This window comes from Cervus canadensis, chromosome 1 (genome assembly GCF_019320065.1).
Source record: "Cervus canadensis isolate Bull #8, Minnesota chromosome 1, ASM1932006v1, whole genome shotgun sequence".
Taxonomy (NCBI): domain Eukaryota; kingdom Metazoa; phylum Chordata; class Mammalia; order Artiodactyla; family Cervidae; genus Cervus; species Cervus canadensis.
This window is the reverse complement of record NC_057386.1, coordinates 81,084,937-81,157,025: the sequence shown is the minus strand read 5'-3', so window position 1 is coordinate 81,157,025 and position 72,089 is coordinate 81,084,937. Positions and strand designations below refer to the sequence as shown.

Sequence of the window (72,089 nt, the reverse complement as noted above, 5' to 3'; positions counted from 1 at the left end):
CAAGCGGCTGGAGTGACTGTTAGGACCTACGGAGGTCGGTAAGTGCGCGGTTATGGGACAAACGGCTGGAAAGCCCCCATCACTTTTCAACTTTACTTCATCATTTATTTAAGGTACAAGGACTTTCGGTTTCATGTCAATGGATAAGGGCTTGTCTCCAAACAGTGGTTGAATATAATCCCTGGTTCCCTGATGAAGACAGTTTCAATTAAAACATTTGGAACCAGGTTTTATATATATATATAATGAGCCACAAGAAAGGGAAAAAATATATTCCAGTAGATTTCTGGCCCTTGTGGGCCCTCCTTAAAGCCATGATCTTGACATTTCAAGGCAATTCTAGCCCCCCTGATATTCGTCAACAAGCGGAACGCTCATTATAGGAACATAAACTAAATTATAAGACTTTACAAAAAGCCCAATTGGAGCAACATAAAATGTTTCAAAACTTTCCCACCATCCCTGCTCCGGCTATCCCAAGCGCTCCTCCTCTTGTAACGAGCATGAAACCGAAGGTCCCCTTGATTCGAAGACAAGATAAATCTGATGATGATTCTTCTCATGCTTTCTTTGACACTAAAGCCAACAATACTTTTTTTTGATGATAATGATAAGCCCCTAACACATGCTCATATTTATGAATACAGACGATCCACTCATTCTCCTTCCCGACAAAAGCTTTCTGATTTACAGGCTTTGTAATCTCAAGTCTCTGATGCCTATGATCTTTTTGCCTTTCCTATGTTAAAAAATGTTAATGCTCAAAGACAACTAATACCTCAATATGGAGACATTGATTGTTCTCACATACAATAAATGAAAAAGGCTATAACTATGTACCGCCCTCATTTGCCTTTTACTAAAGAACTTCTGAACACTATGACATCTTCTATTGAAAATTTTATTCCTTATGATAGGCAAATTTTGATAAAGGCTCTTCTTAAACCAAGAAAATATCTTTAATAGATAATGTGGTTTCATGATATGGCCCAAAATCATGCCAATTCCAATGCTCGAGCTGGCACTCCCAAAACCAAATTACTTTTTAAATGTTAACTGATACGGGGCAATTTAATTCAATGGAAGCTCAAATACAATGCTCTCCTTTGTTACATGAGCAATTGAAAGAAGTTGCCCTTGAAACATGGGATCAAATTACTTCTCAAAGAAAACCTAAAGATAGCTACACAAAGATACTACAAGGGCCTAATGAAGCCTATGCTGATTTTTTTAGCTGGACTGGGAGTTACTCTCTCCCATAATGTTGTCAGAGAGGAAGCCAAAATACAATTAGAAAAACTGCTTACATATGAAAATGCGAATCAGGAATGTCAGAGAGCCATTGCTCCAGTGCATGAGACCAGAAATGTTATTGATTATTTAATGGCTTATCACAACTTAGAATCAAAAACTCAAAAAATACAAATGTTAGCTGAAACAATGGCTGCTACCTTTAAAAAGAAAAATGAAGGATATTTTGTTTGTAGGGATAAGAGCCATTTAAAAAAGGATTGCCCAATTACTTCTTTTACCTTACATTTCTATTAACTCCTTTAATGATATATGGATAGATAGATTTGGTAATACTAATCAAAACAATCCTTATGGACATCAATAGTATCTAAATATGCACGACCAAATATAAATATCAAAATTAATGACAAAAGATTTTCTGGTCTTCTTGATACTGGATCTGATATTACTATTATTTCAAAACATTTATGGCCCAAATCTTGGCCTATACAGAGAATTTCTTGCCAAATTACAGAAGTTTCTCAAACCAAAGTACAAGAAGTTTATCAAAATGTCCAAATATATCCATGTGAAGGACCAGAAGGCCAGCCTGCAACATTACAACCTTACGTGATAGATGAACCCTTTAATTTAACAGGAAGAGATTTACTTATGCAATGGCAAACTCAAATAAATATTCCACATTTTCCCTAGGGGCCACTGCTCATTTAGCAAACAATACAATTATTAAAATAACTTGGAAAAATGACGAGCCTAATTGGACAAAGCAGTGGCCCTTTACAAAAGAGAAATTAAAGGCTACTAAAGAACTTATAGATACACAATTGAAACTAAAACATATTGAGGAATCTTATTCCCCTGACAGTCAGTTTTCATTCCAGTCCCAAAGAAAGGCAGTGCCAAAGAAAGCTCAAACTATGACACAATTGCACTTATCTCACACACTAGTAATGATCAAAATTCTCCAAGCCAGGCTTCAGCAATACGTGAACTATGAATTTCCAGATGTTCAAGGTGGTTTTAGAAAAGGCAGAGGAACCAGAGATCAAATTGCCAACATTTGCTGGTTCATTGAAAAGGCAAGAGAGTTCCAGAAAAACATCTAGCTCTGCTTTATTGACTATGCCAAAGCCTTTGATTGTGTGGATCACAATAAACTATGGAAAATTCTGAAAGAGATGGGAATACCAGACCACCTGACCTGCCTCTTGAGAAACCTGTATGCAGGTCAGGAGGCAACAGTAGAACTGGACATGGAACAACAGACTGATTCCAAATAGGAAAAGGAATACTTCAAGGCTGTATATTGGCATCCTGCTTATTTAACTTATATACAGAGTACATCATGAGAAACGCTGGGCTGGAAGAAGCACAAGCTGGAATCAAGATTGCTGGGAGAAGTATCAATAACCTCAGATATGCAGCTGACACCACCCTTATGGCAGAAAGTGAGGAAGAACTAAAGAGCCTCTTCATGAGAGTGAAAGAAGAGAGTGAAAAAGTTGGCTTAAGAGCTCAACATTCAGAAAATTAAGAAAATCATGGCATCTGGTCCCATCACTTCATGGCAAATAGATGGGAAGACAGTGGAAACAGTGGCTGACTTTATTTTGGGGGGCTCCAAAATCACTGCAGATGGTCATTGCAGCCATAAAGTTAAAAGACACTTACACCTTGGAAGGAAAGTTATGTCCAACCTAGACAGCATATTAAAAAGCAGAGACATTACTTTGCCAACAAAGGTCCATCTAGTCAAGGCTATGGTTTTTCCAGTAGTCATGTATGGATGTGAGAGCTGGACTGTGAGGAAAGCTGAATGCCGAAGAATTGATGCTTTTGAACTGTGATGTTGGAAAAGACTCTTGTGAGTCCCTTGGACTGCAAGGAGATCCAACCAGTCCATCCTAAAGGAGATCAGTCCTGGGTGTTCACTGGGAGGACTGATGCTGAAGCTGACACTCCAATACTTTGGCCACCTCATGTGAAGAGCTGACTCATTGGAAAAGACCCTGATGCTGGGAAAGATTGAAGGCAGGAGGAGAAGGGGATGACAGAGGATGAGATAGTTGGATGACATTACCAATTCTATGGACATGAGTTTGTGTAAACTCTGGGAGTTGGTAATGGACAGGGTGGCCTGGCCTGCTGTGGTTCATGGGGTCTCAAAGAGTCAGACATGACTGAGTGACTGAACTGAAATGAAGAAATCTTCATTCTGTTCTCATAGTGGCTGTACCAATTTATATTTCCACCAGTGTAGGAAATTCTCTGTATTTATTATTTGTCATTTTTTAAAATAAATTTTATTGGTGTATAGTTGATTTACAATGTTGCATTAGTTTCTACTATATAGCAAAGTGAATCAATTACACATATACATACATCTAATCATTTTTAGATTACTTTCCCATATAGAACATTACAGAATATTGGAAAGAGTCTCTGTGGTATACAGTAGGTCCCTAATAATTATCTATATTTTATATAATACTGTATATATATCAATACCAACCTCCCAATTTAGCATTGTCTGCTACTCCCCACCCCTCTTTCACTCCTGGTAATCATAAGTTTGCTTTCTACATCTGTTCCTCTATTTTGTATGTAAGTTCATATGCACGATTTTTTTTTTTCAGATTCCATGTACAAGCAATATCAGAATTTTTTTCATGGTGGCCATTTAGAACCTGTGAGATGATAACTGAAAGTAGTTTTGATTTGCATTTCTCTAATAATTAGTGATATTGAGTATCTTTTCAAGTGCCCTTCTGCCATTTGTTTGTCTTCTTCATAGAAGTATCTATTTAGATCTTCTGCCCAAATTTTGATTTGGTTGTTTTGTTTTTGTATTGAACTGCATAAGTTACTTGTGTATTTTGGAGACTAATTCTTTGTCTCCAATAGACAGTATAGCATAGGAACCTGGAATATTAGGTCAATGAATGAAGGTAAATTGGAAATGGTCAAACAGGAGACAGCAAGATTGAACATTGACATTTTAGGAATCAGTGAACTAAAATGGATTGGAATGGGTGAATTTAACTCAGATGACCATTGTATCTACTACTGTGGGTAAGAATCCCTTAGAAGAAATGGAGTACCCTCATAGTCAACAAAAGAGTCTGAAATGCATTACTTGGGTGCAATCTCAAAAATGACAAAAAGATCTCTGTTAGTTTCCAAGGCAAACCATTTAATACCACAGTAATCTAAGTCTATGCCCCAACCAGTAATGCTGAAGAATCTGAAGTTGAATGGTTCTGTGAAGACCTACAAGACCTTCTAGAACTAATACCCAAAAAAGATGTCCTTTTCATTATAGGGGACTGGAATGCAAAAGTAGGAAGTCAAGTGATACCTGGAGTAACAGGCAAATTGGCATAGGAGTACAGAATGAAGCAGGGCAAAGGCTAAGAGTTTTGCCAAGATAATGCACTGGTCATAGTGAACACACTTTTTGACGACAAAGGTCCATCTGTTCAAAGCTAGGGTTTTTCCAGTAGTCATGTATGGATGTGAGAATTGGACTAGAAATACAACTGAGCAGCCAAAGATGGAGAAGCTCTATACAGTCAGAAGAAACAAGACTGGGAGCTGACTGTGGCTCATATCATGAATTCCTTATTGCCAAATTCAGACTTAAATTGAAGAAAGCAGGGGAAATCAGTAGACTATTCAGGAATCATCTAAATCAAATACAATTATACAATGGAAATGACAAATATATTCAACAGATTAGAACTTACAGAGAGAGTGCCTGAAGAACAATGGATGGAGGTCTGTGACATTGTATAGGAGGCAGTGATGAAGACCATCCTGAAGAAAAATAAATGCAAAAAGGCAAAATGGTTGTTTGAGGAGGCCTTACAAGTAGCTGAGAAAAGAAGAGAAGTGAAAGGCAAAGGAGAAAAGGAAAGATATACCCATTTGAATGCAGAGTTCCAAAGCAAGGAGAGATAAGAAAGCCTTCCTCAGTGAACAATACAAAGAAATAAAGGGAAAAAATAGAATGGGAAAGACTAGAGATGTCTTCAAGAAAATTAGAGATACCAAGGGAACAATTCATGCAAATATGGGCCCAATGAAGGATAGAAATGGTATGGGCCTAACAGAAGCAGAAGATGTTAAGAAATGGTGGTGAGATTACATAGAATAATTATACAAAAAAGATCTTCATGACCCAGACAAATATGATGGTGTGATCACTCACCTAGAGCCAGACATCCTGGAATGTGAAGTTAGTAGGCCTTAGGAAGTATCACTAAGAACAAAGCTAGTGGAGGTGATGGAATTCCAGTTGAGCTATTTCAAATCCTAAAAGATGATGCTGTGAAAGTGTTGAACTCAGTATGCCAGCAAATTTGGAAAATTCAGCAGTGGCCACAGGACTGGAAAATGTCAGTTTTCATTCCAATCCCAAAGAAAGGCAATGCCAAAGAATTCTCAAGCTACCACACAATTGCACTCATCTAACACGCTAGCAATGGAGAAGGCAATGCCACCCCACTCTAGTACTCTTGCCTGGAAAATTGCATGGATGGAGGAGCCTGGTAGGCTGCAGTCCATGGGGTAGCTAAGAGTCAGACATGACTGAGCGATTTCAGTTCCACTTTTCACTTTCATGCATTGGAGAAGGAAATGGCAACCCACTCCTGTGTTCTTGCCTGGAGAATCCCAGTGAAGGTGGAGCCTGGTGGACTGCTGTCTATGGGGTCACACAGAGTCGGACACGACTGAAGTGACAGCAGCAGCAGCAGCAACACCATGCTAGCAAAGTAATGCTCAAAATCCTCCAAGCCAGGCTTCAACAGTACATGAACCGTGATCTTCCAGATATTCAAGCTTGATTTAGAAAAGGCAGAGGAACCAAAGATCAAATTGCAAACACACGCTGTATCATCAACAAAACAAGAGAATTCCAGAAAAACATCTATTTCTGCTTTATTGACTACACCAAAGCCTCTGACTGTGTGAATCACAACAAACTGTGGAAAATTCTGAAAGAAATGGGAATACCACTCTACCTAATCTGCCCCCTGAGAAATCTGTATGCAAGTCAGGAAGCAACAGTTAGAACTGGACATGGAACCACAGACTGGTTCCAAATTGGGAAAGGAGTACATGAAGTCTGTATATTGTTATGCTGCTTATTAAATTTATATGCAGAGTACATCATGCAAAATGCAGGGCTGGATGGTGCACAAGTTGTAATTAAGATTGCCGGGAGAAATATCAATAACCTCAGATATGTAGATGACACCACCCTTATGACAGAAGCAAAGAAGAACTAAAGAGCCTCTTGATGAAAGTGAAAGAGGAGAGTGAAAAAACTGGCTTAAAGCTCAACATTCAGAAAAGTAAGGTCATGGCATCTGGTCCCATCACTTCATGTCATATAGATGGGGAATCCATGTAAATAATGAGAGACTTTATTTTCTTGCCTCCAATATCTCTGCAGATGGTGACTGCAGCCATGAAATCAAAAACAAACAAACAAAAAAAACAGTTGCTCTTTGGAAGAAAACTGTGACCATCCTAGACAGGATATTAAAAAGCAGAGACATACTTTGATGACAAACGTCCATATAGTCAAAGCTATGGTTTTTAAAGTAGTCATGTGTGGATACGAGATTTGGACTATAAGAAAGCTGAGCACTGAAAAATTGATGCTTTTGAACTGTGGTGTTGGAGAAGAGCCTTGAGAGTCCCTTGAACTGCAAGGAGATCCAACCAGTCCATCCTAAAGGAGATCAGTCCTGGGTGTTCATTGGAAGGACAGATGCTGATGCTGATGCTGAAGCTCCATTACTTTGGCCACCTGATGTGAAGAGCCAACTCATTGGAAAAGACCCTGATGCTGGGAAAGACTGAAGGCAGGACTAGGGAGGGATGACAGAGGATGAGATGGTTGGATGGCATCACTGACTCGATGGACATGGGTTAGAGCAACTCTGGGAGTTGGTGATGCACTGGGAAGCCTGGTGTGTTGCTGTCCATGGGGTCCCAGAGTTGGACACAACTGAGCGACAAACTGAACTGAATTCTTTGTCAGTTGCTTTACTTGCAAATGTTTTCTCACTTGCTATAAGTTTTCATTTTGTTTGTGATTTCCTTTGCTGTGCAAAAGCCTTTTTATGTCCCATTTGTTTATAGTTTCATTATTTTAGGAGTTGGATCTAAAAAGATAATACTGCATTGTATGTCAAAGAGTATTCTGGCTATGTTTTCCTCAGAATTTTATAGTGTTGAGCCTTACATTTAGGCCTTTAATCTAGAGTTTTATTTTTGTTTATGGTGTTAGAGAGTTCTCTAATTTCATTCTTTTACATGTATCTGTCCAGTTTTCTCAGCACCACTTATTGGAACTATTGCATTTCCTTCATTGTATGTTCTTGCCTTCTTTGTCATAGATTAGTTGATTATAGCTGCATGAGTTATCTCTGGATTTTCTGTCTTGTTCCATTCATCTATATTTCTGCTTTTGTGCCAGTATCATACTGTCTTGATTACTGTAGCTTTATAGTATAGTGTGAATTCAAGGAGCCTGATTCCTCCAGCTCCATTTTTCTTAAAATTTCTTTGGCTGTTAGGAGTAATTTGTTTTTCCATACAAATTGTACAAAAGTTTGTTCTTGTTGTGTGAAAAATGCCATTGATAATTCAATAAGTATTGAATTGAATGTGTAGATTGCTTTGGGTAATACAGTAATTTTCACAGTACCGATTCTTCCAATCCAAGAACATGGTATATCTCTTCATCCATTTGTGTCATTTTTGATTTTTTTTCATCAGCGTCTAATAGTTTTCTGAGTACAGGTGTTTTGCTCCTTAGGTAGGTTTATTCCTAGATATTTTATTCTGCTTTGGTGTGATGGTAAAATCATTGCTTTTAAAAATTATATGAATACTCCTTTGATGTTTTTTTTTCTTTTTATGTTTTTAATTGAAGTATAGTTGATATCTTGTGAGACTTAAGCATCAACACTAAAGTAAATAGATTGAGTCATAAAGTTATTTTATTATCACCTGAGTGAGGTTTACATATTTAAAATTCCTTTCAGTTATAAATTAATTTTGAAATTATTTTATTACTATTATGTACATTTTTTTGAACCCAATTTTTCAACTCTGAGTGAACAACAGCCATATTGGCAATGATCTATATGCTACTTATTTTGGATCAATGCTGTTGAAATCATTTTATCATATGTTACCTATAGATTGACCTCTTGTTATTTGGACATTCACAGTTATTGAAAGTATAAATTAATAAATGAATGTGTATTCTTGGTTTTCTCAATGACTGATTCATGAAGTAACTTGGAAATCTTTGTGATATCAAATTGAAGTAATGAATTTTTCATTAGATATCCTATTAGAACCTATTTTTATCTCTTGAGTAAATACCTAAGTTAAAATCTAGCATTCACCAAGCTAACCTTCTTATGTTAATGAGGAGACTAATTGCAAATTTCCCTAGGTAATCTCAGTGTCAATTATTCATGAACCACTGACAACAGACATGACATTTCCAAATGACACCTCTAAATCCTTTTACTTACAAGTTTTTTAATGCACAGGGTGATTTAAAAGAATTTAAACATAAAAGTTGCCAAAATGAACTTGAAAGGGGAAAAAAAAAAATACTTCGAAATGTGAAAACCTGAGATGTTACTTTAGAATTTAGTTAAGGCTAACATTTTAGAATTTGAAAACCTTTAAGAAAAAAAGAAACATTATTTCTAACTTATCTTTAATTATATGTTGGATTGATATTCTTAAATAGAAAATATGCCACTCCAAAAGGATTTCATCTAATTGATGTATATAATTACAGCTTTGTTCTGAATCACTAGTAAGATTAAAAACATATAAAAGGATAACAAGACAAGATAGAAGTCCCCAAGGAAAAATGTAGTTTGGTACCAAGAAGTACAGTACATGTTAGATAATGAAGATTTTTGGGATGAAATGACTTTTTCTTTTTGAAGTTTTTTCTATTGTAATGTTAGTCTTTTTCTTTTTTATATTTTATTTTACAAAATTCACATATCATGATAGCAAGCGTTTTATTATTATAAATGTCAAATATTTTGTGATAAATATTGTTAAATGTATTTCTGACCTCAATTTTGGCTTTTTCACTTATTATGTTAAAGAAAATTTTAAACTTTTTCTCTAAAAATTTTAGGTCAATACTGTGCAGTTCCTGCTACATTTGCATTTTAAAATAAATTCTCCTTCCACTGTCATACAAATATTAATGTATAGTTTATCTTAATTTTTCATGTTCCATTTAACCATACGTATTGTCATTGTAACATATAGATGTATTTAAATATGAGGTTTTGAATAAAATTCTAGTTGTTCTAAATACCCAACAAATTTAGATAGCACAATTTACATAGTCTTTTCATTCCATAATGATTGCATGCATGCTAAGTCGCTTCAGTCCTGTCCAACTCTTCCCTATGGTCTGTAGATGAACAGGCTCCTCTGTGCATGGGGTTCTCCAGGTAAGAATACTGGAGTGGGTTGTCATGCTCTCTTCCAGGGGATCTTCCCTACGCAAGATCAAACTGCATCTCTTACATCTCCTGCATTGGCAGGCAGGTTCTTTACCACTAGTGCCACCTGGGAAGCCCTCCATAATGATTAGAAATATAAAAAAAATTTTCTTCAAAGACATACTATAATGTGTTTTGAGTTTTTAAAATATTCTCCATTTATGTGACTTTAGAGAATTTTGTGAACACAAGTATAGAGAAATAGGATATCATTTTTTCCCCCTGCAATTTGATTTTTATTTTACTGTTTTTGTTTTTGTTGTCCTAGTATTGTAGTTACCTTTCTTTTTCCTAGAAGGAAGTGCCTCTAATAGCATCACAAGTATCAAGTATAATTATATTTAAATTTTCTTGTACTTAATTAGATCATCTTTCTCATCTCATTTTTGAGCTGTTTGTTTTTCCTAAAGGCTAAGGAGTCTAGATTTTTTGTTCAATTTTGTGTTTAGTAGATGCTGTGAGTTTTCAGTTGGACAGGTCTATTTCTCATGAAATAGTCAAAGTTATTGAGAACTTGTGTATATTTATAGGATTGTGTATGTTGTATGTGGTTTGCAAGTATCACTTAACAGAGAAAAGGTTGTGGTAAGGCATTCAGATTGCCTCTACATGCCATCATGTAAAAAATAAGAGGGGATTTACTCCAGGAAAATGATATCCATTGTAGAAAGCCTTGTCCTTTAGAGAAGGAGAAGACTCAGTTTTTCAGTATGCATCCTTCTTCTTACTGTGGAGAAAAGAATAAGCACTGATATTCTTTTTATAGAGCAAGGCAGGAGGAAAAGGAGAGACAAAAAGGGAGGGTACAACCAGAAGAGCTGTCTCAGGGACATTCCATATGTTTATTTCCATGATGCCTTCATCTTCATACCTTTAGAACTGATGTGTTGTTGCTGTTCAGTTGCTCAGTTGTGTCTGACTCTGTGACCCCATGGACTTCAGTATGCCAGGCTTACCTGTCCATCTCCTGGAATTTGCTCAAACTCATGTCCATTGAGTTGGTGATGCCATCCAACCATCTTGTCCTCTGTTGTCCTCTTTTCCTCCTGCCTTCATTCTTTCCCAGCATCATGGTCTTTTCCAATGAGTCGGCTCTTCACATCAGGTAGCCAAAGTATTGCAGCTTTAGCATCAATCCTTCCAATGAATATTCAGGACTTATTTCCTTTAGGATTGACTGGTTTGATCACCTTGCAGTCCAAGGAACTCTTAAGAGTCTTCTCCAGCACCACAGTTTGAGAACATCAATTCTTCAGTGTTCTGCCTTCTTTATGGTCAAATCCTCACATCCATTCATGACTACTGGATAAACCATAAATTTGACTCTATAGACATTTGTCGGCAAAGTGGTGTCTCTGCTTTTTAATATGTCTACATTTGTCATAGCTTTTCTTCCAAGGAGATGTGTGTCTTTTAATTTCATAGCTGTAGTCACCATCTTCAGTGATTTTGGAGCCCCAGAAAATAAAGTATGTCATTGTTTCCACTGTTTCCCCATCTATTTGCCATTAAATGATGGGACTGGATGCCATGATTTTAGTTTTTTAAATGTTGAGCTTTAAGCCAGCTCTTTCACTCTCTTCTTTCATCAAAATGCTCTTTAGTTTTTCTTTGCTTTCTGCCTTAAGGGTGGTGTCATCTGCATATCTGAGGTTATTGATACTTTTCCTGACAATTTTGATTCCAGTTTGTGCTTCATCCAGCCCAGCATTTTGCATGATGTACTCTGCATATAAGTTAACTAAACAGTGTCAAGCAGCCTTGACATTCTCCTTTCACAGTTTTGAACCATTCCATTGTTCCATGTCCAGTTTTAACTGTTGCTTCTTAACCTGAATATAGGTTTCTCGGGAGGCAGGTAAGGTAGTCTGGTATTCCCATCTCTTTAAGAATTCTCCACAGTTTCTTGTGATCCACACAAAGGTTTTAGTGTAGACAATGCAGCAGAGGTAGATGTTTTTCTGGAATTATCTTGCTTTTTCTATGATGCAACCAATGTTGGCAATTTGATTTCTGGTTCCTCTGCCATTTCTAAATCCAGCTTGTATATCTGGAAGTTCTTAGATCATGTTCTTTTGAATCCTAGCTTGAAGGAAATGAGTATTACCTTGCAAGGATGTGAAATGACTGAAATTGTGCAGTAGTTTGAACATTCTGTGTCATTGCCCTTCTTTGAGATTGGAATGAAAATTGACCTTTTCCAGTCCTGTGGCCACTGCTGAGGTTTTTAAATTTGCTGGCATATTAAGTGCAGCACTTTTCAGCATTATCTTTTGAGATTTCAAATAGCTCAGCTGGAATTCCATCACCCCCACTAGCTTTGTTTGTAGTGATGCTTCCTAAGACCCACCTGACTTCACACTCCAAGACCTCTGGCTCTAGATGAGTGATGAGACCATCATGGTCATCCGGGTCATTGAGATCTTTTTTGTATAGTTCTTCTGTGTATTCTTGTCACCTCTCTTAATATCTTCTGCTTCTGTTAGGTCCATACTGTTTCTGTCCTTTATTGTGTCCATCTTTGCATGAAGTTTTTCCTTGATATCTCTAAAAATTGATGTAGGAAATTCAAAATTGAATCCTCAGTAGTCTCAGCCTGAAAGACCCACTTTGTAGTTTTTTAGAATTATTCTTGAATGCATATACAAACACATTCATATGCACATATATATCCATATATATCTTTAGTCCTGATTTGGACTAAGGAGTCCTTCAGAGATCCTGTAGAGATTCATTCACCTTTGAGGCCTTTTGATATCTTGGCTATTAGGAAAACACTCCCTTTGGAAATCTCTATTGCCATTTCAAAGGGATTTGGAGAAGGAAGTGGGGAGTCCTGGGGTAGCAGTTTTATTCTGTAGTGATTCCTATTCACTTCCAAAGGAGGAAGGCCATTTTCATGATTGTTCTCTTTATCCAATTTTTTTTTCCATCTCCAAAAGAATGAATGTGAAAAATATTTACATTTACAAGCCTAAATTTTTCTTTGCTCTTCTTAACTAGATTTGGAGGGGGAGGAGCTGATATAAGATGGTTGAATTAGTCGTAGACAAATGAGATGATTCACACAAGTCCAGGTAATCACTACAGGTACACACAAACACACACCTTTGTATTTTAAATATAGATTTAGGAAACAAATAAGAAATATGTTTGGGTGAGTATACCTATGTAAGTGTTATGGGGATGGGTAGTGATTAGAGAGACATAATATCACTCTGGATAAACTGTATAAAACTTCATTAAACACTGACCCACATCTAAAATGACTGCCAAATCCTCAATTAACTAATAAAATCCATCATTTGAATAGCTAATTTAATTAACCCAATCCACCATTTCAACACAATGCTTTTTTTTACTCCAGTTATACTAAGCTATTTGTAACTTCTCATTCATGTCATAAGGTTTCACATTTGAGTTTTTACATAAGAACCTCATACAGAAAGACCATTTGGCTCTCTAATATCTAATTGAACTCAGCCTTAAATGTCTGGGATGTCTCCAAAAATAAACATACTCTCCACAAAATATACTTTTTTTTTTTAAACCTGCATGAAAGCATATTGGCCAGTGTCCTAGAGTTGCCTGAATGCTTTCCTTCCTGATTCACACATTCTTAGAAAGGCCCACGTCTTAACTGATTTTGCAGCACTAGTCTCCACATGGTATTTCATACATACTAGTCTTCAGTAAATTTGTGTTGAATAAGTGTGTCAACTGTGCTACTTTTCTTTATCATTCACTGCTATTTTTATTCCCTTTTGTAGGTTCTTTCAGTCTTTGTCACTGTCCCTGTTACCCCATGCACCTAAGGCCTGCATTTGCCAACCACCTGATAAATCTCCTGATTAGAGTAATGCTGCAACATTAATCTGGCATTGTTCTGGTTCTCTTTGCCGCTTGTCTCAATGTTATACTCTCACTTTGCCCAACTACTCATTAATAATTCTCAAGGCTTTGGTGAATTTAACCTTTGGCCATAGAACCACAGCTTTAATTACCTCACTCTTCACATTAATGATTTTCCAGGGAGTGCTCTATGATCACAGAGCTCCAAGGTCTTGCACTTTTCAGTTTATATACTCATCTGGATTTATGAAACACCTTGGCTATCCAGACCAGAAATCTAAATGGCTACTGTGGTTACTATAGTCTCTATGATAGAAAAATACTGAGGCAAAAAGTCTTCAAGTGAACACTTAAAGACAGTTTCTCGTCCAATTCCAGCTTCTTTCTCCTTAGACATTGCAGCATATGCATATCCACACATGTAAGTACACTCTCTTTCCTATATTGCGCTTTGAATAAAGAATACAGATAAGTGATGTGTGTTTGTGGATATGCATTTGTTATTGTTTATTGACAAAAGGAAATGTGTCCTGAAGAAGGGTGATTGACTTATTCTGATTGTCACACCCTGCTTATCCCTGAAATTGGGCTCTCATTGTCCCACTCTTGTTACAAGCAAGGTGTGAAGTGTTATTAATTTAACTATTGATTAATAACAGTAGTACTAAATGTCTTTTAACTCTTTAATGAATCTGTGTTAGAGTGGCATTATTAGTATTGGGTGAGAATTAATAAATTTTAGTGGTTAAGTGCATGGTTTGGTGGTCAGATAGACATTAATTCATGTATCGATTTGAATGTTCAAAAGTGTATCTTTGGGAAATTTTTCTAAGCTCTACCTGTTTCCTCATCTGACAAACTGAAATGATAATCACAGCAATCTACATACGAAGTAACCCTAGGGAGACACAAAGTCATTCCAAGGGAAACATAGCCAGGAATTCTTGCAAAGAAAGCAGTTTCTAAATGCTGATCCCCTGAAGTACTCTTTCCTAAAAGTGACCTGGCTGAGAAAATGCCTGTGATTAAAGCCCCCTATGGGTTCTTTCTTATCTCCTGTTTCACAGTTTCCTTTCTAACTCCTTAGAATAGAAATTCAAACTCCTCACCCTCATGGAATAGTATCTCCATGCAATGACCTGGGTGCAGAAAATTCAGGTCATTAAGGCACCATATCTGTTGCCATTTTTTCTCAGTAAGAGATGTATTGAGAATAAAATTTGTAATCTTTATGTTAAAAAATCATTTATACAAATTTGTAATATATGTATACATGTTTGAATGATTACATGCTCACAGTTATTATAAAGTTAAGTTTGGTAGGAAAACTTCATTTTACTGAAAATTAGATATGAATTGTAACTTAGGTATGTTGAGTTTCAGAGAGGCATGGTGGTTGATAAGGCTTTCAATCAAATATAGCAGAGAAGAATAAAATTCTGTGAGGAAAAAATGAAAATATGATTTAAGGAGAAAATTAAAATTTACCAAATTTCCAATTATTTAACAAAAACTTTATTTTTAAATGCATGATGATTGGCATCAAATTGCCATGGTGTTTATATTTCCTTGGATACATTTTAAAAATTGATATCAACATCTGTTTAATGTGCTCAAAATTTGCTATTATAGTTACATGATGTAATGCATATAAAGTGAACAGCACAGATCTTAGCACGTATTTATACCCATATAAAATTAACTATATAATTTTCATTTATGAAAATACAACTATATTAAATTTAGAAGAACACATGACATTTAAAAGGACATACATATTTAAGTACCATCTAATATTATCAACAAATGCATAACAGCTTCTTCCCTTAATTAACTGGACGTGTTTTAGAAATTATGTGAATTGTATGTATTTAAGAATAATGTTCATCTTTAAAGTGACATTAATCATTTCTATTTAATAACTTTTGAAGATAAAAATTATAGATGAATGCTGTAGCAAATAAGTATGTTTTGGTCTTACTCCATTTAACTTACAATTCTTAAATAATTTCCCTTCCCTTGAACAACTGACCTACCCCACCCCTTCCAGAGGTTTGAGGTGTGGCTGCTTATTACAGCACCATGACAGTGGAGGATGAGTGGGGATCTGTCCCTGCTTTACTAATCAGTCTCTATAATATTTTTAGGCCAAGGCTATAAAGATAATCAAAGTCATATTAATACGAATTCCTCCCTAAGATTTTTCAAGTGGGGCTGGTGAGAAAATGGCATTTCCTTATTGATAATACAGTTAAAGAACCAGTTCCAGAAGAACTGCAGCAGAAGAAAGTCAAAAAGCAAAGCTGGATGATGTTGAAAGATTCAAAGGCAAACCAAGAAACTGATTGAGAGGAACAGACAGAAATCAGACTGGCCTTGGTAAACTAAGGAATTTCATGCAGATGGCATAATTATGAACAGAGAAAAAAGGTTAGTGACATTCCATCCCCATTATAATATTTTCTTTGCTGTGTGTGGTGTTGGGCGCTTTGTGTTGGCAGTCAAGAGGGTCAGTATCACTTCTAGTCAAAACTGACCTGACTTCTGACAGAGGGGACCTAGTCCCAAGAGGAGAACTGTAGCAGTAACCCAGTAATGAAATCAGTATTGGATTTGGAATAGTTTACTCACCTTTGAAATGTGAAACAGCATACAAAAATAATATTAAACAAAATGATTTGATAGTTTAGCATTCTGCTCATTGGTATTCAAGTAATTAATTATATAATTTTATTTAAATTAATGTATAAGTATGGTATACTTAACAGCTAGGAACTGTCAACAGATTATAGGTAAACAATGATTTACTGAGTAATCAAGATGACTTTTTCCATATTTCAGTTTATAATACAGATATTTTATAAGTAAAGAGCACAATAAAATATATGTGAAATATTGAAATTATTACAAGAATAACCATAGGTTGTACTCCATGAAATTTGAAAATTCTACTCATGAGTTGACAATAGATGATGCTTCTAAGTCTCAACTTGAAATTATACAATATTTGGAAATTTTTGTCCATGTGGAAATAGGGAGTAAATTAGTTAGGTCAGAATATTCTAACTCTAATAGAACAGTATTGTGAGGTCAAATGTATTCCTCAGTGAAAGTAGTTGATTGAAATATTTAGCCTCTATGCATTCAGAATATATTAGGGAAACTAAACCGGTGGCTAAGGATTCTTAAGTATGTATAGGATACATAATGAAGTAGTGAGTACAAGTATTATTGTTTACTTATCCATCAATGCCACTTAACAAGAAGGAGCCCATGAGGCTTAAATTGTGCTACATTCATATCTGTCAATTTCAGAGGCTACTTAATCAGATTAGCAACTGAGGGAGTCTAAAAGAGATGAAAAATGTACCAAGAGCCCAACCTGACTAGACTGTTTTATAATATCATCCATTTTCACTGCTAACTCACACAATAGATATGGTGAATTCACTTATTCAAGGTTGTTACTAAAAATGTTGCCTTTTATACAATCTCTGTATCACAACTTAATTTTGTCTCATTTTAATCTTTTTTTTAATGTGGCAGAACTGTGTAGCTTTAAAAATTTTGTTAGGTAGTTCTGTATAAGAGTTTTTGGAACCACCTCCAAGTAATTAAATATAGTAAGAGACAGACATGTGTTGGAAATTATTTAAAAGAAAGATCATTTGGTCACTAAATTATATTTGGATCCACATATTATGATCTAATGAAGGCACTAATACTAAGTTTGAATCTGCTAAGTTATCATGTTTAAAGAACAGGACTTTTCAAATTATACATTCAAAGAAAAAAATGTGTTTTTTGGGGGGAGAGTTGGGGGGGAAACTAAAATTGTAGGTGTGTAAATACTATTTTCATAAATAAAAATATTGTCCACACAGTAACATTACTGACATATCATGTAACTAATGTCATTGTTATAATCTTTTGAATTATCATATTTTGTCCTAAATTTTATTTTTTAATTTAAAAACAATATTACTGGTTTAAAGTCAATTATGCTTTTTATAATCTTTTCTTTTTGGCAACTTCTTAGAAACAAGTGTGAGTTTATTACCCCATTTTTACTTACTAAACATTGCTACAAATACTCCTTATATAATTCTTTTAAACATAATATACTTATGTAAGCAACACTACTTTACTCAACAAGGGAACAACACACATGACTTTAATTTTGTTCATAGAGGGAAGCTATGTTCTGATTTTCAGGGGAGTTTGTAATTTCCTCGGTTCTGTATCGTCGCAACAAAAATTTGAAGCAACAGATGCACCATTGTTACAGCTCCTGATCCAAAACACGTTAAGAGAAGAGAAGCCCCCGGCCCAATTTTGGCTCCTCTTTTTATATGTTTTTTCCTCCTCCCCCAGGGCCTGTCCTAGGTAAATTGGGCTAGCTAGGAGGGCTGTTTGTTTTACCCTGGGTCTTCACTCTGATTCTGGACCTACCTTTGTTCTATTTTTGTGGGCTTTTCCCTTCTTTGTCTTTTAGCCATGGCCATTCTGGACACTTTTTTTTCTTATTCTAACTACCAAACATGACTATCCTAACTGCCTAAAACAAAAGTTGTTCTAATTATATTATATTTTAAAAATCTCTGCCTAATCTCACAATCAGATGGAAATCATTATCTAGGTTGTCAGGAGTAAACAACAGCAAATATCTCTCTGTTGGGATGCAATCAAATGTGAAAAAACATTTCACAATTCGGATGTCAAATAACAGTTTTAAATTTGGTGGTAATATAGTCTTCAAACCTCTGTAATTATCTGGATATTGTTTGAGTGAACTTGACAAATAAGAAAAATTTTTGCAAAAACCAAGGAAAGACATGGAAAGAAAAAAAAAAAAGACTTGGCCAAATTATCATTTGAAATGAGAACAGTCATCTGTCAATTAAATATAACCAACTAAAAAGAAATCTTTGTTTAAATAAAAAGGTTAAACCTAAGAATGAACCTTGAAGGATTGTGAATGTCTAGAATGGTTGATTGTTTGGTCTGTTGGAAAAATAAACAGAGGATAGAAATCCATCTACTTCTAATATATAGGGCATCTTAGTCAGAGGACAGATAATTTAATAGCCAAATTCTAAAATGCTTTTTGGGCACTTCTAAAGTGTCCTTTTTGTTCTATGATTCAAGTTACAGTATTTAAAAGTGCATTAATCTACAGGATAATTTTTGTATTTACCACCATTGCAAATCCAGATGAATAAAATTGTTTTTCTGAACAGAATCAATTTCAACAAAGGACAGGCAACTTACTACATAGATGAATACTACTAAAACTGTCAATCAAGTAAAATTTGCAGCCACAATTCCTATGCTGTTAGGAATAGACAGAAACATGAAATAAAATATGTTGGATTTTCCTGATTAAGCAGAAACAATGAATAAAAATGCTGCACTTTCTTTACTCTTCTGAGTTTTTTTCAAAACTCTGTAGAAGTCATGGAAGTTGCTACAAAATATTTTAAAGTCTCTACAAATTTTATTCTGCAATTTTAATACTAAAATAGGACAGTGTTTTTTAAAAGAAATGATTTGACATATATTTTACCTGAAGCAAATGTTAAGATCATGTATTTTTATTTGGTAATAATAGGAAGTATTTACAATCTGAATTACCTTTTTAAATACTGGCTATCTATAACTATTACCATATCTACCATATCTATACCATATTTAACTATTACTATTATCTATAACTATTACCATATTTTTATTTTATATCTTATAATGCAGTCAAGTATTCTTCATATTTTATTGGGTTTGGCAATATTCTTTATCATTTTGATTAAAAATACAATATCCTGGATATAATATCTGGAACAACAATGGTGATGCTCTTGTGAGGTATTGAAAACAATCTTAATAAAAAAGGTATAAGGTATTCAGCATTCCTAAAGAAATATTTATCTTTAGTACTTGATCTGAGTAATAATCCCCCACTATATGGAAGAATTGTTTATGATGAGAATATAAGAAGGAATTCAAAATAATCCTACATGTTAAAATTCTAGCAAGAGCCTCTTAGGGGTGGAGAATCTCAGAATTATAGCTACAAAATTACCATGAATTTCCAGTTGTAGTTGCTATATTTAAAGGTAAAAATATATCTGTCAGGGTTTGTTAGATTGCCATAACAAAGTACCACACACTGAGTGGCTTAAACAATAGAAATTTGTTTTCAGCCAGTTCTGGAGACTAAAATCAAAGGTCTAGGTGCCAGTTATGGTCTCTTCTGAGCCCTCTCTTCTTGACTTGTTGTCCTCTGATGGCATCTCTTATGTGTGAGGGTACCCCTGGAATCTCTATCTCAGTGATCTCATTTCTTCTTATAAAGACACAGGTCAGACTGTAATAGGGCCAGCCTGATGACCTCATTTAGCTTAATCACCTCTTTAAAGCCCCTGTATCTAAATACAATCACTTTCTGAGGTAATGGAGGTTAGGGCTTCAATATATGAATTTTGGGGGACACGATTCAGTGCATAACAGCATCATGTTCTTTCTATTAAGGAAATGCAAATTGCTTTAATTGTTTTCTTAGATATACTTTGCAACTTGAGAGAACAGGAAAAATAGGACAGTCAGGGAATATTTGCAGGTATCCTCAGAGAGTACTTACATTACTGTAAATTTTGTTTTAAAAGAACTGATCACAGCCTAAGGCTTTGAGAAGCTTGGAACTAGTAGATGTCAGTCGTTAAGAAAAAATCTGTAACACCTGAATTCTTCTCCATGAAATAGGAAACCAAAGGAAGAGTGCTAAGATGCCAGTGATCTTACTGGAAGGTAGATGGGCAAATTTGCCAGAGTGCTGTAAGACAGGAAGAGGAAAGAAAGCCAGGTTTGACTCCATGATTCTTCTCCAAGGTATCTTTAAATGGGCTTAGATTTAGATCTAACTGCTTCACTTCCATAAGGTTTCTGCAGAAATTCATGGATCAAGTCTGAGTCTTCAGAGTGGGGGCACTGACTCCAAGACCCTAGACTACCAGAGAACTAACCCTAGGGAGTATCAAACAGTGAGAACTCACACAAAGGAAACCACTTGAATACAAGACCCAGCATCACCCAACCACCAGTAGTACCCTGTGCAGGATGCCTCATCTAAACAACAAAAGTACAAACCCAATCACCAGCAGACAAGATTACCATCTCACTCAGCCTTGCCCATCAGAAGACAAACAAACAAACAAAAACAGCACAAATCTCACCCTATAAGCTTACACAAACCACTGGACCAACCTTAGAAGGGCAGAAAGTAAAAGGAAGAAAGAATTCAACCTTGAAGCCTGGGAAAAGTAGACCTCAAACACAATAAATTAAAAAAAAAAGAAAAAGCAGATAAATACTACACAAATGAAGGAACAAACCAGAAACAGAGAGGTCCAAATAAATGAAGAGGAATTAGGCAAACTACCTGACAAAGAATTCAGAATAATTGTTAGGTAGTTAGAATAGGGAAAAGGAGTCCAGAATGGCGGTGGCTAAAAGACCTGGAAGGGAAAAGCCAGCAAAAATAGAACAAAGGAAGGTCCGAGGACCAGAGTGAGAACCTCAGGTAAAACAAACAGCACCCCTGGCTGGCCCAATTTACATAGGACAGGCCCAGGGAGAGAAAAACATATAAAAAGAGGAGCCAAAACTAGCTCGCTCTCTCTCTCCCATGCACTGGGGTGCACTTCACGTCTTTGGGTCGACATGCCCTCACACCTCGAAGATGGATTTTCCTGCTACCTTCTAAATAAAATAGAGCTGTAACACTGAGCTGTAACACTGATTTATCTAAGAGCTATAACACTGTCCGTTCAAGACCTGAGAGCTATAACACGGTCTGTCCAAGACCCGAGAGCTGAAACACGCGGAGGGGGCTTTAATGTCCGTCACTCCAAATCTTTGCTGTGACGAGACAAAAACCGAGGAGCATACACTCACCTGACCATAATGATAGTAAACATGATCACAATCTTGAAAACAGAGAGAATGCAAGAATCAATTAATAAGGACCTAGAAGAATTAGAGACTAAACATACATAGACAAGCAATACAATTACTGAAATTAAAAATACTCTAGAAGGAATCAATAGCAGAATATCTGTAGCAGAAGAACAAATCAGCAAGCTGGAAGATAAAATGGTAGAAATAACTTCCAAAGAGCTGGATAAAGTAAAAAGAATGAAAAAAACTGAGGACAGTCTCAGAGACCTCTTGGACAATATCAAACACACCAACATTCAAATTATAGGGGTCCCAGAAGAAGAAGAGAAAAAGAAAGGGTATGAGAAAATTTTTGAAGAGATTATAGTTGAAAATTTCCCCAACATGGAAAAGGAAATAGTCAATCAAGTTCAAGAGGCACACAGAGTCCCATACAGGATAAACACAAGGAGGAACATGCCAAGACACATACTAACCAAATGAACAAAGACTAAACACAAAGAATGTTAAAAGCAACAAGGGAGAATCAACAAGTTACATACAAGGGAAACCCCATATGCATAACAGCTGATCTTTCAGCAGAAACTCTGCAGGCCAGAAAAGAATGGCAGGATATATTTAAAGTATTGAATTGGAAAAATCTACAACCAAGATTACTGTCCCTGGCAAGGATCTCATTCAAAATGAATGGAGAAATAAAAAGCTTTTCAGACAAGCAAAAGTTAAGAGAATTCAGTGCCACCAATCCAGCTTTATAACAAATGTTAAAGGGACTTATATAGTCAAGAAATACAAGAGAAGGAAAAAGACCTACAAAATCAACCCCAATCAATTAAGAAAATGCCAATAGAAACACATATATCAATAATTATTTTAAATGTAAATGGATTAAATGCTCCAACCAAAAGACACAGACCAGCTGAATGGATACAAAAACAAGACCCATGTATATGCTGTCTATAAGAAACCCACTTCAGACCTAAAGACACATATAGACTGAAAGTGAGAGGATGGAAAAATATATTCCATGCAAATGTGAAGCAAAAGAAAGCTGGAGTAGCAATCTTAATATCAGACAAAAATGAAGAAAGTGAAGTCGCTCAGTCGTGTCTGACTCTTTTGCAACCCCATGGACTGTAGCCTACCAGACTCCTCTGTCCATGGGATTTTCCAGGCAAGAATACTGGAGTGGGTTGCCATTGCCTTCTCCAGGGGATCTTCCCAACCCAGGGGTTGAACCTGGGTCTCCTGCATTATAGGCAGATGCTTTACCATCTGAGCCACCAGGGAAGTCCATATCAGACAAAATAGACCTTAAAATAAAGAACATTACAAGATATAGGGAAGGACACTATGTGATGATCAAGGGATCAATCCAAAAGGAAGACATAACAATTGTAAATATCTATGTACCAAACAAAGGAGTACCTCAATATGTAAGACAAACACTAACAGACATAAAAGGAAAATTGACAGTAACACAATAATAGTAGGAGACTTTAACATCCTACTCACACCAATGGGCAGATCATCAAAACTGAAAATTAATAAGGAAGCACAAGTCTTAAATGATACTTTAGATGAGATGGATCACACTGATATCTTCAGGACATTCCATCCAAACACAGAAGAATACACATTCTTCTCAAGTGCACATGGAACATTCTCCAGGATAGACCACATCTTGGGTCACAAATCAAACCTCAGTAAATTTAAGAAAGTTAAAATCATATCAAGCATCTTCTCTGACCACAACACTATGAGACTTGATGTCAATTACAAGAAAAAAAAAAAACTGTAAGAAACAAACACATGGAGATTAAACAACATATTTCTAAATAACCAATAGGTTACTGAAGAAATCAAAAGGGAAATAAAAAATTTCTAGAGACAAATGACAATGAAAACACAACAACTCAAAACCTATGAGATGCAGCAAAAGCAGTTCTAAGAGGAAAGTTTATAGCAATACAATCCTACCTTAAGAAACAAGAAAAACATTGAATAGACAACCTAACTTTACACCTAAAATAATTGGAAAAAGAGGAAGGAAAAAAATCCCCAAAGTTACTAGAAGGAAAGAAATCATAAAGATCCAAGCAAAAATAAATGAAAAAGAAATGAAATAAACAATAGTAAAGATTAATAAATCTAAACACTTGTTCTTTGAGAAGACACACAAAATTGACAAGCCTTTAACCAGACTCATCAAGAAAAAAAGAGAGAAGAATCAAATCAACAAAATTAGAAATGAAAAAGGAGAAGTTACCACAGACAATGCAGAAATATGAAGGATTATAAGAGACTATTATGAACAACTATATGGCAATAAAATGGATAACCTGGAAGAAATTGACAAATTCTTTGAAAACTTCAATCTTCCAAGACTGAACTAGGAAGAAATAGAAATTAAGAACAACCCAATTACAAGCACTCAAATTGAAGTGATGATCAAAAATCTCCCAAAAAACAAAAGCCCAGACCAGATAGCTTCACAGGAAAAAATTCTATCAAACATTTAAAGAAGAGCTAATGCCTATCCTTCTAAAATTCTTTCAAAAAATTTCAGAGGAAGGAACACTTCCTAACTCATTCTATGAGGCTACCATCACCCTGATACCAAAACCAAAGACAACACAAAAAAAGAAAACTACAGGCCAATATCACTGATGAACATAGATGCAAAAATGCTCAACAGAGTTTCAGCAAACAGAATTCAGCAACACATCAAGAAGCTCATACACCATGATCAAGTTGGGTTTCTTCCAGGGATGCAAGGATTCTTCAACATATGAAAATCAATGAATGTGATACACCATATTAACAAATTGAAAGATAGAAACTACATGATAATCTCAGTAGATGCAGAAAAAGCTTTTTAAAAAAATTCAGCATCCATTTAGGACTAAAACTCTTCAAAAATGGGCATAGAAAGAACCTACCTCAATATAGTAAAGGCCATATATGATAAGCCTACAGCAAACATTATTCTCAGTGGTGAAAAACTGAAAGCATTCCCCCTAAAATCAGGAACAAGACAAGGGTGTCCACTTTCACCACTATTTTTCAACATATTTCTGGAAGTACTTATTAGCTACAGCAATCAGAGAAGAAAAAGAAATAACAGGAATCCAGATCAGAAAAGAAGTAAAGCTCTCACTTTTTGCAGACGACATGATACTGTACATAGAAAACCCTAAAGATAGTATCAGAAAATTACTACAGCTAATCAGTGAATTTAGAAAAGTTTCAGGATACAAAATCAATACACAGAAATCACTTGCATTTCTATATACTAACAATGAAAAATCAGAAATAGAAATTAAGGAATCAATCCCATTCACCATTGCAACAGAAAGAACTAAATATCTAAGAATAAACTTACATAAGGAGACAAAAGAACTGTACACAGAAAATTATAAGACACTAATGTAAGAAATCAAACATGACATAAACAGATGGAGAAATATTCCATGTTCCTGGACAGCAAGAATCAATATTATGAGAATGGCTATACTACCTAACACAATCTACAGATTCATTGTGATCCCTATCAAATTAACAATGGAATTTTTCACAGAACTAGAACAAAAAATTTCACAATTCATATGGAAATGCAAAAGACTCCGAATAGCCAAAGCAGTCCTGAGAAAGAAGAATGGAGTTGGAGGAATCAACCTTCCTGACTTCAGATTATACTACAAAGCTACAGTCATTAATACAGTATGGTACTGGCCCCCAAACAGAAATATAGACCAATAGAACAAGATAGAAATCCCAGAAATAAACCCATGCAAATATGGGTAACTTATTTTTTACAAAGAAGGCAAGAATATACAATAGGGCAAAGACAGCCTCTTCAATAAATGGTGCTGGGAAAACTGGACAGCTACATGTAAAAGAATGAAATTAGAATACTTTGTAACAGCATACACAAAGATAAACTCAAAATGGATTAAAGACCTAAATGTAAGACCAGAAACTATAAAACTCTTAGAGGAAAACATAGGCAGAACACTCGAGTACATAAATCAAAGCAAGATCCTTTATGACCCACCTTCTAGAGTAATGGAAATAAAAACAAAAGTAAACAAATGAGACCTGATTAAACTTAAAAGCTTTTACACAGCATAGGATAGTATAAGCAAGGTGAAAATACAACCCTAAGAACGGTAGAGAATAATAGCAAATGAAACAACTGACAAAGGATTAATTTCCAAAATATACAAGCAGCTCATACAACTCAATGCCAGAAAAACCAACCACCCAATCAAAAAATGGGAAAAGAACTAAACAGAAATTTCTCCAAAGAAGACATACAGATGGCTAACAAACACATGAAAAGATGCTCAACATCATTAATTATTAGAGAAATGCAAAGCAAAACTACAATGAGATATCACCTCACATCAGTCAGAATGGCCATCATCAAAAAGTCTACTAACAGTAAATGCTGAAAAGGGTGTGGAGAAAAGGATATGTTCTTGCACTCTTCGTGGGCATGTAAATTGATACAGCCACTATGGAAGGCAGTATGGAGATTCCTTTAAAAGCTAGGAATAAGTCTACCATATGTCCCAGTAATCCCACTCCCAGACATATACCCTGAGGAAATCAAAATTGAAAAAGACACATGTACCCCAATGTTCATTGAAGCAGTATTTACAATAGCTAGAACATGGAAGCAAGCTAGATGTCCACTGACAGATGAATGGATAAAGAAGTTGTGGTATATATACACAATGGAATATTACTCAGCCATAAAAAGGAATGCGTTTGAGTCCGTCCTGATGAGATGCATGAACCTAGAACCTATTATACAGAGTGAATTGAGTCAGAAAGAGAAAGATAAGCATCGTATTCTAATACATAAATATGGAATCTAGAAAAATGGTACTGAAGAATTTATTTACAGTGCAGCAATGGAAAAACAGACATAGAGAATAGACTTACGGATGTGGGGAGAGGTGAGGAGAGGGTGAGATGTATGGAGAGTAACATGTGGAAAGAGTAACATGAAATCTTACATAATCATATGTAAAATAGATAGCCAACGAGAATTTGCTGTATGGCTCAGGAAACTCAAACAGGGGCTCTGTATCAACCTAGAGGGGTAGAATGGGGAGGGGATGGGAGGGAGGTTCAAAAGGGAGGGGATATATGTATATCTATGGCTGATTCATGTTGAGTTTTGACAGAAAACAAAATTCTGTAAAGCAATTATCCTTCAATAAAAAATAAATTTTAAAAATCTGATCTCTTACTTAAATATATTATTGTAATAGAAGACAGAGTAAAAAGAACATCAGAAATAAGCTGGTAAAGGTTTGTGAAAAGAGATGATAGCAGAAAAACTCCCTACTTGTTCCAAAAAATTAAGTCTGGAATTTTCCTCTAAACATCAAACTTTAGAGATATTTGTATCTCCATGCAATATATACAGTCTATAAATAGTTATTTTAATTGTGATTAAAAAAAGCAAAATACATAGTTCTAGTTCTGAAAATTAGCAAAATAGTACAAGTATTGGTACAGAAGACCCACTTAAACCATTGTATCTTTCATAGTGTGTTCCATAGTATTTCTAATTTCACTGCAATAGACAAGATCTTTTAAAAATTTTTATTTTATTGAAGTATAGCTGATTTACAATGTTGTGTTAATTTGAGATTGACAGAAAAATGATTTGATTATACATACAGTATATTGTTTCCTATTATTATCCATTATGGTTTATTAAAGATACTGAATGTAGTTCCCTGTGTTATATAGTAGGATCTTATTTGGGGTGTCCTTGTTAGCTCGGAATCTTGTTGTTTATCTTTTCTATATATCATAGTTTGCATCTGTTAATCTCAAACTCCCAATTCATCACTCCCCCAACTTTCCTCCTCCTTTGCAAGACAAGTCTATTTTCAATGTATGTGTGTCTGTTTCTGTTTTGTAGATATATTAATTTATTTCATATTTTAGATTCCTCATGTAAGTGATATGATATTTGTCTTTCTCTTTCTAACTTACTTCAGTTAGTCTGATAATCTTTAGGTCCATCCATGTTGCTGCACATGGCACTATTTCATTCTTTTTTATGGCTGAATAATATTCATTGTGTTTGTGTATATGGGGTGTGTGTGTGTGTGTGTGTATCTTTATCCATTCATCTGTTGTTTCCATGTCTTGCTAATTTTGAATAGTGCTGCTATAAACCTAGGGGTGTATGTATCATTTTGAATTATGACTTTTGTCTAGATATGTGCACAAGAGTGGGATTGTTGGATCATAAGACAAATCTGTTTTTAGTTTAAGAAAACTCCATACTGTTTTCCATAGTTGTTGTACCAATTTACATGCTCACCAACAATGCAGGAGTGTCCCCTTTTCTCTACACTCCTCCAAGCATTTGTTATCTGTAGACTTAAAAAAAACATTATTGGAGTATAGTTGATTTACAATGTTTTGTTAGTTTCAAGTGTGCAGCAAAGCGAATCAATTATACATGTACATATATCCACTTTTTAAAAAATTATTTTCTCTTGTAGGGTGTTACAGAATATTTACAGAATATTTAGCATAGTTCTGTGTTCTATACAGCAGGCTGTTATCTATTTTATATATATATATATGTTATATATATATACACACATATAGTAGTGTGTATATCTCAGTACCAATCTCCAAATTTATCCCCAGTAACCATAAGTTTTCTTTCTACATCTGTGACACTACTTTTGTAAAGAAATTCACTTGTACCCTTTTTTCCCCTTAGATTCCATATATAAATATATTTGTCTTTCTGTGTGTGACTTATGTCACCCATTATGACAATCTTTAGATACATCCAATTTGTAGACCTTTTAATGATGGCCATTCTAACCAGTGTAAGGTGGTGAAGTGAAGTGAAGTCGCTCAGTCGTGTCCGACTCTTTGCGACCCCATGGACTGTAGCCTACTAGGCTCCTGGGTCCATGGGATTTTCCGGGCAAGAGGACTGGAGAGGGTTGCCATTTCCTTCTCCAAGGTGGTACCTCACTGTAATTTTGATTTGCCTTTCTCTAATAATTAGTGATGTTGAACATCTTTTCATGTGCCTATTGACCATTTGTATGTCTTCTTTGGAGAAATGTCTATTTGGATCTTCTGCCCATTTTTTGATTAGGTTTTTTGCTATTGTATGAACTGTTTATATATTTTGGAAATTAAGCCCTTATTGGTTGCATCATTTGCAAATATTTTCTCTCAGTCTGTAGGTTGTCCTTTCATTTTGTTAATGGTTTTCTTTACTGTGTAAAAGTTTAATAAGTTTAAGTATGTCTCATTTGTTTATTTTTGCTTTTATTTCTATTGCCTTGGAAGACTGACCTAAGAAAACTTTCATACAATTTATGTCAGATAATGTTTTGCCTATGCTCAATGAGAATAACCTTTTGAGAGCCAAAATATCTTAGGAGAGGGCAGCTGGGCAGATCAGAGTGAATTCAGAAGTCATGAAGACACTACGAACAGAAAAGTCTGGGCAAGAGAATCCAAAGTCAAATTATTGTACTCTACAAGTGCATATATTTCAGGGTGTACATTACCATCTACTTAGAGTGCTAATTTTAATTCCTCTGTTTGTTTAAAAGAAATATAAGTGGCTACATAGAAATCTAAGATGCAAAGTTGACATTTTTTGCAAAATCAGTTGCTTTTCTGCATAAAAAGGAAATAGAAGTTACAGAAATTCTTCATACCCTTGTAGTTGAAAATATAGGAGTCAGGGCTCTGAAGTAAGATAAAGACTACAATTTTTGTTTGTTTTAAATTTTATTAAAATAATACATTTATATATTTACATATATTTAAATTAGATTCATCTCAAAAGTTATATAGAAATGGGTGTTACAGAGAGTCTTAGTGGTTGATTCAAAATAATATGAAATGCAATAAAACTGTTATGTATTAAGCTCAGCTCTTGAAAACAGTGGTACATAATGGTTACAAGTGAATGCTATTACAATCACTGTCATATGGATGAAAAAGTGATTTTTTTTCCTTCAATACAGAAAGTAAAGCATGAGAAGGTATTTGTTTCTAGAACAAAGCAAAAAGATAAAAAGTAAAAGCAATTTTAGAAATAGGATTATGTAGGTTATGTATGTAGGTATGTACAAAATAATATTTATCTGGTGTTACATGTATAATATATGTTTTAAACTTTTTATTTTGTATTGTAATACAGCTGATTAACAATGCTGTGATAATTTCAGGTGAATATCATGTTTAATAAATGCTACTACATACATTTAGTTTATTTATCATAGCAGTTTTTTAACCTAATTTTCACAAATTAGAATTGTATGATCATACTTTTGAGAGGATGTATTATTAAAATTAATATATTATAAAAATATTTTCAGATAGAATGCTATGATTACTGCTTAGGGTAAATGTATGTATTATATTCACAATAATCAAACTGTAGCTGTTATAGCTAATATGTAGAATATTAAGAAAACCTCCAGAAGCAATAGAATGCCTTCTGCCATACTAAATCTTGTACATTTCAGAACTGGGTAGAACCTTGTTTCTTCTTTATTTATAGCATTATAAAATGAAAAGAACATAAAGCTTTCACTAAATGTATATATATTCTTTTACTTTCTTAGAGAAACTGAAGAATATCACTTCTATTTCTTTTTCAAGCATCTAAGTCTCCACATAAATTTCTTAAAGAGAAAGTGCAAGAAGAGTCAAGTTGCAGAGAAAGCTGATTGAAATTTTGCACTAGTTTCTCACATATGAAAGAGAGGAAAAAAGGGTAGAAAATTCTGCAGACACATAAATAGATCTCGGATTGAAGAAAAATATGCATAACAATGAAAAATGGTCCTTTTAAAGCAGTGAGTTAATGTCAACTTATTACATCCATGATGTCAGAGAAGATTTACAAGATAATATGATTTTAAAACTTAAATGCATTTAGCACTTGTAATACACTTTATTTATCAGATATCCACTACTGCAATAAAGCTGCATTCTAAAGGACTACAAAATCTCAGTGGTACATGGTACTAAACATTTATTAACTCCTGAGCCTCACTAGTCTGAGCTTAATTAATCAGGCTGGGCTCACTCATGTATGTGTGTGTGGTTCTTAGCTGTGTTTGACTCTTTGGGACTCCATGGACTGTAACCTGCCAGACTCCTCTGTCTATGGGAATTTTCAGACAAGAATCCTGGAGTGGGTTGTCATTTCCTTTTCCGGGGGACTCTTCCCGACCCAGGGATCAAACCTGTGTCGACCTGCATGTCTCCTTTTGCAAATCCCATGGACGGAGGAGCCTGGTAGGCTGCAGTCCATGGGGTTGCGAAGAGTTGGACATGACTGAGGGACTTCACTTTCACTTTTCACTTTCATGCATTGGAGGAAATGGCAACCCAATCCAATATTCTTGCCTTGAGAATCCCAGGGACGGGGGAGCCTGGTGGGCTGCCGTCTATGGGGTCGCACAAAGTCAGACACAACTGAAGCGACTTAGCAGCAGCAGCAGCAGGATGGATGAATAAATAAAAGTAAGGTCTAAATTTGGAATCACACCATAGCTAACGCATCTTTTAAAATCATTTCAGTGATGTTTACATTTAATAAAAAGAAAAATGAATTTATATCATGTACTAAATTATACTAAACTTTAGTATAAAGTTTTCTTTACTATAATTTGCCTTTAAAGATTACTTTAGGTTAAATAAGAATAGATATATACATGAGGAAATAGAGATAGACACAGAGAAACATAGATGATAATTTGATGTAAGACATAATTTTTTAGAACAGTTTTAGGTTTACAACAAAATCGAGCACAGAGATTTCCCATATACTCTGCTCCCACATATGCATAGTCTCCCCTATTATCAACATGACTCACCAGAGCAATACAATTTTTTACAAGAATCAAACTAAATAGTACATAGTTTACCTTGGGGCCTATTCTTGGTGTTGTACATTTTTAGGTTTGGACAAATATAAATTCATCATCATAATATGCAGAATATTTTCATTGTCCTACAGATCCTCTGCATTCTACCTATTCATCTTTCCCTCTGACCCTAGGTACCCACTTATCTTTTCATTAACTTTATAGTTTTGCCTTTTCTAGAATGCCATGTAGTTGAAATCATACACTCTGCAGTCTTTTCATATTGGTTTCTTTTATCTCCTAGTAACATGCATTGAAGGTTTCTCCATGTTCTTCATGACTAAATAGCTTGTCTTCCTTAGTGTTGAATACTATCCCATTGTCTGATTTCTGGTTTTGTAAATCCATTCATCTACTAAAGGAACTCTTAGCTGCTTCTAACTTTTGGCAGTTGTGAATAAAGCTGGTATAAACATTCATGTGTAGGTTTCTGTGTGGAGATAAAACTTTACCTCCTTTGGGAAAATACCAAGGAGCACAATTGCTGGTTTTCATGGTAAGACTATGCAGAGTTTTGTAAGAAACTGCCAAACTGTCTTCCAAAGTGGCTGTGCCATTTTGCATTTGACCATCAACAAAGCAATAAATGAGAATCCCTTTTGTCTACATCCTGTCAGCATTTGGTGTTATCAGTGTGCTAAAATTTGACCATTTAAATAGGTGTATAATGGTATTTCACTGTTGTTTTAATTTGCATTTCCCTGACGACATATGATTGACGCATCTTTTCATATGCTTATTTGACATCAGTATCTCTTTCCTGAAATAACTTTTTAAAGTCTTTGGTCCATTTTTCAATTGGATAATTTGTTTTCTAAAGTTGAGTTTTAACAGTTCTTTGTATATTTTGGAAAATAGTCCTCTATCTGATGTCTTTGGCAAATATTTTCTCCCAGTCTGTGGCTTTCCTTATTCTCTCAACACTATCTTTTGTAGAATAGCATATATTAATTTTATGAAGTCTACTCATCAATTATTTCATTTTTGGTTGTGTCTTTGGTGTATTAAAAAAAAGGTATCACCAATAAATAAATAAATAAAAATACAAAAAGGTATCACACTATCTAAGTCACCTAGATTTTCTCTTACATTATCCTCTGGGAGCTTCATAGATTTTGTTTCATAGCATCCATGTTTCATAGGATCCATTTTGAATCAATTGCTGAAAAGGGTGTAGGTAAATATCTGTAATAAGTATTTTTTGCATGTTGATGTCAAGATGTTTCAGTATATGTGTTGAAGAGACTGCTTTTACTCTATTATACTACTTTGTCACAGATCAGTTGACTGTTTATGGGGGTCAATTTCTGGGTTCTCTCTTCAGTTCCACTGATCTATTTGTCTGTTTTAGTTTTTTTTCCAGTACCAAATTGTCTTCATTACTGGTTTTCTAGGAAATCTTAAAGTGTGGCACAGTCAGTCCTTCAATTTCATTCTTCTCCTTTAAATATTGTTTTGGTTATCTGTATCTTTTACCTCTTTATGTAAATCTTAGAATATATGAATATATCCAGTAAAATAACTTCTTGGGATTTTTATTAGGATTGCATTGAATGATCAGATGGTGAGAATTGACATCTTGACAGTGTTGAGTCTTCCCATCCATGGATGTAGCATATGTCTTTATTTATTTAGTTCTCTTCTGATTTCATTCATCAGTGTTTTATATTTTTTCTCTGTAGATACTGTAATATTTTGTTAGATTTATATTAATTTCATTTTTGTGGGTCCTAATATAAATGCCATTGTGTTTTATTCCACTTGTTTGTTGTCACTATATTGAAAAGCATTTGACTTGTGTATACTTTGTATCCTGTAACCTTGCTATAATTGCTTATTAGTTCCATAAGGATTTTTTTTTTATTCTTTTGGATTTCTCCATAGATGAGCTGTCATCTGTAAACAAAGACATTTTAAAAAATGCATTATATTAAATTATAGTTGATTTACAATGTTGTTAATTCCTGCTGTATAGCAAAGTGGTTCAGATATATATATATATATATATATATATATAATATATAATTTTTCATATTCTTTTCCATTATAGTTTTTTACAGGATAACGAATATAGTTCCCTGTGCTATACAGTTGGACATTGTTGTTCATCCATTCTATATACAAGAGTTTGCATCTGCTAATCCCAAACTCCCAATCCATCCCTCACCTGCCTCCCCTTCTTGGCAACAGCAAGTGTATTTTCTCTGTGAAGTGACTCTGTTTCATAGATAAGTTCACTTGTGTCATATTTTAGATTCCACACATAAGTTATATGGTATTAGTCTTGCTTCACTTAGTGTGATAATCTCTATTTCTATCCATGTTGCTGCATTATTTCAGTTTTTTTATGGCCAAATAGTATTTCATTGCATATACAGACTACATCTGAACAAAAAAAATTATTTCTTCCTTCCCAGTCTATATACCTTTCATTTCATTTTCTGGCATAATTGCTTAAGCAAAGACTTTCAATGTGAAGTTGGAAAAGATGAGGGAAGACATCACTGCCTTGTGCCAGATCTTTGTAGGAAAGCTTCAAGTTTCTCACTATAAACTTGGCTATAATTTGTTTTGTGGATAGTGTTTATCAAATGAGAAACCTCCCTCTATTCCAAGTTTACTGAGTGCTTTCATCATGAATAGGAGTTGAATTTTGTCAAATGCTTTTTCTGCATCTACTGATATGATCATGTGATTTTTCTTTCTCTTGTTGATGTGATGTTTGCAATGCTGAAACAGCCTGAAACAGCCTGGCACATCTGGGGTAAATTCTACTTAATCATAGTTTATAATTCTTTTTATAATTTTTTGATTTGATTTTCTAATATTGTCAATGATTCTGGTGTCTCTGTTCAAAAGAGACATTTGTCTGTAGTTTCTTTTTTATAATGCCTTTGTTTCTGATTGTAGGGTAATGCTGACCTCACCAAATAAGAAAATTTTTCTCTCTGCTTCTATTCTCTGAAAGGGATTGTAGAAAACTGATATAATATATCCTTTAAAGGTTTGGTAGTATTCAATAGAGAATCCATATGAACCTCATGCTTTCTGTTTTGGAAGGTTATTAATTACTGATTCAACTTTTAAATAGTTACAGTGTCCTCTAAGCACTGCTTCATTGCATCCCACAAATTCTGATAAATTGTTTTTGGTAAATTATTTTCATGTAGTTCAAAATATTTTTTAAATTTCTCTTGAGATTTCTTGTACCTATGTGTCATTTTAAAGGTGTGTCATTTAATACCAACATATTTTAGAATCTCTCAATATCTTTCTATTAATTGCTTTTGAGTTTAATCATTGTGGCCTGAGGACAAATGTCCTATGTTTCTGTTCTTCTCAATGTGTTACATTATATTCAAGGCCATATAGCACACTATCTTGTTGAATGTTTCATGTGAGCTTGAAAATATGTATTCTGCTATGGTTGGATGTGAGAGTTGGACTATAAAGAAAGCTGAGTGCAAAAGAATTCATGCTTTTGAATTGTGGTGTTGGAGAAGACTCTTGGGAGTCCCTTGGACTGCAAGGAGATCCAACCAATCCATCCTAAAGGAGATCAGTCCTGGGTGTTCATTGGAAGGACTGATGTTGAAACTGAAACTCCAATACTTTGGCCACCTGATGCGAAGAGCTGACTCATTTGAAAATACCCTGATGCTGGGAAAGATTAAGGGCAGGAGGAGAAGGGGATGACAGAGGATTAGATGGTTGGATGGCATCACCAACTCAATGGACATGGGTTTGGGTGGACTCTGGGAGTCGGTGATGGACAGGGAGGCCTGGCATGCTGTGGTTCATGGGGTCGCAAAGAGTCGGACATGACTGAGTGACTGAACTGAACTGATGGTTGGATGAAGTAGTCTATAGATGTCAATTACATCCAGTTGATGGATGGCATTGTTGAATTAAACTGTATCCTGATTTTCTGCCTATTGGATCTGTCCATTTCTGTTAGAGGGGTACTGACATTCTTACTGTGGTAGTGGATTCATCAGTTTTAGGTCTAGTCTATTTTTGCCTCATGTAGTATTGCTTTGTTTTAGGCATACACACATTAATAATTGTTAGGTCTTGTGAAGAAAAAAACATAATGTTGGTTACCTCTGTGTGATTGGCATTACACAAGAATACACATTTGTTGAAAGTCATTAAATGGAAAATTTAAAATTTGTGTATGTTACTGTATGTAAATTCTTACCTAAAGACCATAAACTAGTTGGGAAAAAATTCCCTGGTGGCTTGGTCAGTAAAGTATCTGCCTGCAAGGTAGGAGACATCAGAGAAGTGGGTTCAATCCCTGGGTCAGGGAGACCCCTTGAAGGAGGGTATGGCAACCCACTCCAGTATTCTTGCCTGGAGAATCCCATGGACAGAGAAGCCTGTCAGGCTACAGTCCACAGGGTTGCAAAGAGTCGGACACGACTGAAGTGACTGAGTACACATGCATGTCTTTTTGGATGACTGACCGGTTTATTATTATAAAATGCTCTTCTTTATCCCTGTAACCTTCTTTACTTTGAAATCTTCTATGTTTGAAATTAATATAGCCATTCCTTCTTTACTTTTATTAATGGTGGTATGGTATATTTTTCTGTACCATTTACTTTTAACCTTTAAACTGTATATGTTTATTTTTACTTAAAGTAGGTTTTCTATAGAAAACATAGTTGGGTAGCAGTTTTTCTTTTTTCTCTCAATTTTTCAAGTTGTAAAATATACATAAAATTTACCATTTTGATTATGTTTAACTGTACATTGCCATTAAGTATATTCAAATGTTGTGTAACTATCACCATTTCCTGAAATCTTTCCTTTTCTGAAATAGAAACTTTGTATCCATTAGACAATAACTCCCCATTCCTCTCTCCTCTCAGTCCCTGATACTCCAAACGTTTTATTCCAAAAATATTTAAACATACAGAGTGATAGAAAGGCTTTTACAAGGAACACCATATACTTACCATTAAGATTCTACAATTAATATTTTGCCATATTTGTTTTAGCACACTAACTACCTATCTCCCATTCATCAATTCATCTTTTGTGAATACATTTCAAAGTTGCAGACAATAGTACATTTCACATCAAAACATTTCAACACGCAGAATTAACTAGTTTATGCTTACTGTGCTAATGTAAACTTTATATATAAGAAAATGCACAAGTCTTACGCTTATTGTGCAAGTTTTGACAAATGCAGCCCAAACCCTTATCAGGATATAGAACATATATAGGACATTTCCTTCACTGCACAAAGTTCTATGAATATTACCATCACCAAGAAATTTCCCTCATGCTTCTTCCCAATCACACGCAAACCTCAGGCAAGCCCTGATAAGCTCTTTTAATTGGTACATATAGATCATTGATATTCAATGTGGTTATTGATTTAATTGGATTAATATCTACCATATCATTACTGGTTTTTTTTTTTTTTTTGCTCTTGTTCTGATTATTGATTCAGGAATCTATTGATTTTATGCTCATGTTTTCAAGCTCTCTCCCACTGAATCATATTTCCTAATTATTATATCAATCCCTGATAGCTCAGTTGGTAAAGAATCTGCCTGCAATGCGGGAGACTTGGGTTTGATCTCTGGGTTGGGAAGATCCCCTGGAGAAGGGAAAGGCTACCCACTCCAGTATTCTGACCTGGAGAATTCCATGGACTATACAGTCCATGGGGTTGCAAAGAGTCAGATATGACTGAGTGACTTTCAAAAAAATAGTTACATTATCACAATTGCATAATTACACTATCTTGGAGAAAACTTCCTTTTCTGAAGATAATCTAAAAATTTACTAATTCTTGATATTTATTTAAAAAAAATAAATGATCGATACAAATCTCTCTTAATTTTCAAATTTCTTATACAGTTTTTCTAATGTGTGCTTCAGGATGGTATATTTAAAGTGCTTTAATGTTCCAACAACATATCTTTCACTCATCCTGGATTTTGTTGATATTCTTAAAGTTTACTACTACATTTTATTTTATAGTATGACAATTCTTTAAAAAACTTACTAAAAACACACTTCAGTCAGATTATAATTATTTGCTTCCCAGAGAAGAAAACAATTTCACTGCACTCCTACTATGCATCATGTTGGTGCCAGCTTCCCACATATTACTGACACAGCCTGCTGATAAGACAGTCTGTTATTTACCATAATAATGGACAACACCACTTTTCAGAGCTTTGGCAGTGTTTTGGAGTGAGGAGGAAAGGTTAATATTTGTTTAAAATGTATTTAAAAATTGAATATTTGAATAAATATAAAGCTTTATATTATAGAAAAATTCAGACATATAAAAAATAACTTGGCTGTGCTGTGCTTAGTCGCTCAGTTGTATCTGACTCTTTGTGACCTGATGACTGTAGCCCACCAGGCTCCTCTGTCCATTCTCCAGGCAAGAACTCTGGAGTGGGTTACCACTTCCTTCTCCAGGGGATCTCCCCAACCCAGGGATCAAACCCAGGTTTCCCTTATTGCAGAGGAATTCTTTACTATCTGAGCCACCAGGGAAGCCCCCAAAATAATTAAATAAATACAATCGACCCACATACACCCATCTATTATCAACCCGTCACTTATCATTTGCCTTTCTTGTATCTCCTATAACTTCACCTTATTTCTTCTTGTTGCTGTTTAGTCACTAAATTGTGTCCAACTCTTTTGTGGCCCACAGACTGTAGGCCACCAGGCTCCTCTGTTAATAGGATTTATCAGGCAAGAATACTGGAGTGGGGTGCCATTTTCCTTCTCCAGGGGATCTTCCAGACCCAGGGATCGAATCTCATCTCTTTACAGGCAGGTGGATTCTTTACCACTGTGCCACCATGGAAGCCCCATCTTATGCCTAAGCCTTCATAAATTATTTTTATGTTTTTCACTTATATATCTATATATATAATGAAATGTGCATATCATAACTGTTTAATTATACAAATGGACAAACCAGTCTGAATCCCACCCCTATTAAGGCATATATCTCATGCTGAAACAGAATAGTCCCTATAACAAGTGAATTCAGTCACCGCAGCTTGCCATTCCCTTACTGACATCTTGCCTGTGAAACAGCTAAAAATTTTCTGTTCATTATTGATCAGCTTCACTTACATAAGTTCATGTAATAGAGTTATGCAATCTGTACTTCCTTGTGTCCCACTACTTTCCATCAGCATGTTTGTGAAATCTGTCCAAGTTGTCACGTGTGCCAATGATTTTTGTTTCCAATTTATTCCAGTCAAAATACAATTTAATGAGCCAAATGGTAAAATTAATGTTAATTACTTCCAATTTTGCATGTGATTTGTTTTATTTTCTATTTAGTCATTGCATAGATTCATCATTTTCTAGTTAAGACACTAGAATATCTGTAGGTATAATGAGAATAGTTTGATTATTCTGAACACTCAAAAATTTGAACACTTTTATTTTGTGCAGTCTAACTACCACATTATCTGTATCATATGATTTAGACTGTCATAGTTGTATAAAGAACATAATTCCTTTGCTGTCAGAGTGAGTGGAGATAAGTTAATGTGCTTTACTATGTGATGAATAATTGCTACTTCCTACCACAAAAGTTATACTTTGGCATATACAATAATTTTGTTTTAAATATGGACTACTGGTTTATAGTATACATTTCAAAATACATTTTAAAAAGTAAATATACCTTTAGTTCACTACTCGAAAACAAAAAATATGTCTTGATTACCCAGAAATAGTTAGAGTAAAGCAGTTGATCCTCTAGGATCTTCACATTAGTTAAACTCCTTTTGTTTTCTCAAATATTCCATTACTGGAATTGGGGAATGCTAAAATATCTACTCAAAAAAATCTATTTAGTAATACATACTGATTAAACTTTCAAGAGGCTTTTCAGTTCCTCTTCACTCTCTGCCATAAGGGTGGTGTCATCTGCCTATCTGAGGTCATTGATACTTCTCCCAGCAATCTTGATTCCAGCTTGTGCTTCTTCCAGCCCAGCGTTTCTCATGATGTACTCTGCATATAAGTTAAATAAGCAGGGTGACAATATACAGCCTTGACGTACTCCTTTTCCTATTGGGAACCAGTCTGTTGTTCCATGTCCAGTTCTAACTGTTGCTTCCTGACCTGCATACAGGTTTCTCAAGAGGCAGGTCAGGTAGTCTGGTATTCCCATCTCGTTCAGAATTTTCCACAGTTTATTGTGATCCATATAGTTGAAGGCTTTGGCATAGTCAATAAAGCAGAAATAGATGTTTTTCTGGAACTCTCTTGCTTTTTTGATGATCCAGGGGATATTGGCAATTTGATCTCTGGTTCCTCTGCCTTTTCTAAAACCAGCTTGAACATCTGGAAGTTCTCGGTTCATGTATTGCTGAAGCCTGACCTGGAGAATTTTGAGCATTACTTTACTAGCATATGAGATGAGTGCAATTGTGTGGTAGTTTGAGCATTCTTTGGGATTGCCTTTCTTAGGGATTGGAATGAAAATGGACCTTTTCCAGCCCTGTGGCCACTGCTGAAGTTTCCAAATTTGATGAAAGTGAAAGAGGCAAGTGAAAAAGTTGGCTTAAAGCTCTACATTCAGAAAACTAAGATCATGGCATCTGGTCCCATCACCTCATGGGAAATAGATGGGGAGACAGTAAAAACAGTGTCAGACTTTATTTTTGGGGGCTCAAAAATCACTCCGGATGGTGACTGCAGCCATGAAATTAAAAGACGCTTACTCCTTGGAAGGAAAGTTATGACCAACCTAGACAGCATATTAAAAAGCAGAGACATTACTTTGTTAACAAAGGTCCGTCTGGTCAAGACTATGGTTTTTCCAGTGGTCATGTATGGATGTGAGAGTTGGACTGTGAAGAAAACTGAGCACCGAAGAATTGATGCTTTTGAACTGTGGTGTTGGAGAAGACTCTTGAGAGTCCCTTGGACTGCAAGGAGATCCAACCAGTCCATCCTAAAGGAGATCAGTCCTGGGTGTTCATTGGAAGGACTTTTGCTGAAGCTGAAACTCTAATACTTTGGCCACCTCATGCGAAGAGTTGACTCATTGGAAAAGACCCTGATGCTGGGAGGGATTGGGGGCGGGAGGAGAAGGGGACGACAGAGGATGAGATGGTTGGATGGCATCACCGACTCAATGGACACGGGTTTGGGTGGACTTTGGCAGTCAGTGATGGACAGGGAGGCCTGGCGTGCTGCGATTCATGGGGTCGCAAAGAGTCAGACATGACTGAGCGACTGAACTGACTGACTGACTGACTGATTAAACCAGTTTTACATAACAACATTTAAAATGATAAATGAAATACTAATAGAACCACTCTTTCTTTAATCATTTGGTGAGCTTCTTGTTTGTAAAGAAGTTATAGACCAAGAAATGTTGATTTAAGGTGTCTAAAACTAGATTCCCATACACTAAGGTATAAGTAGTGAGGAAAGTAGATGTATATGTAAAATGGTGTTATACAGTCTAAAAATGCAGTGGAAAAACACTAGAGAATGAGTAACATAATCTAGTTTCTTGTATGGTATTTGTTGAAAGTAGTGGGAATGGAAAAGTCAAGAAATTTGTAAGAGGGAATCCAAACATTTAACTTTTAAGGTAAATTTTACAGTAAAAATAGGGTTTGCCAGACAAGGACTCTATCTGTATATAGGTATATCTTTATGTACATATTGTAGGGATGTCGGTTTTGTGATCATTTTTAGTAAAGTCAAAATTATATTTAGATGAGAGAATATACTCGTACATAATTACTGATAGTCTGAATAATCTAGAGGCTTAATCTTTGGGACTTTTGTCCATAATAGCATGATAGACTTAAACCAAAGTGATGATTAATCATTAATTAGTAGAACTAGAGAGGCAATGGTTCAAGGCTCACTATAAACTCAATACCAGGACATCCTTGATCCTGAGGTTTGGTATAAAAATATGGCAAAAGGTAGGGTTGAGCATACAAGTGATGTTGAGTCCTTTACCATGAAGATTGCAATGATGCAGAGGGAAAGATTCAAGCAGGTTCACATTTAAAACTTGAAACTAAACAGCATGTTTGCACTGAGTAAATATGAGATATTTGTTTTTATCCAGAAAATTTGGAAAGTGTTATTAGAAAGAGTAAAAATTTAAATATTAATTTACAAACATGATATCTAAAAAGTTTTTTCTTTATAATAGCAGGCCTTATACATGCCAAGTAAGAATAAAATTATAGTCCATAATGTTTATAAGTACAATTTCTTGAAAACTGAAATAAAAGCTATTGGAAATATCTAAGGACCATTGTCTAGAACTGATATGTCAGATACTGAAATAGGCATTCTGTGCATTTATATTAATTCATTTACAGAATAACTTAAAGGAGATATAGTTAATATCTATAGTGTTGCACATATGAGAACTGAATTGGAAAAGGTTGTTAATTCACCAATATCACACAGTTATTTTCCCAGCAATGGGAATCTATCCTTGAGATTTCAACCTTCAAATATAAAGTAAAAATGAAGATGTAATAGTGCCACAATAAAAGCTAATTTACTGGAGTACATTAAACATGGCCACAATTTCTTTGCAGATCTACCCACAAATAAGTGAAATCTATTTCCAGGCTTCTTCAGTCTGGCTTATCATTGTAACTTACTTTGACCAATAATGACAGACAAGTGACACTGCATGAGTTTTAGAGACTAGGCCTCAGAAAGTTTCACCTTATACCTATTTGCAGCACTGCCCTACATCCATCTTGTCATGAAGAACCAAGGATAAAGAGAACCAATTGCACAAGCTCATCTAACAAGCTCCCAGTCTAACTGAAAACAATACAGTACTCAAAAGTCCTCCCTCAGAATCATGAGAAATAGTATATTATTATAGAACTCAAAATTTGAGGATGGTTCCCTGGCAGTTATTGATAACTGAAACAACCAAGTTTTAGAGGAGTTGGGTATTTAAGCAAAGTAGTGAAGAAATTTAAGTATGATCTCAATAGAGATAGTTACATTTTGTAATTTTTTTTACTTAAAAAATTTTTGTTTCCATTTATTTTTATTAGTTGGAGGCTAATTACTTTACAATATTGTAGTGGTTTTTGCCATACATTGACATGAATCAGCCATGGATTTACATGTATTCCCCATCCCGATCCTCCCTCCCACCTCCCTCTCCACCCAATCCCTCTGGGTCTTCCCAGTGCACCAGCCCCGAGCACTTGTCTCATGCATCCCACCTGGGCTGGTGATCTGTTTCACCCGAGATAATATACATGTTTCGATGCTGTTCTCTCAGACATCCCACCCTCGCCTTCTCCCACAGAGTCCAAAAGTCTGTTCTGTACATCTGTGTCTCTTTTTCTGTTTTGCATATAACTATTTCAGGGTGATTGGGGGAATTAACAGTGAAGTTTAAAGTTTAAGTTAAGATTAACAGTGAAGTTTAAGTTAAAAGTGAAGTTTACCCACCTTCACTTTTTTTTAAATGGAGTGTAATGGCTTTATAATGTTATGCTAGTCTTTGCTGTACACTGAAATGAGTCAGCTAGATGTATACATACGTCTCCCCTCTCTCTGACCACCTGCCATTCAATCCCGCCCATCTAGGTCATCATGGAGCACCAAGCTGAGCTTCCTGTGTTTTGTTGCAGGTTCCCACTAGCTACATGGTCATGTACACATGTCAATTCTAACCTCCAAATTCGGCCCACCCTCCCCTTCCTCCATGTCATGTCTGTCCTCTACATTTGCGTCTCTATTCCTGCCCTTCAAGTAGGTTCATCAGTACCACTTTTCTAGATTCCACATATATGTATTAATGTACAAAGAATATTGAGGAATCAAAAGTAATATCACATCATTGTAGACTGCTGTTTTATTCATTCTTCACTCATCTGACATTTGTTAGAAAAATATTAAATACTTAAAATCACAAATGGGTTAAAATCATTTTATAACCAAAAGTAATTATTTACAGTACATATAAAAATATATTACTTACTAAGAACTTCAAATATCACCTGTGTGTTCTTTTTGGATATCAAATATGATATCCAAAATCCTGGCAAATTTTTTTTTAAAGAACTCCTTACCAGAACTATTAAAATGAAGCTGTGTCAGAGTGTTAAAATTTGTATTTTTTTTCAATGAGTTGGCTAAAATATAGGATCTTTTAATTACTCAGATTATGAAAATGATGTCTATCATTGTGTTTGAAAATTAGTACACAAGATGAACATCTTAGTAATGACAAACATTTAAATATATTTAGTTAATTAAGTCATACTAATGAGCTAACATCTAATGTGCTTGCTGTGTAATCTTACTAAGCAGTGCATCTGTTTACTCTCCCTTTAAGAGATATTATTGGTTTCCCTCTAGAAAAAAAAAGAAAATCATATTTTAACATGGTATATAAATTTGTTATATATATATATATATATATACACACACACACATAATATATATGCACATATATATAATTATATATACAAACACACGGGCTTCCCTGGTGGCTAAGCTGGTAAAGAATCTGCCTCCTATGCGGGAGACCTGGGTTGGGAAGATCCCCTGGAGAAGGGAACGGCTGCCCACTCCAATATTCTGGGCTGGAGGATTCCATGGACTGTATAGTCCATGGGGTCACAAAGAGTAAGACACGACTGAGTGACTTTCACTCTCACACACACACACACACACACACATATATATTCTTACATATATATCTATTATAAATTTACAGTTGTATATTATATGTATTATCCAATGTACATAAAAAATATATAATTATATATAATCATGTATAATTGATGTACAATTGGTTAATCTCATGCATCTTACTCAAACAATCCTATATGACATTTAATTTTAATTTGTGCATTTCTGATACATCATCCTCTCTCAAGTATATATGTCATATATATATATAGGTATGTATGTATATGTATATATTATACAGTTACTGATACAAATGAATCGATATATACATTTGCTAGATAAATAATTCCAGAACAATAAATAGAACTAGTAGGAATAGAAATGTTTAAGGAAGCTATCCTGAAATTTAAGCAATAAAATGTAAGTATATAGACTTTTGTTTGATCCAATTATGAGGTAAAACAGAATATATTTAATCAGATAATATCCCTTACTATATAATATCCCTTACTATAAGAAAATACCTTAATGCTCAATTAGAATGATTTAGAATTCCAAGTAAAGGTTGGTTTAGGTAAAAAGTAAATTTTGAATTATTAAAAAAATTGGACAATAGGTAAAACATTGAATTATTTTAATAATAAATTATTGTAATTTTTATGTTATTATAGTAAACCACTAAAATTAAGTCAACGTTAGATATAATTGATTTGCCGACTATTGCTATCAATAGCTATATATCGCAAAGACAGGGCTTATGTGTGCTCAGTCTCAGTCAGGTCTGACTCTTTGCAACCCCATGGACTGTAGCCCACCAGGCTCTTCTGTCCTTGGAATTCTCCAAGGCAATAGTGGAGTGAGTTGCCGTTTCCTACTCCAGGGGGTCTTCCCAACTCAGGGATCGAACCCATGTATCATGCATTGGCAGGTGGATTCTTTACCACTAGCACCACCTGGGAAGCCCAAAGACAGGGACAACCTGCTAATTGAAGGTAAAGAAATTATAGGGCACAAGCTGGAAAAATTCAAGTGAACTATTATAATTTTGCTATTACTTGAAAACCTTAAGATTTAAAGTCACTTATTAGGAAGCACAGATGAAAGTAATGATAACATGTAAAAAATTTCCACTTGGATATGATTAATCTCAGCAATCTTGTTGGACTTCTAATGAGAACAAACATGCTTTCTAACCAACAGAGGCAGCCTGCCTGTCTCTTAGTGATAAATGCTATGATTTTGTGTGTCATTGCACCTCATTTTAAAAGTTGGCAGGATGTAATAATCTGATCACTGACTGGTCATGTAATCTATGATAAAAGAGGCAAGAATATACAATGGAGAAGACAGCCTCTCCAATAAGTGGTGCTGGGAAAGCCAGACAGCTACATGTAAAAAAAAATAAAATTAGGACATGCCCTAACACTAAACACAAAAATAAACACCAAGTGGATTAAAAAACTAAATGTAAAGCCAGACACTATAAAACGCTTAGAGTAAAACAATGGCAGAACACTCTTTGACATAAATAACAGCATGATATTTTTTGATCCACCTCATAGACAAATGAAAATAAAAACAAAAATTAAAAAATGGGACGAAATGAAAAGCTTTGGCACAGCAAAGGACACCATAAACAAAATGAAAAGATGACCCTCAGGACTGAGAAAATATTTGCAAATGAAGCACCACGGGATTAATGTCTACAATATACAATTAGCTCATGCAGTTCAATATCAAAACAAAAAAGAACTCAATCAAAAAATGGGTGGAAGATCTAAATAGACATTTATCCAAAAAAGATATGGCTAAAAAGCACTTGGAAAGATGCTCAACATCAATAACTATTACAGAAATGCACATCAACACTACAAAGAGGTATCATTCCACACTGTTCAGAATGATCCTCATCAAAAAATCTACAAACAATAAATACTGGAAACAGAGTGTGGAGAAAAGGGAACCCTCCCACAGTATTGGTGGAAATATAATTTGGTTCAGTACCATGGAGAACAGTATGGAGGTTCCTTGAAAAACTAAAAACAGAGCTACCATGTGATCTGCAATCCCACTCCTGGTCATATATCTAGAGAAAGCCATAATTCAAAAAGATGCGGTCACTCCACTTTCACAACAGCACTATTTACAGCAGCCAGTATGTGGCGTGTGTGTTTGTGTGTGTGTATGCTCAGTCGTGTCTAACTCTTTGCAACCCCATGGACTATAGCTCACCAGGCTTAGCTATCCATGGAATCATCCAGGCAAGAATACTAGGGTGGGTTGCCATTTCCTAGTCCAGGGGATCTTCCTGACCCAGGAATCAAATCCATATCTCTTGCATCTCTTGCATTGGCAGGCAGGCTATTTACCACTGGTGCCACCTGGTAAACACACACATGGAAGCAACCTAAATGCCCATCAAAAGAGGAATGGTTCAAGAAGACATGGTAATTAGGGAAGCAGCAATATAGCTACATTAATATAAATGAGAAGAATATTTGCTGCAAATGCGTCTATTTTAGAGTTCCCTCAGCTTGCTAGGGGGAAGTGCTATATTTCACAAAGGCATTTCATAGTATATTGTTTACTCTTAAATAGGAGAAATGTTACTATTTTTATTTTGGTATCCTTATATGTAAAGATTCACAATATATGTTTTGCTATGTGTAATGTTTACTTATCTGAAGTATTTGTAGCTCATGATTCCAGAAGGAGTTTTAAGTTTCTTTTTCCAATATACCAAATTTGGTTTACTTGTATGAAAAGAAATTTAACTGGAAAAATACTCAGTGAGTAGCAAACTCTATAAATAATTTGTTACATATTACCTCGTTATTTTGTTAGCAATAAGACAAAACTGATTATTGCATATAAAGTATCCAACACCTAAAAAGCCCACAGGTATATATTCAATGGATGAATAACTATATCTACTTTACAACTGAAGAAACTGAGGTCAAAAGAAAGATTTTAACCATAATTATGTATAACTCAATAAATTCTCTGAAAAGCTGATTCAAATATTCTTTTTCTATATTTTCTTAAAAGATAAATGAAAGTCCTAATAATGGACATTTCCTCTTTGAAAAGGAAATCTGAGAGTAATGTTTTACAGATAAAAAGCCTCAGATTATAATAGCCAGGACACGGAAGCAACCTAGATGTCCATCGGCAGATGAATGGATCAGAAAGCTATGGTACATATACACAATGAAATATTACTCAGCCATTAAAAAAAATTCATTTGAATCAGTTCTAATGAGGTGGATGAAACTGGAGCCTATTATACAGCATGAAGTAAGTCAGAAAGAAAAACACCAATACAGTATACTAATGCATATATATGGAATTTAGAAAGATGGTAACAATGACCCTATATGAGAGACAGCAAAAGGGACACAGATATATAGAACAGTCTTTTAGACTCTGTGGGAGACGGCGAAAGTGGGGTGATTTGAGAGAATAACACTGAAACATATATATTATCATATGTGAAACAGATCACCAGTCCAGGTTCGATGCATGAGTCAGGGTGCTCAGGGCTGGTGCACTGGGATGACCCTGAGGGATGAGATGGGGAGGGACGTGTGAGGGTTTCAGGATGGGGAACAGATGTACACCCATGACTGATTCATGTTAATGTATGGCAAAAACCACTACATTATTGTAAAGTAATTAGCCTCCAATTAAAATAAATAATTTTTTTAAAAGCCTCAGATTAAAATTTCAGAATAAATATAAGGAAGAAAATTATTTGATCTAAACACCACTTCTGTGTTTCTTTCGCTCTTAATTATAAAAGTCTGAAGGAAAAAAAAAACAGTTTAAATACTGTGAATTTACAGAGTCTCATCAATTATAACTTGAAATTATGGATAAGAAAAAACTGGAAATCTTAGTAAACTTCTAACTTATTAAAAATTGCATATACAACCTTGTATTTTCCAAATGACTACTGCAAGTAGGAAAGAAAATGAGAAATATAGCCCTATCTTTACCTGCTACCAACACCACAGTTCTAATCTGAAAAACTGTATTTTACAGCTGTTTTACTGTTTAGTTGCTTAGTCGTGTCTGAGTGTCTGACTCTTTTGTGACCCCATGAATGGTAGCCTGCCAAGCTCCTCTGTCCATTAGGTTTCCCAGATGAGAATACTGGAGTGGGTTGCCATTCTCCAGGGGATCTCCCTGATGCAGGGACTGAACCTGCATCTCTTGCTTGTCAGGAGGGTTCTTTACCACTGTGCCACCTGGGAAGCCCACATTTCATGGCACTTAAGTCCAAAATTTATTCTTCCCCCTTCTTCATTATAGAACCATGATAAATGTGCCCAATTTAAAAACAAAACAGAAAAGCAAAACCACAGCCATTTTGCAGCTAGAGGTGTAGCCCATCATATGCCACCAGAAGGTGTTAGGTGGGGCCTAACAACTTAGGTGATGAAGCCCTCTGCCCTCTCCTTCCTGCTGATCTAACTAAAACACAGTTCAGCAGCCTGGCATTCCAACGCCCACCTTGGACTCCTGAGGAAAACCTGAGGATACAAGTCAGACACTAGGATGACTAAAGCAGGAAAAGAGATGAGCCCAAGTCTCTAGGATTCGTGGGGCTGCCGTTCAAGCCTTAGACGATCTACCTCCCATCTTCTTTATCTCAAGGGAAAATTAAACTCTAACTGGTTTAAATAAAAAAATATAATAAACACAGAAGATGTGGTATGTATGTATGTGGAATGGAATATTACTCAACTGTAAAAGAATAAAATAATCCTATTTGCAGTAACATGGATGGACCTAAAGATTGTCATATTGAATGAAGTTAAGTCAGAAATTCAAATATCCTATGATATTGCTTATATGTGGAATCCAGAAAAAAGGTAAAAATGAAATTATTTACAAAACAGAGAGTCACAGATATAGAAAACAAAACTTACAGTTACCAAGGGGGACAGGGAGGGAGGGATAAATTGGAAGATTGGGGTTGACATACACATACTACTATAAATAAAATAGATAATTAACAAGGACCTACTGTATTGAACAGGAAACTCTATTCAACACTCTGTAATGACCTATATGGGAATAGAATCTATAAAAGAATACATATATGTTTATGTATAACTGATTCACTTTGCTGTCCAGCAGAAACTAATACAACATAATAAATCAACTATATTCCAATAAAAATTAATTTAAAAATATTAGAAGCCACTAATCAACTGAGAATTTTGTTTAAATGTGTTTCTAAAAAATACATTATATTTAATACACTTTCAGTCAGTAAAATTGAGCAAAATCTACTGGAAATGTTAAGTAAAAAGTGAATTTACCAAAATGTAAATCTGAGGCAAATAGTATCATGAATTACTTTTATTCAAAATACTCTTTGAAATATGCTTCTAGCTACATAAAATGAATGCACTAATATTGAAGATAGCAAACTATTCAACATTTCTCTAAGATACAAAACATTATGGAAATAGAATGTCATAAAACAAGGTACTTAATCAGTGTGAATTATGAATACTAAACATTAACCCTAATTACAGTTCTTATGTCCTGTTAGAGGCTATGGTCTGTCTTCCTGAAATGTATTGCTACTACTGCTCTTTTAGTTGGAACCAATTTGAATAAAACACATTGTGCTTAATTGAGCAGCTAATAATATGAAAATGGCTGTCAGTCAAGCAATAACAAATGGCTATTTTCAAAATAAACAATGGGTTAGTGAATTTGACTACCTTCTTTTTCCACTACAGTTTGTATGTAGACAATTTCATAATTGCTGTTATTTATACACGTATAAAATGCAATTCTATAAGTCAAGAATTTGAAATAAAAGCTAAATTTTTCTATTTACTAAAGTATAGGCAATGAAGAGTAAATACTTTATAAATAACATATTTAGCACAGGAGAGATTTTTGTAACAGATATCTATTTGTACTAAATACTTGACATTGTCAATATTTATAATCGCCAATGATTTTATTTCCTTGGAGAGCTACAAATATATTAAAATTCTAAGAAATATTCATTTTACCCCAACAAACAGAAACCACAAATATATATATATATTTACTATTTATTATATATATATTTACCCCAACAAACAGAAACCACAAATATAAAATATATTTATATATATTCTTAATATATTTTATATTTATATATTTTTATATTTTATATATTATATTTATATATATAATAAATATATATTTATATTATATATATTTTTATATATTACATTATATTACATATATATTATATATTTTTACATATTTTATATAGTATATATATTTATATATAATAAATATATTTTATATATTAATATATTTTATATTTAAATATTAAATATATGTTTAATATATTCAAAAATATATTCTTACAAATCTAGGATTTAGATAAATTGCTATTGTTGAGAGAAATTTTCACAAAGTGTATTTCCTCTCTTCCAATCAATATACATTCCATGGGATTTCTCTTACTCTGTGTTGAAAAATAAGATAATTTTTCTTTAGTATATCTGGCATCAAAATATGATTCTAAAATTTAAGAACGTTGAACTGTTTTAAGTCTAGCACATGAGGCTCTTCAAGATATACTCATGTCTGCTTTCAGCATCATGTCCCATCACTCTTTATATGTACTTTTAACAGAATGATTTAATGTAAGTAGAAAACTACTTTTACTTCCTTATATCATATTATCTCTTGCCTTAATATTTTATATACACATGCCCTTTGTCTAAAATTTCTCTCTGTGACATAGTCATTGAAATAGACTTTCCTAAGCAGATGACACTACCCTTATGGCAGAAAGTGAAGAGGAACTAAAAAGCCTCTAGATGAAAGTAAAAGAGGAGAGTGAAAAAGTTGGCTTAAAGCTCTACGTTCAGAAAACTAAGATCATGGCATCTGGTCCCATCACTTCATGGCAGAGAGATGGGGAAACAGTGGAAACAGTGGTTGACTTTATTTTGGGGGGCTCAAAAATCACTGCAGATGGTGATTGCAGCCATGAAATTAAAAGACGCTTACTCCTTGGAAGGAAAGTGATGAGCAACCTAGATAGCATATTAAAAAGCAGAGACATTACTTTGCCAACAAAGGTCCATCTAGGCAAGGTTATGGTTTTTCCAGTGGTCATGTATGGATGTGAGAGTTGGACTGTGAGGAAAGCTGAGTGCTGAAAAATTGATGCTTTTGAACTATGGTGTTGGAGAAGACTCTTGAGAGTCCCTTGGACTGCAAGGAGATCCAACCAGTCCATCCTAAAGGAGATCAGTCCTGGGTGTTCATTGGACGGACTGATGCTGAAGCTGAAACTCCAGTACTTTGGCCATCTCATGCGAAGAGTTGACTCATTTGAAAAGACCCTGATGCTGGGAGGGATTGGGGGCAGGAGGAGAAGGGGACAACAGAGGATGAGATGGCTGGATGGCATCACCGACTCGATGGACATGAGTTTGTGTAAGCTCTGGGAGTTGGTGATGGACAGGGAGGCCTGGTGTGCTGTGATTCATGGGGTCGCAAAGAGTCGGACACGACTGAGCGACTGAACTGAACTGAATAACATGTTAATGGTGAGATTCTGGAGCAATGGAAGCCATAACATAGCAAATAACCACTAGACACATGAGCGGTTACCACGATAAAAAGCAGCCCAAAGAAGTAATCAAACTGGTGTGAAACAGTCTCTGATAGTTAACAATTGTTCCTGAAAGTGAAATAAACTGGCAAACTTCTCATACACAGCTCAATACAAACTTGAGTTGTGTATGAGGAAATATTTTTCCTCTATATTGGAAACAGAAGTTTCATGAATCAAACCATAATTTTTATATATGAGAGTGAACACAAAAAATTATCAAATAAAAATAGTACATAACAGATCAGTACTGAGAAATTTCTGAAGGCGCTCGTTACTTCTAGGAGGAATTTCCCATAATCTCGTAACATCCCCACCCACAATTGATGTTCTTTGTAACTCACACCTATAACCTTAATTTGAATTTCATAGGACTCATCGATTAAAGAAGAAAAAGTGAAGGCCTAGTTTGTATATGAATGAAAACACTATGTTGTCATGACCTGAATGTGAATAGTGTGACATTACAGCTTTGTTCAAGGATGGTTCAGAATGCCTTTAGCAAAAAAAAAGAAAAAGAAAAAAAATTCCTACCAGTAGGCAAGTCTTCTTGAAGTTCACTTAGTAGTTCCCTTTGCCTAAATAGAAAAGTGACCAGAAGTATGGATTTACATCTGACTCATGGATGTAGCCAAAAGTTTCTCTAGAGATTTAAGGAAGAAATAAATTCATAAATTGATGAAAAAAACAGATCTGGGGATGACATGGACATAGAACTCTGAAAATAAGATGAGAGAGTGAGCATATTTGTGATTATGTGAATATTTACATGGTTTTATCAAGGGCCACCACTCCAGAAGAGTCTGTCCTTAATGCACCAAACAAAACAATCCATTCTGATTATTTCAGTACAGCCTCATTTACTATTTACCCTAGCCCTCAGTCAATAAGCCTAAGAAGTAAAGAATGAAGTTAGTGAAAGACAAGGGCTTTAACTTACCAATTAGAAAGACTAACACTAATTTCCTAATATTGCTTTCCTTGGGAATAAGCTACTCAGATGACAAATTAATTACATTGCATCCCATCCATCATGGAAGGAATAGTAGTTGGCCTTGATTGGAATAAATAACTTTTATCTGGACTTCCATTCTTTACCTAAAATTCTCTGCCAGAAATAGTATCTGCAGTTCAAGGGACACTTTATTTACCCCCCTAGTATATTACCTTCTCTGTACATATGTGTTAATCACTCAGTCATGCTTGACTCTTTGAGACCCCATGGACTGTAGACCTCCAGGCTATTCTGTCCGTAGGATTCTCCAGGAAAGAATACTGGAGTGGGTGTCCTTCTCCAGGGGCTCTTCCTGATCCAGGGATTGAACTTAGGTCTCCTATATTTCAGGCAGATTCTTTACCATCTGAGCTACCAGAGATGTATATATATATATATATATATATATATATATATATATATATATATATACTTCCTAGGGTAGAGTCATTTATGACCATTTTACAAAGAAAAAATTCTGTAAATATTCTCATGCCCAAGAAATTCAACTGTCTTACCACATTCCAATCATTCTGAAGCAACTGTCTTCATACAACAATTGGAACAGCCAATAGAAGACTCAATTACAAAGCCAGCAATGCCTCTGACATTATCATATGAAGTTTATGTCCTCTGAGATATGTTTTATGCTCTGATACACACACACACACACACACACACACACACACACACACACGTACACACACACACACACACAGAATACACAATTTACACCATTTAGTTACAGATCTAGAAATTAAGGGGTAAAAGATAAAATGGTTCTTCCCATTATTACTCCTAATTTCCTGCTAGAAAATTGGTTTAGATGTCCTAATTCTCAAAGGAAGAATCACTCACCAGAGGACAAAACAGAGTGTTCATTGAGATGGAAATAGAAACTACCTCGGGGCCACTTAAAGTTACACATGCCAATGAACCCCAAAGAATGGTTCTGCTTTATTGATCTGATGATTGATCTTAATTATCACTGGAAATTGGGTACTCCTCCATAATGAAGGTAAGTAAATAAGAAATCCAGGGGAATCCTGAGTTGCTTCTTAGCACCCCCAATTGTCAGCAGTTAAAGTTGTTGGAAAACTACAATTCAAAACAACCAAAAATGCATAAGATACTTCAGGAATAAACATTTTATTTAATCTGATAAATTAAACAGCTATAAATGGATTAGGGACTGACTGAGTACAAAGGGAGTCTAGAAGTATGATGAGGGAATAGAGAAATAATGCCAACTTCTGATAAGTGCATGAAAAATAGAGAAATGAGAACTGCTTATTATCTTCCTTCCCTTCCTTCGCTTATTCTGGATCTTCCCTTGTGACTCAGCTGGTAAAGAATCCGCCTGCAATGTAGGAGACCTGGGTTTGATCCCTGGATTAGGAAGATACCCTGGAGAAGGGAAAGGCTACCCACTCCAGTATTCCAGCCTGGAGAATTCCATGGACTATACAGTCCATGGAGTCGCAAAGAGTCGGACACAATTGAGAGACTTTGACTTACACTATTATCTTCTTAGCTTTGATATGTATTGGGTTGGCCTAAAAGTTTGCTCAGGTTTTGTGTTACATTAATAATTATATACAAAATTAATATATGAATGTGCATGCTATTCCTGAATTGTTATATCAATAGTATACTTAACTTGTATATAAATACTAAATGTAGATACTTATAACTTTATATGTAATGCCATTGTGTATATAATACTTCATTAGTATTCATGTCATTGGTAACATATACAAATGCACTAATGATAAGTTACTTATAGATTTGTGTGTTTATATTTCCCAAGGATATTATAAAAGATCACAGTAGCTGATTAGTGGGAGGGAGAAATAAAAATGGCAGGCATATAACTTTTAGGTACATAAATCCAATTTACTAAAATAACCTCACTGGGAAAATTAATTTTGTTAAGAAAATTATAATTTATTTGTGAAATAGTATCAGTTTTCTATTTTTCCCTTTTTTTGTTTTAAATCAAAATAACATTTATTGTTCTACTTTGAATTATTTTACTGGACACACTATTTGTTAAATTTTGGCCACAAGATTCTACTTAAACTTCAATATCAATAATCTCTGAATGACAGATTTCATTATTTCCTGTGGATTTACATGTAACTGTTTATTGAAGCACTAATATAAAATTAGACATTTTTGAGGATAAAATCACTGACTAGAAAATAGGAATTAGCCTGGGAATAATCATTTGAATTGTATAGATGCTATTTCTTAGGTTCTTAAATGGACTTGATTTCCTTTAATCAACACAGGTATTCTGTCTTAAAATTTTTTCTTTACTATTATTTATCCTATGATTAATACACTAATTTTCTTTGCTTAAGTAATTAGACAAGTGACCTGCCTCAATACTCTTAATGCATTTCATATTTTGGAAGCTCAATTCAGCATACAGTTATTTAATACTTTGTGTGTAATTGGTCCTGGGCCAGATATTGAACTGAAGAGCAGGTGACTAAAATGGGAAACAATCCTCTCTTTATAGCATATGTTGGAAATAACAATAAGAATAACAAAGGAAAAGGATGTAGAATAAAAAAAGAACTGGTCTATAACAGCATTCTGTGGGAAACTAATGGATATAGAAGCATATAAAATAATGCTATATTATTACATTGGGCTTCCCAGGTGCCTCAGTAGTAAAGAGTCTGCCTGCCAATACAGGAGATGCAGGATCCACAGTTTCAATCCCTGGGTTGGGAAGATATCTTGAAGAAGGAAATGGCAACTCACTCAGGTATTCTTGTCTGGTGGGCTATAATCTCTGGAGTCACAGAGTTGGACACAACTTAGCAACTGAGTATGCATGCAGACAGGCATGTTTTTATTGACTTACTAGTCAGTAATAGTGACCAAATAAGTATTCCTTCTGTCACAATGAGCTAAGAGAAAAGAATCACCAGAATACCTGAACTGGAATTCATTTAAAAATATATATTTCTTGAAGAATTTCTTTCCTTAATACACTAAGGGGTCAGACTGAGTACCAATCAGTAGTAATGGGGAAGAAAAAAATAAAGAACACTTGATATTAGAACTAGTGAAAACTTTTCTGAACCTTAAATCTATAAGCAAGTAAAACATAGAGATAAGTAAATTTATAAAGAAAGTAAAACACAGAGTTCAAGTAAAACACTTGGACTGCAAGGATATCCAACCCGTCCATCCTAAAGGAAATCAGTTCTGAATATTCATTGGAAGGACTGATGCTGAAGTTGAAATTCCAATTACTTTGGCCACCTGATGCATAGAACTGACTCATTGGGAAAGACCATGATGCTGGGAAAGATTGAAGGCAGGAGGATAAGGGGACACAGAGGATGAGATGACTGAATGGCATCACCGACTCTTTGGACATGAGTTTGAGTAAATTCCAAGAGTTGGTGATGGACAGGGAAGCCTGGCATGCTGCAGCTCATGGGCTTGCAAAGAGTCAGACACAACTGAGCGAATGAACTGAACTGAACTGAAAACACAGATATATCCACAGTGGGAAGAGAGATGAAATAAATAAAGTTTTGCCTGCAATGAAAAAAAATTTTTTCTAAATAGTTCTTTTCTAACACTGATTGCTAATACATAGGAACAGAAGTTCAGATATCCTAGGGAAAAGGGCTCAAGATATACACTGCCAGGTGAAGATATATTACTGATTTAATATGTATTGATTATATTAATAAATAAATCCATAGTATTTTTAAAACTCTCATAAAGATAAATGTAACATAAATATGTTGCAATATGTTTCAGTAATACATCAAGAATTTCATTCCAATTATGATTTTTTTGGATTTGTTTTTAATTGAGATATAGTTGATTTATAGTATTATATTAGTTTTGAGGTTACACAATATTTTATAGACTATATACCATTTAGGGTTATTTTTTAAAGGCTCCATTTCCCTATGTTGTACAATATACTGTTATTGCATATCTATTTTATAAAATTTAATTTTGTCTCTTCCAGTTGAGCTATTTCAAAGCCTAAAAGATGATGCTGTGAAAGTACTGAATTCAATATGCCAGCAAATTTGGAAAACTCAGCAGTGGCCACAGGAGTAGAAAAGATCAGTTTTCATTCCAATCCCAAAGAAAGGCAATGCCAAAGATTGCTCGAACTACTGCACAATTGCACTCATCTCAAACGCTAGCAGTGTTCAAACTTCTCCAAGCCAGGCGTCAGCAATACATGAACTGTGAACTTTCACATGTTCAAGCTGGTTTTTGAAAAGGCAGAGGAACCGGAGATCAAATTGCCAACATCTGCTGGATCATCAAAAAAGCAAGAGAGTTCCAGAAAAACATCTATTTCTTTTAGATGTCTATGCCAAAGCCTTTGAATGTGTGGATCACAATAAACTGTGGAAAATTCTTAGAGAGATGGGAATACCAGACCACCTTACCTACCTCTTGAGAAATGTGTATGCAGGTCAGGAAGCAACAGTTAGAACTGGACAGAGAATAACAGACTGGTTCCAAATAGGAAAAGGAGTACGTCAAGGCTGTATATTGTCACCCTGCTTATTTAACTTATATACAGAGTATATCATGAGAAACGCTGGGCTGGAGGAAGCACAAGCTGGAATCAAGATTGCTGGGAGAAGTATCAATAACCTCAGATATGCAAATGACACCACCCTTATGGCAGAAAGTGAAGAAAAACTAAAGATCCTTTTGATTAAAATGAAAGAGGAGAGTGAAAAAGTTGGCTTAAAGCTCAACATTCAGAAAACTACATCATGGCATCTGGTCCCATCACTTCATGGCAAATAGATGGGGAAACAGTGAAAACAGTGACAGGCTTTATTTTCTTAGGCTCTAAAATCACTGCAGATGATGCCTATAGCCATGAAACTAAAAGACACTTGCTCCTTGGAAGAAAAGCTATGACAAACCTAGACAGCTTATTAAAAAACAGAGACATTACTTTGCCAACAAAGGTTCATCTAGTCAAGGCTATGGTTTTTCCAGTAGTCATGTATGGATGTGAGAGTTGGGCTATAAACAAAGCTGAGCACTGAAGAATTGATGCTTTTGAACTGTGGTGCTGAAGACTCTTGAGACTCCCTTGGACTGCAAGGAGATCCAACCAGTCCATCCTAAAGTAAATCAGTCCTGGGTGTTCATTGGAAGGACTGATGTTAAAGCTGAAGCACCAATACTTTCGCCACCTGATGTGAAGAGCTGACTCATTTGAAAAGACCCTGATGCTGGGAAAGATTGAGGGCAGGAGGAGAAGGGGATGACAGAGGATGAGATGGTTGCATGGCATCACCGACTCGATGGACATGGGTTTGGGTGGACTCTGGGAATTGGTGATGGACAGGGAAGCCTGGCCTGCTGCAGTCCATGGGGTCACAAAATTTTGGATGCGACTGAAGTGAACTGAACTTAATCTCATATTCTGACTTGTTCCTCTCCTCCTTCTGCCCACTGGTAACAATTAGTCTGTTCTCTGTGTCTCTGAGTTTGTTTCTCACTTCTTATGTATATTCATTTCTATTATATTTTGGATTCCTTATGTAAGTGATAATAGTATTTATCTTTCTCTGTTTGACTTACTTCAATAAACATGATACTCTCTAGGTCCATTCACATTGTTGCAAATGGTAATATTTCACTTGTTTTATGACTAATATTCCATTGTATATATATTTCTATATATCACAATCTTATCTATTCGTCTGTTGACGGACACTTAGGTTGCTTCCATATATTGGCTTTTGTAAATAATGTTATGAATATTGCTATGCATGAATATTTTCAAATTACTGGTTTCATATTTTCTGGATATATACCCAGGAGGGGAATTAGTGGGTCACACAGTAGGTCTATTTTTAGTTTTTTGAGGAACTTCCATACTCTTTTCCTTAGCGGTTGTATTAATTACATTCATACCAATGGTCCAAAGATTCCATTTTCTTCACAATCTCATGAAATTTGCTATTTGTAGACTTCTGATGATAGCCATTCTGACTGTTGTGAAATGATAGCAATGATGTTTTAATGTGCATCTCTCTGATGAACAGCTACATGCAAAAGAATGAGCTCAAAATATTTTCTTTCATCATATACAAAATTAAATGGAATAAGGACCTAAATGTAAGACCTAAAATCATAAAACACCTGCAGAGAGCACAGGTATAACATTCTTTGACATAAATTATAGGAATATTTTTTAGATATGTCTCTTAAGGAAAGATAAATAAAAGCAAAAAATGAAATGGGCCCAATTAAAATTAAAAGCTTAGGAGGTGATGGAATTCTAGCTGAGCTATTTAAAATCCTAGAGATGATGCTGTTAAAGTGCTTAACAAATTATGCTGGCAAGTTTGGAAAACTCAGCAACTTCTGTAAGACTGGAAAAGGTCAGTTTTCATTCCAGTCCCAAAGAAGGGCAATGACAAAAAACATTTGAACACTGTATAATTTTGCTCATTTCACATGCTAGCAAGTTAATACTCAAAATCCTTCAAACTAGATTTCAACAGTTATGAACTGATAACTTCCAGATGTAAAAGCTGAATCTACATCCAGAGACCAGAGATCAAAGCAGAGGAACCAGAGACCAAATTGTGAGCATTCATTGCATCATAGATAAAGCAAGGAAATTCCAGGAAAAATATCTACTTCTACTTCATTGACTACACTAAAGCCTTTGACAGTGTGGATCACAACAAATTGTGGAAAATACTTAAAGAGATAGGAATAGCAGATCACCTTACCTGCCTTCTGCAAAACCTGTATGCAGGTCAAGAAGCAGCAGTTAGAACTGGACATGGAACAACAGACTAGTTCAAAATTGGGAAAGGAGTCATCAAGGTTGAATATTGTCACCTCATTTATTTAACTTGCAGAGTACATCATGTGAAATGCTGGGCTGGATGAAGCTTAAGCTGGAACCAAGATTGCCAGGAGAAATATCAATAACCTCAGATATGCAGATGACACCACCCTAGTGGCAGAAAACAAAGAGGAACTGAAGAGCCTCTTGCTGAAGATGAAAGAGGAGAGTGAAAAAGCTGGCTTAATAGTCAACATTCAAAAGCTAATAAGATCATGGTATCCAGTTCCATCACTTCGTGGCAAATAGATGGGGAAAGAATGGAAACAGTGACAGACTTTATTTTCCTGGTCTCTAAAATCACTGAAGATGGTGACTGCAGCCATGAAATTAAAAGATGTCTGCCCCTTGGAAGAAAAGCTATGACCAACCTAGACAGCATATTAAAAAGCAGAGACATTACTTTGCTAACAAAGGTCCATCTAGTCAAAGCCATGGTTTTGCCATTAGGCATGTATGGATGTAAGAGTTGGACCATAAAGAAGTTAGAGGTCTGAAGAACAGATGCTTTTGAATTGTGGTGCTGGAGAAGACTCTTGAGAGTCCCTTGGACTGCAAGAAGATCAAGCCAGTTGATTTCCTAAGGGAAATCAACACTGAATACTCATTGGAAGTACTGATGCTGAAGCTCCAATTCTTTGACCGCCTGATATAAGGAGCTGACTCACTGGAAAATACCCTGATGCTGGGAAAGACTGAAACCAGGAGGAGAAGGAGATGACAGAGGATAAGATAGCTGGAGGGCATCACCAACTCAATGGAAATGAGTTTGAGCAAAACAAACTCTGAGAGATGGCGAAGGACAGGGAAGCCTGGATTACTGCAGTCTATGAAGTCACAAAGCATCAGACATGATTTACCAATTGAACAACAACCACCACAGAAATATAAACCACTGCAAAAAATGAAGAGACAATTTTTTAAAATGGTATGACTAGTAAGTGTTAATATCCAAAATATATAAACACCTCATACAACTCAATACCAAACAACAACAACAACAACAACAACAAACCTCAGTTAAAAAATAGGCAGAAGACCTGAACAGACATTTTCCCAAAGAAGACATACAGATAGCCTACAAGCACATGAAAAGATGTTCAATAGGGACTTCCCTGGTGGTCCAGAGGCTGACTCTGAGTTCTCACTGCAGGGGGCCTGGGGTGGATCTCTGGTCAGGGAACAAGTTTCCACATGACCTGGCACAGTGAAATAAATCAATACTAATAAACATTAAGAAAAAGATTTTCAGCACTGTTAGACATCATCCAGTTTTCACTGAGAAATTTGCAGGATTTTTTTTTTTTTTTACATTAGCCACACTACTAGTGCCTGAACTCTCACAAAGTAGCTCTGATTTAATGTAACTAAGGTAAATAAATGTACTTTGCAATCTTCAGTGGTTTTCCTTCATAAAGTAACAACAAAAATAGAAGAATGTATTAAACAGCTTAAGTTAACTCAAAAGATATTTACTTACATATATGCTACATATACTTACTTACATATATGCTACAGAAACATCTCCTTGAAGAAATATCAAGAGAAGGGGGGTTGATATTTTTCCAGGATTTAACATTCTTCCTTATAGTCTCTGAGACGCAGCATTATCAATAGTTGACTAAAATGTCTGAAAACTCTAATTGTCCCACAATTCCTACCACTGCCTGTATTTATTTTAAATAATCTGCTTTACACAGATTAACCTGCATAAACTTTTCATACATAAAAACACCTAAAATTGCACATATCAAAAAAAGAAAACTAGAGTCCTGAGAATATTTCTAAAGTAATATTTATCTTTCTTTCTTCCACAGGAATAGGCACAAGATCTGCAGAATATACAATCATCAAATACTGTTCATAGAATATATTTGTGAGTGAGGAAAATGAAGAATACATTAGCAGTATTTCAAAGGAATTAACTGAGAAGACAAAACAAACAAAGCATGCCATTATGTAATCTAGCCATTCAGAGCTGATCTGTATTGAGAAATGACATCAGATTCCTCCCTGGTAAGGAAATGAAGCAAGAGAAAGAGGTGTGGATTAATAAAGTATCATCATATTGCAGTGTAATTTTGTTTAATAATGGGCTCTCTCACTAACCCACATTTAAATTAAAATCACTGAGTAAATGTTGAACAGTACTGCATGCATGAAAGATGGGGCTACTGTAAAAAAATTATCAGTTAGTTCATGTTATAATTGAGGAAGGAAGACTCTACAATGCCATTTGGAATATTGTGTACAGTGAAAGTGGGAGATAATGTCCCCTGAATAGGGAAAAGTACAATTAAATGATGCCAAACCTTCAGTAAATCAGGTTTGTGGTAAACATGGTCACTAAAAAAACAAACACACCTCAACAAAGTCAAGAATCCATCATTTTGTACATTGGCTACATATGCCTCTTCATCACAATCTGATTTTCACTATTTAAATTTTTTTTCTTAAAATTATACACTAAAAAATAATTGGCAAAAGGAAATAATTGAAAATGCCATTCAAATTTAGTCTAAACTCATTTCATTGTAGAATTTTATGTAAAGTTTTCATTAATATTTATCAATCCACCTAGTATTGAAATCAATATTGTACCACTTTACTTCTGAAGTGACTTACCAACATTCTTCACCTCACAGAAAATTTTTGTACTTCTTTCTTATCAGCTTAATTGAACAACACTGAAACCTAACCACTGCCTTACTATTAGAGCAGTTTTACTGAAACTTTTGACTCTATTATCAATTATGCTTAAGAATATAGTTGAAATTCTCATTGTATATTTTCTGCAGTTAACAAGCTATGACCTTCAGAACTTAAAGTTCATAGCTGAAAAGATTACATAGACTCTTCTAAGGTATACAAAAAAATATAAACGTGTAATGAATTTCACAGAAACTGAAATATAAAAAGTTCAGAAAGACCTAATGTTTCCTTCTTAAACATTCATTGCCATTAACTATTCCTCTTTGCATTAAAAATAATTCAATAGAATGCCAATATGATTTACTCAATATTTTATTACTCTTTCCTTTTCTCTGATTTCTTCTCCCTTTGAAGATAAAAGAGGTATTTTAATTAGGATGCAATGGGAATAAATTCAGAATTAGCATATGTTGGTGTTCAATAAATGCAGTTCTAATTATAACCTTTTCCTGTTTGTTTCAAAGATTCAGGGAAAGAAAAAACACATCAGAGAAGAAATAAATATTTCTTAACATTTTATATTAATGATATACTGCCTGGAACTTAATTCTGATGTGTGTAGTGTATTTTTTAATTTAAAAAGCTTGCTTATCCTTCTAGGTAGGAAATTCAAAGAATATATGGAAGTCTCCTCATTGCTTTAAATGGAGCATATTTCTCTACCTGAGTATTGGCAGAACTGGCCTGGAAAATATTCTGTTTCATGAAGAAAGACCCAGAAATAGTCACAGTGCCAGGCATAGTCCATAGCAGAAAACCGAAAAAAAAAAAAAAAGAATTAACAAGGCTATCTATGAAACTCAAAAGACTATAATTAATTATATTTACCTAGTAATTTAGGGTTGTCTCTATAAGTTACCTGAAATCTACAGGATATAAAAAAGCCTTTGCTCAAACACTGCACAGAGGGAAACAGAGTGAGTTCATGCATTTCTAGAAACTTTACAATAAAGGAAGAATTTTCTTCACTATTTTGAAAGGTAGAATTGAGGTTAACATGTAGGAAAAAAATGGTCAAATATTAGGGCAAACAATTCTATTAGGTAAAACTAAAATTTCAGATAAATTACCCAAGGATACTTTTATGTAGAAATCTATGCAATGTTGGATATATCTCCTCAGCTTCAAAATGCATGCCAACATCTAATGTGGGAGACAAGGTGGCAGAGTAGAAAGACTTTTATCTTACCTCCTCCCACAAAAACAGCAACATCACAACTAACTGCTGAACAACCATGGACAAAAAGACTCAAAACTACTAAAAACAATATTCTACATATGAAGACAAAGAAGAAACCACAGCAAGACAGTAGGAGGGGCACCTTCACAAAATAATCAAATCCTATACCCACTGGGTGGATGACAGACAAACTGGAAAATAATTATGTTGCAGAGATTCTTCCACAGGAGTGAGAGTACTAAGCTTCATATCAGGTTCCCAAGACAGGGGGTAAGCCATTGGGAGGGGGAGCCACCAGAGCATTTGGCTTTGAAGACCAGAGAGGTTGAGTGCAGGAGCTCTACAAGAGTGGGGGAAACAGAAATCCACTCTTGGAAGTTCCACACAAGGTTTCAAGTGCACTGAAACCAGAGAAAAGCAATGATTCTGTAGAAGTTAGGGCTAGACCTATCTATGAGTCTTAGAGGGTCTCCAGAGGAAGCAGAGGTTCGTTGTTACTCACAGTGGGAGCAAACACTAATGATGACTGCCCCAGGGAATACTCATCAGTGTGAGCTCTCCTGGAGGTTGCCATTTTAGCACCCACCCAACAGCCTGCAGACTCCAGTACTGGGATGCCTCAGGACAAAACCACGAGGGTGGAAACAGTCTCACCCATCAGCATTCAAATTGTCTAAAGTCCTCCTGACCCAACAGTCACCTATAAACACACCACTTGACATCCTCCTGCTTATCAGAGGGACAAAATCCCACTCCACCTACCAGTGGGAAGTAACCAGTCCCACCCACCACGAAGCCTAGAGGAGCCCCTGGACCCACTTTAACCACCAGGAGAGAAATACCAGAACCAAGAAGAATTATGATACTGCAGCCTGAGGACTCAGGGCCACAAATATAGAAAGTCAGACAAAATCAGATGACAGAGAAACATGTTCCAGATAAAAGAACTAGGGAAAAAAAAAAAAAAGCACACAGAAGACTAAGTGGAGATAGGCAATATACCAGAAAAATAACTCAGAGTAATGACAGTACAAATCATGCAAGATCACAGTAAAAGAATGGAGGCACAGACTGAAAGGATACAAGAGACATTTAATAAACAGCTAGAAGCTTTAAAATAAAAATAAAGAACTGAAATGAAAAACACACTAGATGGAATCATAACAGAGGCAGATGAATAACTGAGCTGGAAGACAAATTGATGCAAGTCACTGCTACAGAAGAAAATAAAGAAAAAAAGAATGAAAATTAGCATAATCTGGGAGAACACTGGGACAACAATAATGCGCTAACATTTTCATTATAGGGTTTCTAGAAGAAAAAGAGAGAAAGGGGGCCTGAGAAAATTATTGAATAGATAACAGTCAAAAACTTTACTAACATGGGAAAGGAAACAGGCACTCAAGTCCAAGAAGCACATAAAGTCCCTTATAGGATAAACACAAGAAGAACACACTAGGACACAAACCAATCAAATTGACAAAAACTAAAGAAAAAAATATTGAAATCAACAAGAGAAAAGCAAAAAAATAGCATATGAGGGATTTTTTCAGCAGAGACTATGAAGGCCAGAAGGGAGTGACACCATATATTTAAAGAGATGAAAGGAAAAACTTACAACCAAGAATATACTATCCAGCAAGGCTCTCTTCAGATTTGATGAAGAAATCAAATGCTTTACAGACAAGAAACAACTCAGAGAATTCAACACCAAGCCAGTTTTACAAGAAATGCTGAAGGGACTTCTCTAGATGAAAAATAAAGGCCACAACTAGGAACAAGAGAATTATAAAATGAAGAAGCTCACTGGTAAAGGCAAAGAGACAGTAAAGGTAGGAAATCATCAACACACAAATATAATATCAAAAGCAGAAATTGTGAGAAGAGCAGAGTACAAATGCAAAATATTTGAAGTGCATATTATATATCAAAACCTAATGGCAACTGCAAACCAAAAATCTATAATGAAGCTTGTTACAAGATACAAAGGACACTACATCATGATCAAGGGATCAATCCAAAAAGAAGATAAAAAGATTGTAAATATACATGCACCCAACATAGGCGCACCTCAATATATAAAGCAAAAGCTAACAGCCATAAAGGAGAAATTCACAGTAACACAATAATAGCGGGAGGGGACCTTAACACCCCATTTGCATTGTGAAAAATCATCCAGATAGAAAATCATTAGGGAAAAAATGGGGCATTAAAATGATACATTAGAGCAGATGGACTTAATTGGCATTTATAGGGCTTGCCATCTGAAAGCAACAGAATACAAATTTTTCCCAAGCGCACAGGGAACATTCTCCAAGATAGATCACATGCTGAACCACAAAGAAAACTTTTGTAAATTTCAGGAAATTGAAATCATATCAAGCATCTTCTCAAACCACAACACTATGAGATTAGAAATCAATTAGAAGGGGGAAAAAAACTGTAAAAAACACAAACAATGGAAGCTAAATGGTATGCTATTAAACAACCAATGGATCAATGAAGAAATCAAATATGAAATAAAAAATACCTAGAAACAAACGAAAATGAAAGCACAATGACCCAAAACTTACAGGATACAGCAAAAACAGTCCTAAAGCAGAAGTATATAGCAATATCATCTTAGGAAACAAGAAAAAACTCAAGTAAATAACATAACCTTTCACTTAAGGCAAATAGAGAAAGAAAAACAAAATAAACCCAAAGTTAGGAGAAGGAAAAAATCACAAATATCAGAGCAGAAATAAATGAAATACAGACAAAAACAGTAGAAAATATCAGTGAAAATAAAATCTGGTTCTTTGAAATGATAATTTAATAAACCTTTAGCTAGAATCATCAAGTAAAAAAAGGAGACTCATCAATAAAATTAGATATGAAAAAGAAGTTACCACTGACACCATAAAAATACAAAGAACCATAAGAGACTATGACAAGCAACTATTTTTCAATAAAATGGATCATCTAGAAGAAATGGGCAAATTCTAAGAAAGGTTCAAGCTTCTAATACGGAACCAGAAAGAAATAGAAAATATAAACAAACCACTTACAAGTACTGAAATTGAATCTGTGATTAAAAAACCTCCAGCAAAAGTCCAAGACCAGATGGCTTCACAACTGAATTCTATCATTTAGAAAAGAGATAGCATTCACCCTTCTGAAACTATTCCAAAAAACTGCAGACTAAGAGACATTCTGAAACTAATTTTATGGGGCCACCATCATCCTGATACCAAAACTAGACAATGAAAAAAAGGGAAAATTATAGGCCAATATCAATGATGAACATAGACACAAAAATCCTCAATAAAATACTAGGTATCCAACAATACATTAAAAGGATCATACCCCATGATCGAGTGGAATTTATCCCAGGGATGCACAGATATTCAATATCTGCACATCATCATTATACATCATATTAACATATTGAAAAATAACAACTGTATGATCACCTCAGTAGATGTAGAAAAAACTTTTGACAAAATTCAACACCCATTTATCATAAAAACTCTCCAGAAAGTGGGCACAGAGGGAATCAACCTCAACATAATAAAGGCCCTATGTGACAAACTTATTAGAAAAGACCCTGATGCTGGGAAAGATTGAAGGCAGGTGGAGAAGGAAATAACAGAGGACGAGATGGTTGGCTTGCGTCACCTACTCAATGGATATGAGTTTGAGCAATCTCCAGGAGATGGTGAAGGACAGGGAAGCCTGGCATGCTGTAGTCCATGGGGTCACAAAGAGTTGGACATGGCTTAGCAATTGAACAGCAACAGATGACAAATTTACATCTAAAATCATATTCAATGGTGAAAATCTGAGCATCATCTCTAAGATTAGGAAAAAGACAAGGATATCAATTCTCACCACTTTTATTCAAAATAGTTTTAGAAGTTCTAGTCATGGCAATTAGAGGAGAAATAAGAGGAATCCAACTTGAAAAAGAAGTAAAACTCTGATTGTTTAGAGATGACACAATAACATAGGATTATATGATGACACAAGAAATCCTAAAGATACTACCAGAAAACCATTAGAGCTCATCAATGAATTTGGTAAAGTTGCAAGACAGAAAACACACAGTTACATTTCTATACACTAACACTGAAAGATCAGAAAGAGAAATGAAGCAAACAATTTCATTTACCATTCCATCAAAAAGAGTAAAATGCCTAGAATTAAACCTACCTACGAAGATGAAAAACTTGTACTCAGTAAATCATAAGACACTGATGAAAGAAATTGAAGATGATACAAAAAGATGGAAAGATACAACATGTTCCTAGATTGGAACAATCAATATGGTGAAAATGTCTGTACTGCCCAAAGCAAACAACAGATTCAGTGCAATCCCTATCAAATTACCAATGGCATTTTTCACAGACCTAGAGTAAAAAGATTTTACAGTTTGCATGGAAACACAGAAGACCCTGAATAGCCAAAGCAATCTTGACAAAGAAATATGGAGTTGGAGAAATCAGACTCCCTGACTTCAGACTGTCCTACAGAGCTACAGTAATCAAGACAGTATGGAACTGGCACAAAAACAGAAACATAGATCAATGAAACAGGATAGAAAGCCCAGAAATAAACCCACACAGGTGTAGTCAACTAACCTATGACAAGGAGACAAGAATATACAATGAAGAAAAGACAGTGTCTTCAACAAGTGGTGCTGGGAAAACTGGAAAATTACATGTACAAGAATGAGATAGAACAGTCACTAAAACCTTACACAAAAATAAACTCCAAATGGATTAGAAAACTAAATGTAGGACTCAATACTATGAAACTCTTAGAGGAAAACATAGGCAGAACACTGACACAAATTGCAGCAATATCTTTTTGGATCCACCTCCTAGAGTAATGAAAATAGGAAGAAAAAAAAAGAGACATATTTAAAAGATTTGTACAGCAAAGAAAACTATAAACAAAACAAAAAGAAATAGCTAAGAATGGGAGAAAATATCTGCAAATAAAACAATCAACAAAGGGTTAATCTCCACAATATATAAACAGCTCATGCAGCTCAGCATCAAAAAACCCAATCAAAAAATGGGTGGAAGATCTAAACAGAGATTTCTTCATAAGAAGATATATAGATGGCTAAAAGCATATGAAAAGATGCTCAACATCAGTAATCAGAAATGCAAATGAGGTAGCACTCCATACTTGTCACATTGGTTGTTAGCAAAAATTCTACAAATAATAGAGGGTATAGCGAAAAGGAAACTATCCTACATTGTTGGTGGGAATGTAAATAGGTACAATCATTATGGAGAACATTATGGATATTCCATCAGTTCCGTTCAGTCGCTCAGTTGTCAATTTCACCGAATGGTTCATAAAAAGGAAGAGGGTCATAAATAGTTACTTATCACTGTATGGAAAAACTAATGAAGGAAATGCATGCATTCCTCAGCCCCTGGAGTGGCTTGCCAACTCCTTTTAACTTCTGAATATTCAGGAATTAATAAAGGACAGAGGATTCATGACAGATCCAAAACAGCACACAGGAAGCCTCCTGTTAAATGCTTCCTGACACACCCCAATGTTCATTTCAGCACTACTTAAAATAATTAAGAGATGGAAGCAGCCTAAATGTCCAATGACATATAAATCAATAAAGAAGAAGTGTATATACACACACAGATGCAACACACACACACAGTGGAATATTACTCAGCCATAGAAAAGAATCAAATACTGCCATTTGCAGCAACATGGATAGACCTGGAGATTATCGTACTAAATGAAGTAAGTCACAGAAAGAAAATATTATATGATATCATTTATATGTGGAATCTAAAAGGATACAAATGAACTTATTTACAATACAGAAATGACTTACAGATTTCAAAAACAAAGGTATGGTTACCAAAGGGGAAACATGGTGGGGGGGATAAATTAGGGGACTGGGATTAATATATACACTACTATATATAAAACAATCAACAAGGACCTACTGATTAGCATAGAAAACTCTCGATATTCTGTAATAACCTCTATGGGAAACAATCTGAAAAGAAATGGATAATTGGAAATGTCTAACTGAATAATTGAATATGTAAGTGTATGATTTATTGCCAGGAGAAATATCAATAACTTCAGATATGCAGATGACACCATCCTTATGGCAGAAGGTGAAGAACTGAAGAATCATTTGATGAAAGTGAAAGAGGAGAGTGAAAAGCTGGCTTAAAACTCAACATTCAGAAAACAAAGATCATGGAATCTGGTTCAATAACTTCATGGCAGATAGATGGGGAAACAACGGAAACAGTGCAAGATTTTATTTTGGGGGGCTCCAAAATCACTGCAGATTGTGACTGTAAGCCATGAAATTAAAAGATGCCTGCTCTTTGAAAGGAAAGATATGACCAATCTAGACAGCATATTAAAAAGCAAAGACATTATTTTGCCAACAAAGGTCCACCTAGTCAAGGCTATGGTTTTTCCGGTAGTCATTGTATGGATGTGAGAGTTGGACTATAAAGAAAGCTGAGTGCCAAAGAATTGATAGTTTTGAACTGCGGTGTTGGAGAAGCCTCTTGAGAGTCATTGGATTGCAAGGAGATCCAACCAGTCCATTCTTTTTTATTTATTATTTTTATTTTAATTGGAGGCTAATTACTTTACAATACTGTAGTGGTTTTTGCCATACATTGACATGAATCAGCCATCCAACCAGTCCATTCTAAAGGAAATCAGTCCTTAATATTCATTGGAAGGACTAATGCTGAAGCTGAAACTCCAATACTTTGGCCACCTGATGCAAAGAACTGATTCTTCTGAAACGACCCTGATGCTGGGAAAGATTGAAAGCAGGAGGAGAAGGAGATGACAGAGAATGAAATGGTTGGATGGCATCACCGACTTAATGGACATGAGCTTGAGTAAACTCCGGGAGTTGGCGATGGGCAGGGAGGCCTGGAGTGCTGCAGCCGATGGGGTCACAAAGAGTCAGACATGACTGAGTGACCGAACTGACTGACTGATAATTGAATCACTTTTTATGTATATCTGAAACTATCAACATTGTAAAATAACTGTATTCTAATATAAAATAAAATTTAAAAAGGTAAAATGCATGCAAACATCTAGGTTTTACTCTTCAATTTTCTCCTTAATTATAACTATTTTACTCTATGCCAGTCTTTGACTGTGTGGATCACAATAAACTGTGGAAAATTCTTAAACAGATGGGGATACCAGACCACCTGACCTGCCTCTTGAAAAATCTGTATGCACGTCAGGAAGCAACAGTTAGAACTGGACATGGAACAACAGTCTGGTTCCAAACAGGAAAAGGAGTACATCAAGGCTGTATATTGTCACCCTACTTATTTAACTTATATGCAGAGTACATCATGAGAAACGCTGGGCTGGAAGAAGCACAAGCTAGAATCAAGATTGCCGGGAGAAATATCAATAACCTCAGATATGCAAATGACACCACCCTTATGGCAGAAAGTGAAGAACTAAAGATCCTTTTGATGAAAGTGAAAGAGGAGAGTGCAAAGTTTGGCTTAAAACTCAACATTCAGAAAACTAAGATCATGGCATCCAGTCCCACCACTTCATGGCAAATAGATGGGGAAACAGTAGAAACAGTGGCTGACTTTATTCTTCTGGGCTCCAAAATCACTGCATCCATGAAATTAAAAGACACTTACTCCTTGGAAGGAAAGTTATGTCCAACCTAGACAGCATGTTAAAAAGCAGAGACACTACTTTGTCAACAAAGGTCCGTCTAGTCAAGGCTATGGTTTTTCCAGTGGTCATGTATGGATGTGAGAGTTGGACTGTGAAGAAAACTGAGCACCGAAGAATTGATGTTTTTGAACTGTGATGCTGAAGACTCTTGAGAGTCTCTTGGACTGCAAGGAGATCCAACCAGTCCATCCTAAAGGAGATCAGTCCTCGGTGTTCATTGGAAGGACTGGTGTTGAAGCTGAAACTCCAATACTTTGGCCACCTAATGCAAAGAGCTGACTAATTTGAAAAGACCCTGATCCTGGGAAAGATTGAAAGCAGGAGGAGAAGGGGACGACAGAGGATGAGATGGTTGGATGGCATCACTGACTCAATGGACATGGGTTTGGGTGGACTCCAGGTGTTGGTGATGGACAGGGAGGCCTGGCATGCTGCAGTTCATGGGGTCCCAAAGAGTTGGACATGACTGAGCAACTGAACTGAACTCTGAACAGTCTTCAAATATCATTATGGTAGTCATCTATGAGTTTGTTGATGATGAAGGGAAAGTGCAAGTCATTTAAAGAATATCATTAGCACACACTTTTAATAAGCTACAATTGATTGAACAAAGTTTTGGTTTCAGCCAATTATGTTGTATCTAAAAATATAGGTCCAATTTCTCTATCTACATACATACTAAGGTAAATAATATCAGCTTAAATT

The 72,089-nt window shown here is 35.2% G+C and overlaps 1 long non-coding RNA gene and 1 other non-coding gene across 3 annotated transcripts; one reads left to right on the top strand and one right to left on the bottom strand.

Moving 5' to 3' along the window:
* Nucleotides 1–13,900: 13,900 nt before the first annotated feature.
* LOC122454859 lies at nt 13,901–62,713 on the top strand. 2 transcript variants are annotated; one of them, XR_006273554.1, is made up of 3 exons: nt 13,901–14,094; nt 15,925–16,103; nt 61,588–62,713. It is a non-coding gene; the product is annotated as an uncharacterized LOC122454859 (long non-coding RNA). The 2 variants fall into 2 exon arrangements; XR_006273556.1 differs by lacking the exon at nt 61,588–62,713 and adding an exon at nt 37,132–37,167 and having other exon boundaries at nt 15,925–16,107.
* TRNAY-AUA lies at nt 22,845–22,916 on the bottom strand. Its single transcript has one exon. It is a non-coding gene; the product is annotated as a tRNA-Tyr (tRNA).
* Nucleotides 62,714–72,089: the final 9,376 nt, after the last annotated feature.